At 42.0% G+C, this 72,089-nt stretch overlaps 4 protein-coding genes and 1 pseudogene across 8 annotated transcripts in view; 3 read left to right on the forward strand and 2 right to left on the reverse strand.

Moving 5' to 3' along the window:
* Positions 1–3,986, forward strand: part of frmd4ba (FERM domain containing 4Ba) — a 45,154-nt gene extending 41,168 nt beyond the window's left edge. For 2 of the 5 annotated variants that reach the window (XM_042089402.1, XM_042089398.1), the window contains 3 exons: positions 60–207; positions 709–987; positions 2,546–2,623. In XM_042089402.1, coding sequence (XP_041945336.1) covers positions 60–207; positions 709–985 — 425 coding nt within the window. In that variant the 3' untranslated portion in view covers positions 986–987; positions 2,546–2,623. Of the gene's footprint in view, positions 1–59; positions 208–708; positions 988–1,801; positions 1,939–2,545 lie in introns of those variants that run through there. The other 3 variants (XM_042089399.1, XM_042089400.1, XM_042089401.1) reach the window with 3 other exon arrangements.
* A 3,512-nt stretch (positions 3,987–7,498) lies between these two features.
* On the reverse strand, positions 7,499–10,699 carry arl6ip5a (ADP-ribosylation factor-like 6 interacting protein 5a). The gene is made up of 3 exons (XM_042089671.1): positions 10,386–10,699; positions 8,762–8,979; positions 7,499–8,486 (listed from the first exon to the last, which is right to left on the reverse strand). The coding sequence occupies exons 1-3, from the start codon at positions 10,562–10,564 to the stop codon at positions 8,299–8,301; spliced, it is 585 nt and encodes a 194-aa protein (XP_041945605.1). The 5' UTR covers positions 10,565–10,699; the 3' UTR covers positions 7,499–8,298.
* Positions 10,700–11,147: 448 nt separating this feature from the next.
* On the forward strand, positions 11,148–16,889 carry trnt1 (tRNA nucleotidyl transferase, CCA-adding, 1). Its single transcript, XM_042089669.1, has 7 exons — positions 11,148–11,606; positions 11,917–12,110; positions 12,659–12,797; positions 13,275–13,401; positions 14,124–14,317; positions 15,294–15,547; positions 16,190–16,889. Exons 1-7 carry the CDS (start codon positions 11,474–11,476, stop codon positions 16,436–16,438), a joined length of 1,290 nt encoding a protein of 429 aa, XP_041945603.1. The 5' UTR covers positions 11,148–11,473; the 3' UTR covers positions 16,439–16,889.
* Positions 16,890–18,535: 1,646 nt separating this feature from the next.
* On the forward strand, positions 18,536–20,287 carry si:dkey-178o16.4 (vasopressin V2 receptor). Its single transcript, XM_042089670.1, has 2 exons — positions 18,536–19,418; positions 19,608–20,287. The coding sequence occupies exons 1-2, from the start codon at positions 18,536–18,538 to the stop codon at positions 19,814–19,816; spliced, it is 1,092 nt and encodes a 363-aa protein (XP_041945604.1). The 3' UTR covers positions 19,817–20,287.
* Positions 20,288–32,678: 12,391 nt separating this feature from the next.
* Positions 32,679–35,582, reverse strand: LOC121706951 (annotated as a pseudogene).
* Positions 35,583–72,089: the final 36,507 nt, after the last annotated feature.

Here is a 72,089-nt window from a genome sequence, read left to right on the forward strand (position 1 = left end):
TCTCTCTCTCTCTCTCTCCCACTTCTTTCCCTCTTTCCCTTTTTCTATTCTTCCTCCAGTCTCCTCCGCTAGCAGCGCTGGACACTGGCGCAGCAATCACGTGTCGACGGCACTGGACAACTACGAGCAGCCCGCTCACCTGGCCCCGCCGCAGTCCTACGGCAGTGGCTACAGCGCGGCCCACTACGTCCAGCCGGCCCACAGCAGGTGAGCGGACAGCACGGCACGGGCGCACGGGCCCGCCTCGGTCATTATCCAATTAGACTTTTCCCTGATCCTGCTTAAGCAGAGGAGTGGAGCAGCCACAGCCACAGCCGTATTATGGGAAGCGGCGGAAACAAGGGCAGGGAAAATAAGCAGCCCTGTTCTTTCTCTCCGCTCTGCTCATAAGCTCCCTCCCTCCCTCCATTCCTATCTTCCTCTCTGTCTCTGTCTCTGTGGTCTCCTGGCTGTTGCTGCTCTTGTTTGGTAGTGATATGCCCCCTGAGGCTTTGCTAATGGCGTTTGATTGCAGCACGGTAGCAGGCGAAGCGGCTGGTTTTGGTGGCTACCTGCCAAGACTCGCGATGGCTGGACACTGATCACTCTCTCTGCAGGTTTTAAAGGAAGCCCTCTGCTTAGGAGCTTTCTTGAGCTTCCTGTGTGTGTAAACCACCTCCCCCCAAATCCTCACCTACCCCTCCCTCACAGCCCCCACCTCTCCCACAGATACAGTTCCTGTCGGCCGCACGTGCCCTGTTCCCGGCCCGACCACCAACACCACCACCAGCAGCAGCACCGCCTGCCCCAGCACCTTCCTCCTGCCTCTTCCTCCTCCTCCTCTCCCGCTTGCTCTTCCTCTCGCCTGTCCTCTCGCCCACCCTCTTCCTCCTCCTCCTCCTCCTTCTCCTCTTCCATCCGGTACCGGGTGGAGCCGTCCGGTTCTCCGGCCCGGCAGCTGTCCGGTTCCAGGCCCGAGAGATATCCTAAGTCCCCTCTTTGCTAAAGGTAGCCACGCTCGTAAGTAGTGTTGGAGTGTGGGTTTGGCTGGTGGTGTGCCCTCAGTGTGCTGTGGCAAGCCTGTATGTTCTGGACTGGGCTACAGTTTGGGTGTATTTCAAGGACGTGCTTTAGTGACAAACCTGTAGAATTTCAGTTATTGGAAATGGTAAAGCTCCTAAAAGAAGAGACTTTGGTTTTGTTTTTCTAGGTGAATGAAGCTATAGTGCTCTTCTATTATGAATTTTACCATTTTCTCTGGGTTAACTTATCCAGGTTTGTCTCTAAACCACATACTTGAAATAGGCCTACACCCATATTGTTGTTTTTTTCCCTGGACTTTTTAATTTATTGTGTATTCATTTTTGTGTATTCAAGTAAGCTGATACTGATACTGTCTTATCAAGGCTGAAATCTTTGTGTTCTCCTGCTGTTACTGCTGCTGCTGCTGCTACATTCACCATATGCTCCTGATACCAAGTCATCTGCCATTGAAAATGCAAATGCATGCTGTTGATGGTGTTTGCTGTGTGCTTGTCTGTGATAAAGTGCTTGCTTTTGTGAGGTGCAATCTGGATTTCATTGACAGTGGTCACATTTTTCTAATGGTGTATGAGTATAGATGTGATGGCGTGCATGCACACACACACACACACACACACACACACACACACCATCATTATCTTTACACAAGTTACTGTTTTTAACACTGCATTATTTGACTATATATGCCATAATTACCTAGTACCATATAGCTACCAAGCTACCTCCTAGCAGGTTGTTCCCCTCAGGTTGTGACCCTTCACCCCTTTCTCATGTGCAGACATCCCCCAGAGAGTGTGTGGCGGGGCTCGGATAGTCTGTGGCGAGCTCCAGGGCCCTTAGACATGCATGGGGCAGTTGGCTATGACCCTGAGCTGGAGCGTTACAATGCCAGCCGAAGGCGTAGCACTGCGAAGGGTGAGACGCATACTAACCCTTCAGAAAGCGCTTCAGAGTGTGTCACGCGGGTGATGGATCAGGCAGCGACACGGACTAAAAACTGGTTTAGCTTCCTCTGGTTTGACCTACCTGGTGTCTCTCACATATCCTGATTCCAAACATGTTTCACAACAAGGGTGGCGGTGTGGTATGGTGTGTCTGAGTGGTGGTGTTGGTGTTGAGGGAAAAAATGTGACCCCTGTGTTTGCAGTGTGTGTGTGTCTTGGCTGGAAAATATTATGTTTTGTGTGTGAACTGAACTGAACAGATGTGCAAATAATTTAAACCTGTGTTGCATCAGTTATAGCAAAAAATGTGATGACTAAAACATTTTTCTTTTCTGTTGGCCTAATTTAAACCGTCTCAAAATGACAAGAAGTTCTATTACTTCTGTATATGAGAAAGTGACTGAGCACTGTTGCTAACCCAGGTTTAAGTTGTTGTTGTTACTCTACGCTTTGTTCTCCCATCTTGGCTGAAGTGTTTTTGCTTGGCTGAGGTCCCCCCCCCCCCCCCCCCCTCAGTTTACTTTGGACAGGCATGCCTCTGCACACTCACTCAAGCACATTTTCTCTTTTTGTTTCAGGTCCTACACTGATCTGAACCAAATGGACGAACACACAAGCAGCCAAATGAACAGCAGTTTGGACCCTGAGGATCACACGCTGTACTGGCATGAGAACTCTAAACCTGGAACAATTGTATAGGGGAGCTCACCAGGCACTACAACTGCAAGACCTACTCACTGAATTTTTCCACGTGCCTACAGAATGAACTGTCTTTCTACGGGCAAAGGGCTCCCAAAGATTCAAAAAGCAACAACCTCAAAGGAATGTAATCAGACAAAAACCTGAAGCTATGAAGCTATGTGTGATCAACTAGTTTTGTTTTTTTTCTTTTCGCGAGATTTTTTCGCAGGCCCTGCAAGGAAAAATTAGTCAAGCTGAACTTGCCATGGTGCGATGTGTGTGAGTGTGTTCCAAGCTGAACTGTCCATTTTTTTAAAGGTGGTGTTTGCGTGATGAATGATTGCACTTGCATACTGTGTGTGTGTGTGTGTGTGTGTGTGTGTGTGGACTTTTTGCACTTGCACAAGACTGCTGTGACCTCTTGGCTCTCTGTCTGTGGGGCGTTATTACCAGGATAATGACTGCGGCCTTCCCACACAGAAAGCCCCAGAGCAGTCCACATTAAGTTAGGGAAGGATTTCTAAAGTCATCGCACCAGTTAATGTCATACATGAAGGATTGAACGCAACTGGACTTTGGATTCTAAAGTGGAGCTGTTGTCCTGTCTTGCAGTCTTCTCCGTCTAAAGAACAGAACGGATCAGATGGTACAAGACGGTGCCCTTATACTCTGGATGTCCTGAGCTACTGAACACGTAGATCATCTAAATTCCTTTCTGTTTTGGAGGAAATAACTTAGTTGGCGTTTGAGCACACTGCCTCATGCAACTACATGAGCACAACATTCACGATGGCGCTCAGCCTTGCCCAATCAGCTGCCAGCCAGAGACCACTCACTATACTGGAATTACGGAGGACCCTTTGATAGAATCTGCAGTCAACTATTGCATTAGTATTCATACTCCTATTTTCAGTGTTTGTAAAAACTAAGAGTTGCCAAATGCCACAAAGTCCAACCTTTAAGTATGAACCATGGGGGGTTTGCATGGGTGACTTAACCAGCCCCTTATTTAGTACCATCTGGACGGTCACATTTCTTGTGATGGTGATATGACATATAGTACTGCAGAATCTCAAACGCTCTGAGAACGCCTACTGCATCCCATGCTGGAATCCATGGTGTTGTGCTCTTCTCCCACCTGCCTACTAGGAGAACTATGTATGTATATGTTGATAGTGTAAAAAGAATTTACTACTTTTTTGTCTATCTTTTTAGAGGGTTTTTTATGTTTTAAGAAGCATGTAATATATAGTTATCAAATTTGTTAAGCTGGTTCTTAGTAATTTGTATCATTTGAGACGTATTTGAATAAAAAAAAAAATACTTACTAAGAAAATCTATGTGTTGCCTCTATTTAAAAGTAGCTAACCATACGTTTGTTTGCACTTAGAATATTAGCAGAAGGTTTTTACTCTAATACGGGCTTAATCTTGACAGTGAATTACTGTAAAACCTCCATACTAATGGTGCATAATGAAGACGGGGCCAGTGGGCACGCTCCAAAGGGGGATTGTTTTATACTTCGTCTGATGTGGTAATCATGGCTTTAATCCCAAACTTTAGGGATGTATGCTCAGAGAATCCTGGTGGTGACTTATGCTCAACTCCAGATTTCCATTAAAGCCATTTAATTAAGCAGCTGAATGAATATCCACTGAGCCATTGTAATTACTTAATGGGCTTTTTGCCTCAAAGGAAGCCCATTGCAAGTAACTGCCTTTTCTTTCCCCTTTTCAAAAATGTATATCCTGACAAGGTGATTTTGTTTTCAGCAATAACACTGGAAGGATCTCTTCGGTGATCACAAACATGTGGTGTTTAGGAAAAGCTAGAGAGGTCTCAGTTTGGATAAAATCTTAGGCTTGTGAGAAACCTGCGAGTCTGGTTTCCCATAGGCCCAGCGCCACCGTCAGTAAGGGCTCCTTGGAAAGCTGCACATAGTCATGCCTGGAGAAGCTAATAATGACTTTGTTTGAGTTATAAGTGCCAGTGTGGGCAAAACTCTTGACTGGGATGTGTGCCTAATAACAGTCTCGACTGGTGAGTGAGTGTGCTTACCCGAAGGCAGAGCAGTAAACACTTCACACTGGCTGGAAGAATGAGGCTGCTCCCCACACACACCCACACAACACACACACGGTGCTGTGCAGTTGAACAAGTTTTTTTTTTTTTTTTTTTGTTATCTTTGAGTGTGCACTAAAACAAACTAGAATAACCAGTAAGCATCTGATTGAGAGTGACCCACCTTCTCTGGCGAGTGCCTGTTTCGTCTCTTCTCCAAATAAGCAAGAGGACGTCAGGGATTAAGCCATGTCTTCTGTGTGTTTGAACAAGGGGTGTGTTTGCGTGTGTGTCTGTGTGCATGCACGCACGAGCGAATACATTACTGTCTACGCTGGTCAAATGGTCTCTGTCAGTCAGTCATGTATGCTGCTTTCATTTTGTTTATCCCAAACGTCACTGAAGCTCCTGAGGCCACGGGTCCTTGTCTTAGCCAAACACTCAGACCCCTGATCTGCTCCTTTTCATTTGCCCTCGTCTCCTGTCAGTCACCAGCCTCCCCTTGAGGCAGAGGGGCAGGGCTGAGGGCTCCTCAGTGCACTGCAGCTCAAATGACCTCTGACCCTGAGGAGGGTGGGGGGTTGTTACTCTGGGTTTTCCAGGTCTCCTTGAGTATGGGGGAGATGTTTGGCGGCCTGACTGACTAGCTGGACGGCTGCAGCTGTCTCTCTCTCTCTCTCTCTCTCTGGCCCCCATTACACCACACGCTGCTGCTGCTGCAAACACCAGCTGTGCAAAGCCCCATTACCCACACACTGCCCCACTCACATAAAAGACAATGAGCTTTGTCTCCCTTCCTCCGGCCCGCTCCTCACCTCCTCCTTCCACTCCTCCCCTCTCATTGCAGTCCTCCACCTTTAACGTTGGGTGCAGCGCCGTGTGTGGATGGTGTGAAGCAAAGCTAGCCCATCAAGCTCAGGTCAAAGCGGTAATGCATCCCTGGGTAATATGGGGGTTTCAACACTGGCGCAGTCACCACACTCCACTGCACTGGGCACTGTTAACACCAGGAGGTGGGAAACGTCTTATCAGGGACTGCCTCACCTGCACTTGAAGGGCAGGAAAAGATGAGGTCATGTTTAACCTTTATGGGACAAGAGGGAGGAGGGGGAGGTTAGCTTCAGGGAAAAGTAGTTCAGCTTGATGAAAAGAGGTCTCATGACAGGCAGGTTCCTCCGAAGCTGGATAATGACAATGTGGGCCTCGATAATAACTCTGAGTCTATCCAGGGATACTGATAATGACATTGAGGCCAACCCCGAAGCCTCTGAGGGAAACCAGCCTGCGCTGTAACTGGTCATGATGGTTACATGCACATTGTTTAAGTATGGATGGATGCACCAATACTGACTATTTTGTTTGCAAACTACTCTTTAGGGCTAATTGGCTATTGCAAAACGGCACACCAGAAACAGATGTTTCCCTTAAATATCTCAAATAAGAGGCAATGTACGTATAGACAGAGCAAACAGCCTGAACTTGTGCCTGGACTGCCTAAGCACATGCCTGAACTTGTGCTGTAGCTGTCAACACTGCATTTAGTTTTCTAATTAATAATGCAACTTCAAAACAGAGTAAAAGACCTGTTAGCGCCTGCAAACACTGGTGCTGTCAACATTTTTGTAGCCACTCAAACAGCTACACACTATTAACTTTTCTATTATCCCTTTGCCAAGGAGATAAAGTCTAAACCCAAAGACCTCTTGCAGCCATATGTTCAGCAAAAGTCTATGTAGGCTACAAGAAGAGCTTCAAAATACTTTGTTGAAATAGATCACAAAGTCTTTCTAGTGTTACTACACCCACATGTGTTCTAAAGGCAAAGCTCTGAAGAAAATGTCTGTTGTGGAGAGACCTGGAGGTTTGAGACAGTGGCCTGTTTAAGATGTCCATCTAACAGCTGCATGGGGAGTGGGCACCAGGGCCTCTCCGGGTGTGACCAGAGACTTGACCCTTGGCCAAGCTGATAGAGCCAGCGAGACAGCAGCGATGGTGATGGCAGGAGGGAGGGAGCTTGTGTGTGTGTGTGTGTGTGTGTGTGTGTGTGTGTGTACGTGCTTCCTCACTATTGCACAACACCAGAGAGTCTGGTGGAGACCCTGGGGGGAAAAGTACCATGGCAGGCTGAGCATAAATCAGGTTTTAACACGACTGTGTTAAAAGACAAACGCGAGACCCAGAGTGGAGAGGGTGTTGTGCTGCACCTGAGTTAGCTCAGCGCGGCCCCTCCACCCCCCACTCGCTCTCCTTCTCATGTCACCCCAGGCAACAGCACAAACAGAGCGAGTGAGGGTAACCTTTCAGATCAAGGGCTTCCAAAGAGAACCCAGCTTCTGGCCTCAATACGCTTACACAAACTGAACAGACCAGAAGTCCTGATTTTCATTACACACCTCAGTTGACACCACACATACCCAAACACAACACACACACACACAAAAACCACATAGATTCCAATGACTTTTGGTAGCCATTTTAAATGAGAGCATGCAAGTGTTGAAAGTGCTGACTCAGTGATCCTATGAGGAGATTCCCTGTGAGAAACAGCAGATAAATCTCCCTCTGGCTCAGCTTCGCAGCTCAACTCCACTCTGTAATCTACTCCAGCCCATTGATTAGGCCCGGGCTGGGAGCTAGGGCAAAGGAGCTATCAATCACCGCAGAGGTACCGTCAAGATAAAAAACACATTTGAGAGGCCGAATACTGATGGGAGTGTGACAAGCAGTGTGAATACAAGGCAAACTCTTATTCGCCATTTGTTAAGTATTACAAATAAATCCCACTTTCATTCAGTTCACAGAGGGCTTTGACTCTTTATTTCAAAATATTGCATAGAAGTTTGTTGAGTTGTTTGTTGATAATTATTTAACACACAAGTCACTCACACATGCTTTGGAATCATTGATTGAACAAAAGCATTCAAACACTGTCTTTTCAATGCCCAGTTGCCTCTGCAACTTAATTTATCCATTTGGTAAGGATTTATATTGTTATTCTTGATATAACACATTAAAACACAAAAAACACCAGTACATACAGTTCAGAAAAAATATTAATAAACTGTATGAAACAGAAAAATCAACTAGAAGCAACTGAAAACTCATTCTCCATACATGGCTTTTTAAATAGAATATTGAGGATCACTATTTTCAACACTGCAGTAAATTTCATTTTTATGTCCTGATTGCACATGAAACCCGTGGAAGTGGTAAGTTCAACATTTTGGAAGGAAATAATATACTTTATATGTTATGACACTGTAGCACAACCACAAAGGGAGTGTGTGCGTTTAGCTCTGAGAGCATCTTTCTGACAGGGGCAGGGAGTGAAGCAGGACCTGAGGACTGCTTGACCGCTAGGTGTGTCCTGCATGTAAACTTGGATGGATTTACAAACAATGCAATCCCTTACATTCAGTGAACTGTGCTCAGAAAAGTCACATTATATCCTCTACCTGGAGTAGAGTTCAGTTCCCTAGGACCATGTGGTTCTACTAACCTACAAAATGGAATCAATTTATATGTATGACTGTGTGCGACTGTGTGCAACTGTGTGTGTGTGTGTGTGTGTGTGTGTGTGTGTTGGTTTTCACTCTTTCAGTTTCTTCATCATCTCATTCTCCAGGAAGTCCTGAATCTTGTTTATGCTCTCTTCCTGTTGTCCCAGTGCTTCCAGTATGATCCCCATTGGTGACTTCTTTAACCCCACCCCTTCAATCTTATTCTCCAGCTTATTCTTCATGTTACGCAGGCGCAGGGAAGCATGGGCGAAGATCACTGTGGTTCAAAAAAGACAAAACATCACAATGTGCATAGCCCGAATCCAGTGTTTGATCTTGACACGTCTCCTACTTCTGAACTTAAGAGTACACAGCCTACCACACACATCAGAACATAACCCTGCGATCCACTTCAATGCACATTAAATAAGCAAGCATACAGGAAAATCATCTCATGACACCTGGTGTGACACTAAGGAGACCTGGTGTGACACTGAGGAGGTTAGATTCAAATGAGTTTTGTTAAAAACTTCTCATGCATAGCAGACTTACACAGAAGGGGGAAGGAGATTCCAAAGATGAATACCATGACTCCTCCGAAGAGAGACATGAGGAAATAGCTTGCGAGCATCACCACAAAGACAAACAGGGTGGGGTTCTGCCTTTTGAGGCTCTTGATCATGGCCTTGTTCTCCGCAGCCCACACAGAGCCCATGAAGACCAGGGTGACCACGATGCCGCCCAGCATCATGCCAAAGGGATTGGTTAACCTATAAATATCACACAATAAATAACACACTGAGATTAGAGGAGCCATTTGGATGGAAGATGTACTTGCACAACACAATACTGGAAACCCCTGCCAGTTTGTTCCTGTTTTGGATGCACGATCCTAAATCCTTTATCAATAGCGCCCCCTTGTGCCTAACTTTTTGACTTCTTTCCCAAGATATGAGCAGAACATTCATTCAATCACATTATTAGCCAGTTGTGTACTTGCTCAGTAGTTAGCTGTTAAAGGAAGTCACAAAATTAACAAATAAGAATATATAAGCCATACAAATGCAAACCAATATAAAATGACATAAAGAAATAAACAGCATTAACTATTATTTTACAATTGCTTTTCGTTGTCTTTTTTCTAACCCATTTCACCTACAACTTGCATTATTCAAGGGTAGCGACAACTCACTGAATTTTATAATAATGAGGGGGGTCTACCCTATTTGATCACTGGACTGTGAGACACAGTGAGGAGACTTTCCTGACTCACTCAGTGTTTCTGAACCGAGCAGGCTGATGAAGCAGCACAGTAATGAGCAGCTGGTTCATCTGGGAACTTCCCAACCTCTTCATCCCCCATCAGCTGCTGATGTTTGGGATTATGGAGCCCTGCAGCCCCCAGCAACCATGTGTCATCAGGGTGAAATAGTCATATGCTGACTGACTATATTTAGAAAAATGGCCTCTGCATATCCACTGCGTGGGCTTCTTCAGTACAACTAATCCTCAAATGTGCTTCAATGTTGGTTTTCCATATGGATAAAAGGATAGACCAATGTCATTTTGTTTAGGCTACATCTGGATGTAATGCTAAAAAAAGTGTAAGCCTTCAGAATAGAAGTGCATATAGATTTCCCAGTGAGAACTAGGCTATAAATATCCAGTCCAACATTTCTTAACTTTTTATCTGACATGGGCTATCGCCTGGTCAGACTGGTCTAGAGAACAGATGATTCTTATATGAATACATGTTGCAATCTAAGGCAAACAGCTCACCACCAACATGTAACAATGTTACACAATGGACATTTTGATTAGTCTCAGCTAGTTCAGGACTGTCGCAACATGAATACAAATCTATACAGATCCTTTCAATGCACAGAATCACTGCTTACAAATCATAACTCGAAGTAGGCTACTCCAAAAAGATTTAACAATCATCATATATGACACTTTTGAGATGGAGTGCCTGACCATCTAAGGTTAGAATCACTTGGTCATCTGCACAGTATTTACGTCACTTTCCCCTTCTGAAAGCAGGTCAATCCTCCTGGACTTTTTAACAAAAAAAACTGTAGGCGAAAACGCAGTTGTAGATTTGGCTTTGCTAACTTATGCGAGAAAGAGATGACTTTTGTTTTGAAAATTCATCACTGCAAAGCAGCTAGCTTACCCCACAAGCAGGAAGACAACGATTGCCATCGCCAAATAATTTGTTTGATAGTAGAGAAGATTGCTAACAACTCTGTTGTTCCATTTCGCCAGGTCGCGCACATCGGGCTTGCCGAACCTTTCAGACCCAGGGAAAAAGTCATCCCAGGGTCTGAGTGGTGCTATCTCAACTTTAGCCATTTGGCCACTGTTACGTCCAACGTTGTGACCAACTACAGTTCTCGGCCGATATTCTCGCGATGATTTATGAATAAGTCGTGAAAACCTAGCAGCTAGACCGCAGCTTCCTTTCGCTGTTTTGCTTTAGAGAGCATCTGACAGTTTGGCTGTCAGTCACTGACAGGGTAGGCTATTTGGTCAGAGTAGCCTGGGTTAATAAGTGACAAGCACCAGATGATGTTGTTAGGAGAATACGCTGATGTTGTTAGGAGAACACGCGTGACTTTTATTTTGTTAAATGAGTTGACCTATAGGTAAACATTAGTTCAGCAATAGATAACTTATCAGTAGACACAAAGACATCATGGAGATTTCACGGCATGTTTATTGCATTTCATTGTACCCTAATATACAGCAGTTTAATAGTCTATTTTTTCCCCCATTATTTCCAAATTATTTTCAAGATGCTGCAACACTAAATAAAGGGGAACAAGTATGAAACTCCTTAATCAAAAAGTTGCAACACTTCCACGATTGTAATAATTTCATTTGAACTTGAAGTTGAGACTTTTTTTTATCTTTATGTTTTAGCCAAACAGGATCAAGCGCTCCAGTGACGTCATCATAATGAGACTCGTCGTTCTGCTCTCATGAGTCTGCTACATGCAAGCAGAGAATGTCTATGCAAGTGTGACATACTACCTGTATTGAATAAGTTAAATCGCTGCATGACAGTATGAGGTCAGTAAGGTGAATTCATACCATTAGGCCTACCACCGATTGTATAACTCTGAACTCTCATAACTTCGCATTGGCACTTTGGCAGGCACGGCACGGACGGGCAGGCAGGTCGATGGTCAGACTAGCTCGTTGGTAAAATATAGTAAGCCTTAGCTGCTACTTGCTCTTACTGTTTACATTAGTTAACAGATGTGGGGACGAATATTTCTGAATCCCACTGTTGGCAGAGCACTTGTTTGGACTCGAAGACATTTCTTCACCATGCAGTTGAAAACGAAGGATTTCCAGTCATTATTTACAGATGGACTAAATGGCATTGCAGGTGAAAACTCTCTCTCTCTCTCTTGAAGGCTGCCGATTGGCGTTTGATGTGGAAGGCTGTTTTTTGTGTTGCTGTTTAAGTAACGTCACTGTGTAGGCTGTGTGTGTATACGATATTTTAATAGATGGTACTAGTTCCATATGCACATGCTTTTAACGTTTTGTTTATTGACGAGGTCATGCATAGACATAGACACATAGATTAATAGGTTAAATTGCTGATTCATATCATCTTTGGTGCACATAGTAATTATAACAATACAACTTAAAACATTAGCAGCATAATAAATTATATACTTTTGCTCTTCCAGGCCTGTTTGAAAAGAACAAGTTTGAGTTGAGGATTGCTGGAGGAGCAGTACGAGACCTTCTGTCTGGGAAGCGACCAGAGGATGTGGACTTTGCCACCACCGCTACCCCTGAGGAGATGAAGAGAATGTTCCAAGCTGCAGGAGTACGCCTGATCAATAACAAAGGCGAACAACATGGAACCATCACAGCCCGGGTATGTCGCAACAATCTAGGCTACTGAAGAGAGTGGAAAGTTACCACCATACTGTGAATTAGACGAACGTCTAGCTCTGCCACCGGTGCGCTCAGGCCAATCCTAACTTTTCTCATCTGTTGTTCCTCGTTGGTGGAACGCACTGCCAGTTCCTACAAGGGCAGGGACATCCCTCTCCATCTTTAAAAAAAACTCTGAACACCCAGCTCTTCAGAGAACATCTCCTCTCATAGCACGACTTACAACTAGTCTTGCTGATCCTAGCACTTACTACCTGTCTAGAACTGACACTCATCTGTTTAAAAAACAGCACTCACTGATGCACTTATTCTTCACTGATGCACTTATTCTTCACTGATGCACTTATTCTCTACCTTTTTTAAATTGTCCTAGAATTGTTGAGAGAATTGTGTTAAAAACTTAAACTGTTTGCCATGTTGTTAGTCGCTTTGGTTAAAAATGTGTCAGCCAAATGTAATGTAATGTAATGAATTGCACTTCAGCGTGTGTATGTGTTTATTAAATGTTTGAATTGTGCTTTTGTTCAGCTGCACGATGAAAACTTTGAGGTGACCACCCTGCGTGTGGATGTCCAGACTGATGGGCGGCACGCAGAAGTGGAGTTCACCACCGACTGGGAGAAGGACGCAGAGCGCAGAGACCTCACCATCAACTCCATGTTTTTAGGTGTCTACCAGTCTCCTCATATTTCATTCTATTAAAGTGTGAGCACTAGGGATGCACCAATATTTGTTGATACCGATGTTTAAAATAACAATATGGCCGTTACAGATATTTTTTATTTGTTTGTTTTGCTTATTTTTTGTTGTAAATTATACCCTTTAGTAGAGTGGAAACAAAAATATTAATTAAAAAGAATAACTGAATAATTTCTTTCAGGCCTTCATAGCACCATCTCTGAATGTTCCAGTCTCCACATAACACAGCATTTACCTTGTGCAGAATTGATGCAATATAACAAATAAACATCAGCCACTACCATTGGTAAACATCATACAAATTAGCCGATATCAGTCAAGGCCGATATATGGGTGCATCCCTAGAGAGTACATTACAGTGCATCATTTATCATAAATCAACCTGCATTTACACATGGTTTTGCCAGAGGCATAATAACAATTTTCTGATTGTCACTTTGGTTAGGACTGGACGGAACTCTGTATGACTACTTCAATGGGTATGAAGACCTCCAGAACAGAAAAGTACGGTTTGTTGGCAGTGCCTCCCTCAGGATACAGGAGGACTACTTGCGCATTTTAAGATATTTCAGGTATGTCAGTTTTTAACATCTGTTGTGTTGCACTTATGATATCATGATGTGCTGCATTTAAGAGCAAACATTTATGTATCACAAAGATATGTTCAGTGTGTTCAGTTCAGTTTGAGGCGTTCATCAGCCTAATACACTGCCTGGCCAAAAGAAAAAGGTCACACACTCGTTGGACCGCCTTTAGCTTTGATTACGGCACGCATTTGCAGTGGCATCGTTTCCACAAGCTTCTGCTACAACATTTATTTCCTCCAGCGATGCATTCATTTTTTGCCAAGATCTTGATGAAGTATTGATGACGGGAGATTCAGACCACTGTGCAAAGTCTTCTCCAGCACATCCCAAAGATTCTCATTGGGGTTAAGGTCTGGACTCTAGTGGCCAATCCATGTGTGAAAATGATGTCTAACGCTCCCTGAACCACTCTTTCACAATTTGAGCTCGATGAATCCTGTCATTGTCACCTTGGAATATGGCCGTGCCATCAGGGAAGAAAAAAATCCACTGATAAAATAACCTGGCCATTCAGTATATTCAGGTAGTCAGCTGACCTCATTCTTTGGGCACATAACGTTGCTGAACCTAGACCTGATCAACTGCAGCTCTTACCTATTTGCTTAGTTAAATCCTGGTGGTGACATTTTTCAACAAAAAAAATGTTCTCTCTCTCTCTCTCTCTCTCTCTCTCTCTTCCATTCCCTCCATTTGACTGTGACGATTAGGTTCTATGGCAGGGTGGCCAATGAACCAGGAGAGCATGATCCCAAAACCCTGGAGGCCATCAGAGAGAACGCCCGTGGCCTGGCGTCCATATCTGGGGAGCGCATCTGGGTGGAGCTGAAGAAGATGGTGACAGGAAACCACGCTGCACATTTATTAGCGCTCCTCTATGAGCTGGAGCTGGCACAGTACATGGGTAAGGTTGAGGCTAAGGCATTAGACTAAGGCCAGAATTGTTCTTGAAGCATTTAGCATCGCCCTGGCACTTGTATATTGTTATATAGACCTTTTCAAACTGTTCCTTGAAGGTTTCCGGTTGAAACGTTCAAAACCAACGCCGATACTTTTTTTTTCGTCCCCAAGTTACCATTAGCTCAATGTTGTTTTCTGTGCCACTGGAAATGCCTTTGGAACACACCTGTTTGTTTATGCAGTTTAAAGGGCCTATAGAATATAATCCATATAACATTTTATTGGAATCAATGTAGCAATTTAGATCGATGGTGCTCACGTGCTTATCACTAATCACGTCCGTTAAAACGAGAGGGGAGCACATATTTATGTTTCATTAGCCTAGTTAGCCTAGCTTAACATGTCGGTAATTCACTGGAAATGAGTAGCCACACCAGTTAAAGCTAAAAGGGAGCTATAGGCTAACTCCTGTAACCCACTTTCAGTGAATTATGCCCAGGCTCCCAGGCTGGGTTATTGCTTGGCACAAACAGAGGAGAAAAGAGCTTGTATCCTCTTATCCAACTCTGGGGTAGACGGCAAATAAGCTAACCTTTGGCTAACCAATTCTTTTGCAAACTACAATTTTTAGAAAAGGAGAGGTTTTAAAGGTAAACTAAAAGTTAAGTCGTGGGAGCCAACTGCCTATGTGTCTACTCCGCACGCCTCATACCGGAAGTCTTCATGCCTCTGGCTAACCAATTCTATGCTGTTAAAAGCCTTACGTAGATGAATCATACAATCAGCATTACATCTGACAAATGAAAGATTTATTTCTTAAATAAAGATTATGACTATTGCAGCATTATTGTCATGATATTAGGTGCTGCTTGAGAAGATTATATTTTCAAATGATTAGGTTACAAAACATTTAATCACTGTGATCCTACTCACTTTGGGATTCCAGACATTCCAAATATTCCTTTATTTGCCTTCCCTAGGTTTGCCACCAGAGGGCAATGTTGAGGAGATGAAACAGGTGTGGAGCTGTGCCCAGAGCCTGTCTCCAAAGCCCATGACCATTCTGTCAGCCCTGTTCCGCAGAACGGATGAAGTGGACAAGCTGGACCTGCGGCTCCGCATCTCCAAAGAGGAGAAAACCCTGGGCCTCTTCCTGGTCAAACACAGACGGTACCTTGTGAAGGGTCAAGATGAGGATGACCGTCTCAGGCCATACACAGATTTCATCATTGACGTAAGCAGAACCAGTGTTGACAAGTGTTTCCTCATTCAAGTAAGCAGAAACCGTGTCTGGCAAAGTTTAGCTTGAAGTTGTTGAACATTTTGATTCAGCTCTGACTTCCTGTCAAAGTAAATAGGAAGCATTGTTTGGTTGTATGGGGACCATGGCAAGCACTGATACCTTACCTCAGGGTAAATAATATTAATACCATGGCAAGCACTGATACCTAGGCTAAGGGTAAATAATATTTTGGTCTGTTTTGCCTCCTCTGGCCATTTATGTAAAGTAAACCACATTGTCATAGAATTTGTTTATAGTTCATAGTTCGGTGAACTATTTTGGATACATGTACTGTTTTGCAGAATATATCAGTGCAGTTTCCTCATTGAGAACCAAACAAATGCATTTCCTCCAAAAGGTTATTGTTCCTGTAAAATTCCCCACGGTAGTAGAAGTGAGCGCCCCACTGCCCTTAGTGTGAAGTTGAACCTGTTACATGTATTGATTTATGACTGTTGGTGTGATAAAGTTGTGCTTAGATGTATACTCTGTGTGGAGATACATATGATGTGTGTGGAGTTAGTTTTTAAAAAAATAGTTACATTTTTATCAACTGTCTATTTCTATTCTATTGATATCTATGTGTGTCTGCAGAGCCGGGAGGTGGATATTCAGAGTAAAGTGTGTGAGCTGCTCAAATACCAAGGCGAGGAGAAGCTTCTAGCGGAGATGACCAGCTGGTCCATCCCTCGTTTTCCCGTCAGCGGGCACGACCTGAGGAAGATGGGCATCACATCGGGCAAGGAGATCGGCACCATTCTGCAGGGCCTACGCGACACGTGGAAGAAGAGCCGCTACCAGATGGACAAAGAGGAGCTCCTCAGTACAGTCCATCAATCCTGACGACCAACTTGTGAAGTCAAGTGGTGTTTGTTGATAATGACAGTCCTGATGAATGCCCACAACTGTGAAGCCACAATTTCAAACAAATGGAGACTCTGGAGTTGTTGTGATTTTGTAGGCGTCTTCTCATCAACTACAGTGTGGACGATGACTATGAGTAATAACAAGCTGCAGCTGTGGTATTTGCAATTTGCATGGATAATTTGAGTTCTATTATATTTTGAAAGGCCATGGGCACTGGCAAGATGGTGGCTATTGTAGCAGAAATGCTTCCCTCATGGATCGCATAAAGATTTTGTGTTTTGTGTTTTGGAGTGATAATTGCATTATTGATGAAGTACAGAGCATTGAGAGGCATTTGGCATTGTGCCGATGTTTTTTCAATGCATCACAGAGGTGCTGAGGTACCTTAACTTCCTGTTCTTTCCCAATAAATAATTCTTAGAGCTCATTTTTTGTACAAAAGAAATTCATGAAATTGTACTTGAATGCGTTAAAGAATGTCAAGTCTATTTTCGGTAGAAGAACGTTGAGTCCGCACACCAGAATCTGCTCCTTAGCGTTTTTTTATTTGTAGGCTATAGATAGATAGATAGATAGATAGATAGATAGATAGATACTTTATTGATCCCCAGGGGAAATTCAAGATCACCATATGTCACCACATGTGACTCTTCGGTTCCCAGCCCTTCATCAGACATGACTGATGTTTGCCTTCTGAGGGCCTTACAGGCAGCAATTGATTTGCCTAATGGAGTGCTCCTTCTGTGGTCATCCCTTTCCACTCCTCCAATCTTTACAGTGGGTCATGGACGTGAAGACTCAATCAGCAGCACTACACAGAGAGGTGGCCAGTCAGAATTGGAGGATGACTGAGTGCAGAATGGTCACTGGAGAATAGATTGTAGGAGACATCACGCTGGGACAAACGTTCTCCTTTTATCCCCTAAATGAAACCAATGCATTTAGCTTATAAAGCCTGAGGGACAAGGGCATCTTTAAGGAGCCAGTCCAGATGTGAATCTCATTGAACATCTTTGGTATGATGTGAACCTGAGGGTTCCCAAACATTGCCCTTCAGATTGGACAGCTTATTAAAGTAGTTAGAGCCTTCTGCAGGGAGACATTTTTAACATCTAACATTTTTAGAGGGTTGATAAATAAGCAAAAGAATGAACATGATTTGATATTATGGGGTAAATATAGGACTCATTTTTGCCCTAATTTTTTTTGCATTTCGGACTTCTGTTGAAGGCTAGGTTAGCCTATGATATTAACAATACATTGTTTTGCACCTGTCAGTTTATAGTCATGTGATGGAAACATATGCACCCAATTGTAATGTGATTTTTTACAGTGGGTACTATTAATTAAATTCCCTAATCCCTAACTTCACAACAGTTCATGACATGTGATGACAGCCCCCCACCCCCCTGCCACTGGCAAGCTAGGCCTACAATATCAGTCCCCGCAGACTGTTGTTATAATTAGCAATATAATCAGCAATATTGCCAGAGTGAAAACTACTGGCATGGTGTCCCTGTTAATATCAATTCATTGAAGCCCTTTGAAGGTGTAATGATTTTTTTTCGGTGGCCTCTATGCACACAAATTATCTACAACCCAGGGGGCTAAGCCCCCCCCCCGTCTTTCAATACAAGTGACATCCCTGCTTCCCAATAATCATATACAGTTAATTAAATGTATTTTTTCTATCTCTCTTCTCATCTCACAGGGTCTGCATTTTTATTGTTGTGATAACTGTAAGCTTAGCTTGCACTTCCAAACCTCCAGTGAGGCTTCCAAGCTCGTCTAGGAGGGAAGGTGATGTGTGCTGATTCTGAATGCCTGTGTGCTGTGAAGGAAAGCTCCTCCTACGATGTGCCAAGGATAAAAACATAACCCGCAACTTTATACTCTCACTTCACCGCACGGCGGCTTCGCGCGCAATCTAGTAAACTTTTCCCCTCCAGAATTTTTTAAATAGGCCTATTTTACAATGTAGACAGTTTTTTTTTCTTCGCTTGACACGTTGTGTGCAACTGTAAGCTACTGAGGATGTAGAGTAAATGATTTCAAACTTCCAAGTTATCTTAAATGATAAAAAGGAAAATGTCTTTATTCACGTCAAATGAGACAAATTCCAGTTTGAAAAAGGAAACTAGCCTTGATACGCCGCGAGATGAAAGTCTTGCGCGAGTTGAAATAGCTATTTTGAGCATAATCTTCCTCTGCGCAGCAGTGCTGAATTTCGGACTCCTCTTGGTTCTGTGGAAGAGAAGAAAGCAAATGTCTCGAATGCGTGTATTCGTCTTTCATTTGTGCTTGGCGGATCTTGTCGTCACTTTTTTCCAGGTGTGCCCTCAACTAATGTGGGATATCACCGACAGATTCAGCGGCCCTGACATGTTATGCCGGTTGGTGAAGTACCTTCAGGTGGTCGGCATGTTCGCCTCTACTTACATGATCGTTGTGATGACTATTGACCGCTACCAAGCCATCTGCAATCCCATGGTAACTTTCCAGAGACGCCGTGCGCGATGGAACGTCCCCGTCTGCATCGCATGGGGAATCGCTCTAATCGGAAGCCTCCCTCAGATCTTTATCTTCTCCCAAGTTGAGATTGCTCCTGGGGTTTTTGAGTGCTGGGCTGACTTCATACGACCATGGGGACTGAAGACATACATAACATGGACAACTTTAGTAATTTTCGTGTTGCCCATAATGACTGTTGTTGTGTGCCAGGTGCGCATTTGTAGAGCAATTCAGATAAACCTCTACATGAAGACGCACCAGAACGAAGAGGATGTAATCAAGCAGCCACTGCCGTCCAGAGCCAGCAGTGTCGCTGGAGTGTCTAAAGCAAGGATTAAAACAGTGAAAATGACTGTTGTTATAGTGCTTGCCTACATTCTCTGTTGGTCCCCATTCTTTACAGTTCAGCTGTGGTCAGTTTGGGACGATGACGCACCGACTGAAAGTAAGAAAAATATTTAAAGCCACTTAAAGACAGTACTCATAGGCTACTGTGGTTCTGGTACATTTTTGTCGAATCTGTAATGGCTCTGGTTGGATGTTAAGACTGATTGAAGTGTTCAGATGTTAAGACTGACTGAAGTGTATGTGAAATCAATGCGCATTTTAATGAATCACGTGTTATTTTTTCCAGGTGCGGTCTTTACCATCCTCATGCTATTGTCCAGTCTGAACAGCTGTGCCAACCCTTGCATCTATCTCCTCTTCAGTGGGAAGTTTCCTAGACGGATCATGGCACTTCTGTGTACGGGTCAAAGGAGCGGTAAGGAGTCTAACCCAGATGAAGCAACCGTAGTCAGCACACTTTACATGAGCCTGAAGAGCGTATCGGACACTAGGTGAGCCAGTGCTCTACAATTGATTCGAACAATCATGAACAGACATTGCAGACTCCCTCGGAAAAGTGTTGCAAATGTAATATGCACTATGATGTGTTTGAATGAGTATGAAAGTGCTGTAAATAGCGCCTGGTTAGTTCAAATCATGTTGAGAATGAAACGTTTTCAACAGTGTGCATCGACTTTGTGTAAAATATCCCAATGCTTCTATTAAGCAGGCTAGACTTTCCACTACTTATGCTAATGCATGGCAACCGGCTGAGCAGTGGTGGAAAAAATGCTTAAGTTACTTGTGCTTCTATCATTTTAATTGGCAGTGACATTTTGAGATGTATTTCTCCACCACAGTTCAATTATGTAATATGATATGAATATGATGATACCTTCAGATGTTCAGATGTTTAATATTCAAACTGTATATTGTGCCACATGTTTTTGCTCTTACTTCTTATGTTCATTAAAGACTTTGCCTGATTGTCTTCAGTCAACTCAATTATGAAATCCATGTGGTACATTTCAAGTGATATGACATGGCAGACACACAATGAATACTTTAAACATCAATCACATCAATGCATCCATAACATTCACATAAAACACCGGGGCATGATTTTGAAAATGTAGCACTTCTAAAGAGGACATTTTACTTTCAGTATTGTATCCTGAAGTAATTATGTGAGTAGCATAAATTCACCTTTATTCAATGTCTGGTTTAATTCTTTCACGTTAGATTCTTTGAAAATAAGTCAAGAATGGTGATTCCTTTTCACTGTATCATATTCCTAAGATAAAATGTGATCCCTTCAGACATTCCTCATAAAAGGTTTTACATCAGACATCTTCACTGCTTTCAGCATGATGTTTTGTCTTTTCAGTCAATAATAGCCTATTTTAAATAAAATAAAATGAAAGATTTAAAGAGGGAAACAGAAATTGCTAAAATTTCCAAAAAGCTGAACAATGACTGTTAAGATTGTGTCGGGTCACAATACCGTAAGTTAAGCCAGCATGCCAGAATTCATTCAGAGGTAAATGTGGTACGTGATGACGAGACAAGACAATCAATGAATTTGTACTGACATTCCTCAGTAGGTCATTCAACAGCCTGGGCTCAAATGACTGTTGGACTGTTGAGACTGTCACTTTTATGAATGCTTTATAAAAAAGGCTACAGATGCTCATGCTTTTATACACAGCAATGAAAAGGTGTAGAGAGCAAAGGTGTGTAATGACAGTGGAAAGTGCAGGGTCTGTACTTTATAGTTCTGCCTCTCATATAATCATCCCTTGTGTGTCAGACATCTTACTCTCCCGGCTGTGACCTTTCTCAAATGGAGGGAGAGTAATCATTATTCCTGGCTCCAAACAATCACCTGACAGACCTGCCACTCTCTGTCCCTCTCTTCCTCTGCCGGAAGGCTCTCACGGACAGGATGGCAGGAAGGAGGCATATTATCTATCTCACATCCAACGCATGGATAAACATGGGTTGTCCACAGTCACTATCATTTTGCTGTTGCAAGATTTTGCTGTTGTGTGTAGTCTTTTACAGTTCATCATTTCATGCCTTGATTCTGTAAGACCATAAAATGAATGAATACAATTTTGACTTTGTAAATATTACTATTATATTGGAGGTATTAAATCCATGAGATCAGTATTCATTGCTTCAGGCAATAGGTTGCAATAAACAAATGGTATATAAGAACATAAAGCAATATGACAGAACTGACTTGAATTGAACTTAATCACTGGCTGTACTTTGAACTAGGATAGCTAAAACTGACTCATTTATTGTGTGGGCTAAGCAGGCATCCAATCCCTTCCAAACCCTTGCGTCCTTTAAGACAGTGTACAGTAGGAGATGTCAGGCTGGAGTGAACACAGCATTTCCTTACTGCGTACGTGTCCCTGGTCATCTGGTTTATCTAGCCAACGCCAGGACAGGAGCTGCAGCGACAATAGACTCAACTGTTCTAACAGACCAGCACGCCAGACAGTCAAGGTAATGAGTCAGTGCCAAAACACAGCTGTGGTTGTTGTTTGTCACAAATGTTGTTGTTTTTTATGAAAAATTTAATATTGTTTTTTTTACTATTATTATTGTAGTGCGGTTATAGGATTTTGGCAGGATTTATAGACCTTAATGCTTAATATGTTTGTCTTGTCACCAGGGCTTATGATGATGTCCTCAATGATTGCTTTGTCAACAACAAGAGGTTTCCTTAAAAGCTTCCGTCATGTCTCTTTAGTGTTTGTTTCCTCATTTGCTTCAGAGATTCATTAAGTGTTTGCATCAGCTGCTCTGGTAGGTCAGAGACTGCACTTGTCAACACAGTAAGCTATTGTCTTGCATGATCTTCATATATACAGTACATATTCTCGGCAATACAATGCAACTGTATTTTACAAAAGCTGCAGTAATTGTCATCCAAACCAAATGAAACCTAATCGTGTTTTGGCCACTGTGCCATGCCGTACCCAGGTTTGTTGTCCCGGCCCTTAAATCAGTTTGTTCTAAGCTTTTGAAAGGCTCCTACTGTATGCTTTTGTGAGGGTCCTTGTCTGTACATCAGGAATATTTTGTTTTGGCTTATTCCCAAGAAATGTTACACAGCCTTTTGTGTTGAGTGTCAAGAATGGACGCCTTGACATGCACACTACAACCCGCTGCTATTCTCAGTGGCTACAGGGTAAATATTTGGACATGATCTATCTCTTATTTAACTATGGCTGTGCTAGCAAATGCAGTGTCTTAGCGCTGTACAGGGACATTCAACATTAACCATATACCGTTTCAAACTTAACAGTGAGAAATTACGTTTTCAGCAATTCTTTCTTTTCCTACCATGCATGTAAACTTCAGTGGTATTCTATACATACAATGGCATGGAATGTAATCATACAGTAAATAATTGTACAATTAGATTGCACTGTTGATATGTGGAGTACAATACTGTAAAATTTATGATGAATATTATTAATAATTATCACACAGTGATATTTATTTGATTTATTCTCTGTAGGGCAATAAGAGGTATTACATCTGAAAATGGAGACAGGGGTATTTTCATACAATCTCTCTGAATGTACATGTGAAATGAGCTTTTGTTTTTATGTCAATTCTTTACTTACTCTAGAGCTATAGAATGGCTCGGAACCACAAAGAGTTCAACTAAAATGTAGACTACACAGACTTGCTTTAAAAGCCTACAGTATATTTGACAAATATGTATTGACTTTTTCTGTATCTTAATCCCACTGTTGTCAAGCTTTTCTCTCTGTGCCCCTTGAACATGAACGCTCAAGCAGTGAAGTGTAATATAAGCCATGCCTGTGTGAATACGTTTCAAATGAAAATGCCTCAAGTTGTACATTTCCCCAGTTACTTTTCCCCTCTAAATCCTACCATTGGTGTTATTTACATGGGCTCCATGCAGTTGTGCCCAGGACAGTGCCGTTGGAGAGTAAAACATGATATCATCTGTTTGGGTAAACTTCCATTTCTATTTTACATTAGCATTCCCAAAGCATCCCTCTGCTGTTCCCACCATAGTGAACATGATTGCCACAGTCATTAGCCCCTTTATGAATGCTGTTAATAGATAAGCTCTAGTGCCAATTCTGACCTAATGATGCCTCTTCTTTTGATCTCCCCTACCAAACACCCCCCCGCCCAACACACACACACACACACACACACACACACACACACACACACACACACACACACACACACACACACACACACACACACACACACTCACTTGCTCTCTCCCAGCAGGATGCATGGTAGAACATCTTCAAAAGGGCTTTGTGGTGGAAGGAGATTGCGCTTACACTGTGACTGTCAGAGGAGCCGCGCTGAAGTGAAATACGTCTGATTGGAGTTATGTAAGCTGCTGATCTTTCTCTCTCTCTCTCTCTCTCTCTCTCTTTTTATCTCTCTTTTTATCTCTCTCTCTCACACACTCCATAGGTTCTGATTGACAAGGGAAAGGATTATTAGTGAATGTAAGCATGCCACTTTTAGTGAGAATAACACAGAGTGCTGGCATCTCAAAGAAGACCTTATACACACAGTCATTTTAGTGACTGTGCCAGTGGAAACAGCAGTCTGTCTTTCATACAAATGCTCATCTTAGAGCTGTTTAACATATAAACAATATTGTGTGCATTATTCTATATGAAAAAGAAAACTTTAATTCTATGTATCTTTTTGCATATTGTGACGACCCTCCCCTCCCCCTGCTGTCTGTGTAGAGGCCTATGCATCGACTGGGGTTGTTAATTGACTGATTGCACCTGGAGTGGGCGTGTCTATATAAGCCTGAGGATCAGCCTCATTTGGCTGGGGGGACTCTTTCTGACATTCTAACTCTTGTACGCAGACACACATTGAGACTTTCATTCACCACATCCAGACACTCAACATCATTTGCACACACTCTTTTCTCTTTCCCATGTGCTCACACATCCATTCTTTCAAACTCTACTCCGTCATTGCAGGCATTTCCATCTTTACAACTGCAACCAGTAGCCCTATCATATCCCACAGACACAGTTTTCCTGTTAGTAAATAAACTTAAGTATTGAAATTGCATTTGGTCTTGGCCTCCATTTCATGTTTGCTGCCCACACGAGCCTGGGCCGTAACAATATCTTAAAAAAAATATAAAACTGTATACTTAAAAGAGTGCGTAACTTCATAACCTCATAAAACCTTAGTGCTGCTGTCTGAACAACAACAACAAACTCTGTTCATGTTATGTGGGCAGAAAACACATTAATGAACACACTGCAGAACCAGTAATGAGCATCTGCTGGGCCAATCATTTCTCAGAAGGGTGAATTACATTCAGATGCTCACCTTAACTGACACCATAACAATTACCATGCCATTACCATCAGGCCCAGAGTGGGTAATCGGGAGAATCATGAGAATTCCCGGTGGGCCGCTTCGCTTTTGGGCCGGTCGAGGGGAAAATATTGACATTTGCCACGTTAATTTATCTTCTCTTAAAGTAGGCTACACACGTTCCGCATTCTATGCCTAACACCGCAGCCTCTGCATGGGTTGTTGTTCTTCCCTCCCAAGAAGAGTTGGTTGGGTCCACATATACCATCTTTTCTAAAAATGTTTTTAGGGCCCCCCTCTAATTGTCGGTTATGGGGAAGGAGGGGAGGGGGGGGGGGGGGGGTTGCTTTGTTTGATGTGATTTCCTGTATTCTGGTGCATTTTGGGGATGGCCAATACTTTAATTCAATCAGATTCATAGCCTACACCCTGATTTGTTGATATTAAGGCAATGATTCCATGCAAAGGCTTGGGCTTCAGGGCCCCCTGACCTCTTGGGCCCCTGGGCCTGGGCCCGGTAGGCCCGTGCAGTAATCCATCCCTGGGCATAGCTCACGGTCCGCTGGCATTTGCTCATCGGTTCTCTGGCGGGTTGCATACAAATGGCCCAATATGTTGCCACTATTGGTCTAAAATCGTTTTCATTTGTTCAGTTATACTCCATATATCACTTTTATTAACTTTTCTTAATATTCATGACAAGTTAAATTTAAAGAGATGGTGGTCCAACGGTGGACCACAAATGGCACGCCACCGGCGGCACACCACCAGTGGTCCGCCATCTGACAATCTGATTTTGCTATCTGGGCTAGAGAGGACAATAGAGTAAACCATATGAATTAATATGAAATGTTGTTATTTAATGTAAGAAAGAACCATTATTTACTGTAATAAAGAACAGTATATGACAGCTATATGCCTTGTTTGCTCAGAAGTGGGTGTAGTAAAGGAGTAAATCACCAAACAATATGATAGCTACCCATGCAGAAAAACATGTAAACAATTCAGTATGCCTCTTTGTGGAATTGTGGGATAGATGAAAAGTGGCCCCACTCCGGCCCTGATTACCATGCATGTTCATGATTCAGACCCAAGGAGAGACTAATGACAGGCACTTGGTCAGCATCTATCTGGGCTCAACACTGGCCATTGTTCAAATACACAGATCACAATAACATTATGATGACCTGTGTAATATTGTGTGGGTCCCCCTTTTGACGATCTGGCATTAGCAGCAGATCCTTTAAGTCCTGTAATTGGTGCCTCCACATTCCACACAGATTCTTGATTGGATTGAGATCTGGGGAATTTGGAGACCAAGTCATCACCCTGAACCTGTTATGTTCCTCAAACCATTCCTGAACCACTTTTGCTTCTTGGCAGGGTGCATTATCCAACTGAAAGAGGCCACTGCCATACTGTTTCCATTAAAGGATGCACATAGTCTGCAATAATGCTTGGTGGTACATGTCAAAGGAGCATCCACATGAATGGCAATAGGTTTCCCAGCAGAAAGCAGACGATTGGCCAAAGCATCACACTGTGTCCGCCAGCTTGCCCTCTTCCCATAGTGCATCCTCGTGCCATGTGCTCACCAGGTAAGCGACGCACATGTACCTGGCCATCCAAGTGATGAAAGAAAACATGCTTTATCACACCAGGCCACTTTCTTCCATTGCTCCGTGGTCCAGTTCTGATGCTCGTGTGCCCATTGTCAGGGGTCAGCGTGGGCACTCAGACTGGCCGGTGGTAATGCAATTTGTCCCCACGTGCACTAATGAGCCTCGGCCGCCCATAACTCTGCCGCCGATTCAACGCTTTTTTCTTTTTTTTTGCTTACTAATTATTCCTTATTTTTAATTTTTACCTTGTGTGTTTTATGTTTTTTTTTTATTATGATCTTTACCTTTTGAACTATTCTTTGACTATATTGCCCTTCTATGCTTTTATTTGTTATTATTGTTTGGTTTTGTATATGTAAAGCACATTGAATGACTCTGTGTATGAAATGCGTTATAGGCTATAAATAAACTTGACTTGACTTACCTTCTTTGAAACTCTTTTGACAGGTACTGAATGCTGCAGACCGGGAACACCCCACAAGAGCTGCTGTTTTGGAGACGATCTGAACCAGTCATCCAGCCCATTTTTCCTAACACATCAACTTTGAGGACAACATGTTCAATTGTCCCAGCCGTGGCGCAACTGGTTGGGGCACCTGCACCGTACGCCGGCGGTCCGGGTTTGATTCCCGCCCCGTTGTCCTTTCCGGATCTCACCCAGACTCTCTCTCCCACTCACTTCCTGTCACTCTCCACTATCCTGTCACGTTAAAGGCATAAAAAAGCCCCAAAAAAATACTTAAAAAAAAAAAAAATTTCAATTGCTGCCGGATATATCCCATCCACTGACATGTTCCATAAGAATGAGATAATAAGCGCTATTATTCACTTCATCCATCCAATGGTCACATCAATGCATAGGGTTTTTTGAAGCAGTTAAAATACATCTTACTGTCTTACTGTCTACGAAACTTAAGAGAAAGGCAAATCAAAACTTATAAAACTCTCAGAAAGAGAACGAGAAAATGGGAGGGGGGGTACCAGCTGAGACTGCTGAGACTGCCTGATTCCAGCTGACAAGATGAAACTAATCCGTGAAGACAACACAGTGTAACAATGTACTAGGCCTACCATCCACTCTTTTGTAAAATGCATAAAAATAGACACTGCGTCTCACTGGATTAGTTAGGTCTAAAAAAGACAATATTGAAGACAGATTATCATAAATTGATGATGATCAACAGGATGTCCACTTTCATGTAGTAATTCATCTTGGTAAAGCTCTGATGTCCAGGGTACCATTTCAAAGAAAACAATGTTCAAACACATCATCTTAATAATACATAACACTAAGGGCACCTCAAACTCTTTGAAGCAATGCCGATGAACTAATAATTCTGGTCAGCAGTCGCAATGGACACAACTCCCTCAGAACCTCCACACCCTCCCCTTTCATGTCATCTATAGCCTGTTCAAATGGGACAGGTTCTATGGGATCTCCAGTGGCATGCAATATTCCCTGTTAGAAGAGAGCTCTGAAACGTCAATGTTTTAAACTTTTGTATGTTACTAATGTGTTACAACAGTGAATGCAAATTGCTGTGGTGACAGTTTATGACTGCAGTCACTATTACTATTCAAAATATAGAATTGGAATGGACATGTTTTTTGTTTTGCATGTTCGTGATTGAGACTTAAGGAGAATCTACTGTCAACATGCATGCCAACATCTATCTGGGCTCAAAGTCAGACTTTATAACTGTGCATAACTTTTTGGCACTCTTGTTTGACTTTTTGAATCATTGTGCAAGTCCTCTTTAGCCCTTTGCTATTGTTTTGACTAGGTGGCCTTACATGGACACTCCTATTCAGATTAGAATCATAATAACGGCTACATCGGAATAAATATGACACATATGATATGAACACCTTTATCGGAATAAAACTGCCGATCTGATTAGAATTTTAACGGAACGAAATGGGTGTAGGCCTATTCTGTTCTTATTCTTGTTCTTAAATGTGCTTCATTCGAGAATCAGTCCTTTCATTCACCCAAAAAAACATAGCTTATATGCTTCATCAGTGAGTGCAGTGAGTGTCAACCATAAATTGAATAGGCCTACCTTTTTTGTAAAAAGGAAGAAAAGTAGCTCAATCTCAGATAGTCTCATAGTCTCTTTCAGACCAAGTAGTTAGAGGAACTTAGTTATAGGAACAGTCCACTTCTAAATCAGTTTTACTAACTAGCCTACTCTCCCACCAGAGTTCCCGAATTATTTTAGCAAAAGTGGGACATGAGTAATGTTTATCCGTTCCTCCGTTGCGATGAATGTGGTTGTGTTCTGCATGCCGTCCATTCTCATCAATAAAGTCTCTGACAGTAGTATATTTTCGTATATTTTGCTTACACAGGCAGCATGGATTTTAAAGACTGCATGGCTGTGAATGCAGGTTTGACAGTGAAGGTAAAAGACCCTGCCCTGAAGTAGGAGCTGAGAGAGTTATAGGAACTGCGGTCAGAGGAACTTAATAATCCCTAAATCTGCTTTGTTCAAACACGAGAAAAAAAGAGTAGGAACTGCAAAAATCCCTCGGGGCGTAAGGGACTATAGTAACCTATGTTGAAAGTTACAAGAACTGCACAGTCTAGTTGTGCAGGTTTTCATTAGCTAGCTTGTCATCTCACTACCTTTCAACATGAACCTTCCATCATTTTTAATTCTCTTGAACCCGTAAACAACATTGAGGAAAGAATCAGCAGATGGCAACAGGCATAAGCACTGAGGGCTTCCAAACCAAGGCTGAAGGAACCTCATCAATGGAATATGCTGAAAAAAACCCCAAAGAAAGAAACAAACAACATAAAAATAGCCTGCATGGTCACACGTGCAGGCATCTCCTCAAGGGAATAAAGCTCTTTCCCCGAGGAGGTGCTAATGGACCCAGCGAGCGGCAGGTGCATGCATGAGGGCCAGCTCTGAACACGTGTGGGCTCGATCACCTCACTGCCTGATCGAAGCTCTTCTTGGAAAAATAAAGAATACGTTTCAATGAAGCATCACATCTCACAGAAGACATGTGGGCTGTCATACTTATAACTCATTGACATTCATGCTCTCGTCTTAGGAGGTATGGATGGGAGTGGAGGATTGACATTCATGTTTCTGTACCCAAATGACCCCACCGCCTATTTCCTGTAAAATGAAAGACAAACCACTAGCTGAAGGATTGTCTTACCTCTGTATATGAAATCTGATTTCAACATCTATAATGAAAAGAGAGCTCTAATAAAATGTTGTGATTACATACAGTTACACGTGCCAGGGCAGAAAACCATGTGAAAAGATGTGTCTCCTTTTCAGTGACCTTAATGACTTTTTTCTCTTCAGTATGGCCAGAGGAGAAAAAAAAGTATACAGGATTCACCATCTAGCACTCTGAGACTCTGTAAAACTCACTCTTCACCATGGCACCTCTCCTTGTCTTTAAAGTTGTGAGAAATAGCTTCTTTTAGATGATTCATTTTCTCTCTCGCCAGCATAGCAGCTGCTGCTGAATAGTCCAGACACGTATGTTCTCTTTGCCAAATGTGTTGCACTCACCAGGTGGTTTTAGTGTAGGGGTGCTTGCCTCGCACTCCCGATGAAGCTTCCTTCAAAACATCATGGTGTGTGTAGTCAGGTAAGGGTAATTTTGTCTGCCATTACTGTAATGGTTCAGGCTTTTTCTACACAGCCAATGGGCAAACACTTTCCCACTCTCCCCTCATCTTCAACCCTTTCAAATGTCGGTTGAGAACATCTTTCATTTAGCTCGGCAAGGTTTCTCGGAATTAGAATGAAATTGAAGTTCAGTGTATCCAGTACTTCAGGCATTTCAAGATAGCTCAAACTACTGCTACTGACTACTTGTTTACTGACAAACAATGCTAAATATTTACTAATGCTACTAAAATGTTAGATGTTCATAGGGAGACAACTTTTACTTGCAGTGAAGCCCACACATAATGCAAGATGTGTGTGTGTCTGTCTGTCTGTCTACATATGTGTGTGTGTGTATGTGTGTGTGAGCGTAACGGCCTGGTGTAGGTAGTAAATATTTTTCACATTTGTTCACGTTTGTGAAATTAAATTAGTTGAATGCCGGTTTGCCCTCAAGCCAAAGGGGGCAGTAGTGAGTGGAATGGGGTCAATCAGTGTGGAGTGGAGAGAAGGTGGGCATTATTAAAAGATAGGGTGTCTCACCATTTCTGACTGTAGTGTCACTTACTATACTTTTGGCTAGTTAAAATATTTTTGGGGGTGTTGAAATATGTTTTGGTAGTTGATATCCGTCACCCAGCTCTACAAGTGGTACACATAGAAGCACGCCAGGTACTGGTGAGTTGTGACAGGAACAGAGGCGAAATGGTGATGTAGCAGTGATGGTGATGTACAACATCATATCTAATCACAACCACGTTCTACACAAACAATTTGAACTGCTACTATCAAAGTGTAGATTCAGAGTATCCCAGTTTAATAAAATGAAGCTGAAACACTCTTTTGTCCATCAATCAATTCTTATGCTCAACACTGAATAAAAAATCCAGATCAAGGATAAGGTGTCCCTTCAGCAGCCAGCAGCCAGACCAACAGACACCCTGTCCCCTTTCTTGCTGAATTACTGAAGTTAAGCAGGAATGTGCTTGGTTAGTACTTGGATGGGAGACCCCCTTGGATAACTAGATTGCTGCTGGAGGTGATGTTGGTGGGTGGCCAGTAGGTGGCACTCTTCCCTCTGGCCAAAAAATCAATCCCAATGCCCCAGTGCAGTGACAGGGACTCTGTACTACAGGAGATGCCGTCCTTAGAATGAGACGTTAAACTGAGGTCCTGACTCACTGTGGTCTTTAAAGATCCCATGGCACTAATTGCAAAAAGCAAGAGGTTCTCCGGTGTCCAGCTAAATTTCCAACCTGGCTCATTCACTCTGGCCCCCTAATTATGCCCCAGCGTAATTGCCTAATTCACTCCCTCACTCTCCACCTCAAGCTAGTGTGTGGTGAGCGTTCTGGCGCATAATGACTGCTATGCATCACCCAGGTGGATACTACACATGGGTGGTGATTAGTGACCCCCCCCCCCCACAGTGAAGCCCTTTGAGTGTCAAGAAAAGCGCTATATAAAATGTAAACTGTTGTCATATGTTTTTGTCCCGTTTGTGGTGTTTGATGTCACTGCCCTGCCTATTGTGTGTATGTACAATATGGAGAGATTATAAAGAGTTTATAAGAGATTATAAAGTATCTATTTATCTATATGTATTTTTGCACTTGAATTTTTACCCACTAGTGTTACATGTCTGTCCTTTTTCACAATGGAGCCACTATGAAATGGACGCAAGACAAATGTCAGACTTGTCTGATAGTAAAGTATTATCTACTGTATCTATATCTATGTTAAAGGCTGCAATGTGTGCCTTCTTGTGTTCCTCTTCCCCTCAGCTCCCTCCATTGTCATGGCAGCTGCTCCTCCCCTCACTGCGCAGTGTCTGGTTTTGCTGCCTCCATGCAGCGCTGCCTTGAAGTCGATGGTGGGGCCCCAAAAGGCCATATACACCTGCACCTTGCAGCTCTGAGATGAATCCCTTACCTAGATTTTTAATTTATTGGTAGTGTCTGACTTCAAATAACTATTTTTTATTATTTGTGTGACATATTCAGAAGAAAGGCATGGTTGTAAAAAAAAAAAACACTTGATTTTCTTGTTATCTTTCAGGAAACATGGTTTGGTATCTTGAGATGAAGAGATAATTATCTTGCTATCTTGAGATAACAAACGTTTCTTTTGTTTTGTTGAGATAGCATCATCATTATTTTGTTTATCTCAAGAAAACAAAGCAAACTTTTGTTATCTCAAGATAACAAACCTTATTTTCTTGAGATAACAAGAAAATCAAGGGATATATCCAAATAACCCGTGTCATTGTGAAATGATTGTTAACATTCAGAATGTTGTATGTTTCTCACACAATATCTTTTCACAATTCAGCCAACTATTAGAGATTGGGTAATATAGACTGGCTAAAGAGACATACGATTATAGCATGATATAAGATGATATTTTTTTGTGATTGTTGTGTTATTTACTCCAACATAGTATATTAAAATAAAGGATTCAACTCGGAGGTAAAATGAACGTGCCTTTACTTAGCTTCATCTGTAGACAATGACACCGTATCAATGCACCAGCGGATAACCTATAGGTAAACTCAGTAGCTAGGGGAGTGGTTCCGCTGAAGTAAATAGATCCACTTTATATACTACACTCCTTCCCTTTTAGATTAATGCTACATAACTAAGTAACATACAACATTGCCAATGCATTAAACACAATTTGTTATTCAGTTGACAAATATTGAAACCTTTTTTTTTTTTTTTCAGTCCATAAGTCTCATAAGTGAACTCATAAATCCAATCTTTTCGGTGGTGCCCTGAGTCGTTCAGGGTTACGCCTGGGAACTTGCGGAGTGCTCACTGCAGGGGGCACTTCCTCTGTAACTGTGGGTGTCACTGTACTGTGATCAGAGTTGGTTCCAGGATCAGGTGGACGTCCTGGTTGCTCCGGTGACTTTGGTTGAGCATTCAACAGCTGATCCACATGACGTCTCCAGGTCTGCTCGCCAGTGTTCACCTCGTACATCAGAGGGCTGCTCCTAGTGACAATCTTTCCAGGCGTCCACTTGTCCCCTCGGTAGTCACGTGCCAGTACCTGCTGTCCCACATCGAAGCTCCTTGGCGGGTCACTTGAAAAGCCACTGAACTGTTTGTTCTGCACTTCTCTCCTCAGGTTTGGTTTCAGAAGGTCAATGCGAGATCTCAGCTGTCTGTTCATAAACAGCATTGCATGTATCTGATTAGTTGTTGCATGGACAGAATTGCGGTACACCAGGAGGAAAATGTCAATTTTGTGTTGAAGTGAGATGTCTTCTTTTGTCATTGCTTTTATGAACTTTTTGAATGTTTGTACGAACCGTTCTGCTAACCCATTTGTTGCTGGATGGTGAGGTGCTGACTTGAAATGCTTGATACCATTCTTTTTCATGAAATCTTGAAACTCTTCAGAAGTATACTGTGGGCAATTGTCACTCACAATTTGCTCAGGCAGGCCATTCCTGGCGAAGATGGTTCTCAGAACAGAAATAGTCTTTTCTGATGTTGTTGATTTCATTGGGACTACTTCTGGCCATTTTGAGTGATTGATTTTGGGCCAGCAAAATCAATGTGCACTCTCTGCCAGGGTGCAGACGGCCATTCCCACGGATGTAGAGGAGCCTGTGGCGGTGCGTTTTGAATGCTCTGGCATCCTGGGCAGGTTTTGGTGATGTCCTCGATTTGTTTATCTATCCCTGGCCACCATACGTAGCTACGGGCCAGACTTTTCATCTTCACTGTGCCTACGTGACCCTCATGTAGACTGTCCAACACTCTGGTGCGAAGCCTGGAGGGCACTACCACACGTGATCCACACATCAGGGTTCCCTGGCAGACTGACAGCTGATCACGTCTTGCTGAAAACTCAGGAAAACATGGATTCCCATGGGCAGGCCAACCTTGTACTGTGATGTCATACACCTTGGAAAGTGTTGGGTCATTACGCGTTTTTTTTTCGTATCATGGCATTTGTAACTGGCAACTTGTCTACCAGTGTTGTGTGGAACATTTCAGCCGGGTCACTCTTTGATGGAATTTCTTCCACAGATGTTGACAGTGGGAGGCGTGACAAACCATCAGCATTACAGTGTTGTTTAGTACCCTTGAACTCGATGTCATATGAGTGTGCACCTAAGAACAGGGCCCATCACTGCAGTCGCGCGGCTGACATCACTGGGACTCCTTTTCGTGGACTGAATATTGATACTAGGGGCTGATGATCAGTTACTAAGGTAAACCTTCGGCCATAGAGGTAATGGTGGAACTTTTTGATACCCCATACTAGGCTAAGGGCCTCCCTGTCTATCTGTGCATAATTGCGTTCGGCACTTGAAAGGGACCTTGAAGCGAATGCAATTGGGCGTTCCAGTCCATTATCCATTGTGTGCGATAGGACTGCACCAATGCCGTACGGGGACGCATCACATGCTAGACGGATGGGTCTGGATGGATCATAGTGGGTAAGTAGCTCGTCAGATGTTATTAGTCTTTTTGTTTCTGTGAATGCCTTTTCACATTTTTCTGACCAATGCCATTTCACTCCTGTCTGTAGTAGTGCATTTAGTGGATATAGCACTGAGGCAAGGTTTGGTAGAAACTTGTGGTAATAGTTGACGAGACCCAGATACGATCTGAGTTGTGACACATTTTCAGGTTTAGGTGCTTTCAGCACTGCCTCAATTGTCTCTTGTGACTTATGCAAGCCGTGCTTGTCAATGACATGCCCGCAGTATGAGATTTCACTTTTGAAAAACTCGCATTTCTCACTCTTTGCCCGTAGGCCATACTCATTCAGCCTGGTGAGTACTTTGCTCAGGTTTTGGAAGTGATCATCATCATCTTTTCCTGTTATGATAATATCGTCCAGGTAGCATTGTGTTCCAGGGATGTCCTGGAGCACCTGATCCATGGCTCTTTGCCAAATGGCTGGGGCGGACGCAACACCAAACACAAGTCGGTTGTATTGGTAAAGTCCCTTATGCGTGTTGATGGTTAGGAACTTTTTGCTTGACTCCTCCACTTCCATCTGGAGATAGGCCTGTGACAAGTCGATCTTTGAAAACTTCTCCCCACCAGCCAATGCTGAGAAGATGTCTTCGATTCGTGGAAGGGGGTACTGCACTGTGCGCAGCACCGGGTTGATGCTCACTTTGAAGTCCCCACATATACGCACTTCACTTTTTCCTTTCTTCATCACGGGAACAATGGGCGTAGCCCAGTCACTCCAGTCAACTTTTGAGAGAATGCCGGATGCCTCCAAGTTCTGCAGTTCGGCGTCTATCTTGGGACGTAGTGCATACGGCACCGGGCGCGCCTTGTGGAATCTTGGGTTGGCATCTTTGTCAAGTTCAATTTTTGCTTTCAGGTGTTTAAGTTTACCAATGCCTTTCTCAAACACGTGTGCATTAGCCTCCAACAACTGTGGCAGTCTCTGGTCAAGCCTGCGGGTGGAGCTCTTGAGGCCTGTTGAGATATTCAGGGCTTTTATTGCATGCCAGTCAAGCTGAATTCTCCTCAGCCATTCACGCCCCAGTAGTGCTGGGCCTATGGTTTTCAGGACATAGAGCTCTAACTTGTGTGTTTGGTCACCATAGACCACATCCACGTTAAGCTTCCCTTTTGGTGACACTTTTTCACCTGTATACGTTTTTAACATCAATGATGTCTTTTTCAGTGATAAGTGGGAGAACAGCCTGTCATAGTCGGTCTCAGAGATCACTGATAAAGCTGAACCTGTGTCCAGTCCAGACACTGTTGTTGTGACCCATATTATTTTTCTGTCTTCTTCAGTTATGCTATGCAGCTCTAAGCATGACAGGTCATCTTCCTCACTGCTGTTTGTGTTGTCTGAATGTTCTGTTACTTTGTGCATTTCATTTGCTTTGGCCTTTGATTTGGGTTTAAAACCTTTGTTCTTTCCAGATTTTTCCTTTTGGGCATCGGTTTGGTCTGATTTGCTCTTTCTATGTGGCCTTGTTTGTGGCATTTCCTACATGTCTTTTCTTTGAACCAGCAGTCGTTTGCACTGTGAGAGGATTTACCACACCTGTAGCATTTTTGCTTTTTGCCATTCAAGGACATTTGATGCACTTCGTTTTCTAAGCTTTTCTTCTGTAGCTCTGATGCACCCTTAGCTGCTGTTTCCATTGAGATAGCTAGTTCGAGTGCTTTCTTCAAATCTAGCTCTTTTTCGGACAGTAGCCTTTTCTGTGTGCTTGTACAGTGAATGCCACATACTAAACGATCTCTCAAGGCATCGCCAAGTCCTTCTTTAAAGTCACAATGCTGCGAGAGTCGGCGCAGTTCGGCCATATACTCGGATATGCTTTCATCCTTTGTTTGATTCCTCTTATGGAATCGGAATCTTTCCGCTATCACTAGTGGTGCTAGCCTAGAAATCTAGACGCACCCTAGCGGCGGCAAATTAATTTGCTCAGCCTGTACGTCTAGTATCAAACCATAGGGATTTCTATTGGCTAACACCGTGGATGTTATTCTTAAAGAGTCTTAAGGCGGGCTTAACAGGATAACGACAGTCCTGCGACGGTGAACAACAAGGAAGGTGGCTATGGCGAACGAAGAGCGGTTGTTTGAATCGGCGTTGGCGTCAACTTTGGAGAACTTTGCTTTTCTTTGAAAGTTGAGCAACACAATGCACTTAAGTCATTCCTTTCGAAGAAGGATGTATTTGCCGTTTTGCCGACGGGATACGGATATGGTCGTAGCGCTGGCCTATTGCATGCCTAGGCAGTTTGAAAGACAATTCTCTGCCCGCCCCTTGGATTAAGCGAGGTGAATGGTTCGATGCCAGAATATACATTTCAATGATATAGGATGGCCCGCCAGGCTATAGTGGTGCGGGATTTAAGTGCTTCTGTAACGTGTCAACAATGTCTTTATATGACTTGCTCGACGGTTTATCTATCTATCTATCTAGACAATGACACCGTATCAATGCACCAGCGGATAACCTATAGGTAAACTCAGTAGCTAGGGGAGTGGTTCCGCTGAAGTAAATAGATCCACTTTATATACTACAGTGATAATCTAAATGATGGTATGAAAATAGCACCACTCACCATTATGTTCTTGGCCATGAGTCACACACATGAAAGCCATGCAAACACAACAGTTAAATCTTACTCTTAGTCCTAACCATCATCAGCAATTAACTCTTCTTCCTCGCTTACAGTTGGGGCATACAGTACTTTATGTCAACATGTCATCTAATATATAATTGCCATATTATTGTGATATGACAAATTCATGGGCAGGAGTTCTAACAGTCTATCATGGACGATATGACATGGCACATACCACCTACGTATACCTTTCAATTGAGTTAGTACACAGTTGACATAATGTACTTTTAGTTTAAACCTTAACACCATTCAACTGAGTACTTTATGAGCAGCGTTACAGTCAGTGCACACACAGAAAGAGGCGCCCTGTGGGGAACAAGAAAGAAGTGCTATAGTCTCTGATTCACCACCTCCTCTCAAAAACACATAATCTGAAGGAAGTTCTCCACTCAGATTCTGAGGATGAAATGGGTTTCAAAGCATATTTCACACATTATTTAATTTCTTTCCATTTCTGTAACAGTTTCCTGTACATGTATTTTATAGTTTGTTGTTTAAAGTATTCCCTCCTTGGGTGCTAACTTAAGGTAGACCATCACTAATATGATATTAGTGAGTATTAGTTGCATTTGGATGCAAAAAAAAACCTTAATAATATTAAATATATGATATACGGTTGTATCTCAACATTAGATTTGAAAATGTTTCCTGGTAACATACATATATGTGGTGAATAAGGGTTGAAAGAGATATTATGAAACCACACATGCAGCTCTTCTCTTGCGACTCATTAATGCCAAGGCAGGCTACAGGACACCAGGAAACGATCAATAAAATGCCTGTATTGGTATTTAGAGTGAATCACTGTTGGCCATTAAACCAACATTTCAATGTGTAACCATTGTACAAAATATAATAATTACTAAACCATTCTATACAAAAGGCCTCAACACTATTATGGTTATGGATTTGGCAGATGCCTTTGTCCAAAGCGAATTGCTATTCTAATTGCTAATCACTATTGCTAATGATAGTAAATGCATCATTGGTCATTGTAGTAAATGCATCATCCACTTGTTCCTATGCGACAAACTAATCAAAATAGATTTAAAAATCAACATTTTGTTTTCGATTTGTAGGCAAAAACCTATAGGAGCCTGATAAATGCTCTTTTAAAAGAAAAGTGGTCAGACAGATTTAGAGGGTTTTGCATCTTAACTCTTCATATGTATAGGCTCAGTTCACCAAAGGTTTATTTCATTATGTGTAAGAGGATGTGTGGATTGGTCCAGGCAATAACCATTCAGATCTTTTGAAGGCCTTAATCCTCCTTTATTGTATGGGCTCTTTTATATACAGCCGTGAATGGGACTTTCTGACCCGGCCCATAAGGATCCGTAGCCTGGAGACACACACACACACACACACGCACACACACACACACACACACACACACACACACACACAATCTTTCCAACCTGGGCCCAATAACTAGTTCATAGCCTGGATGACCAGTAGCAAAGGCAGGCGTGTTTATCTGTCCTTCACATGGTCACCTAACATCAGTTTCATCTAGAAGATGATATAAAGCTGGCTATCTAGTCGTTTTGGACAAAAGCGTTTGCTAAACACCATTAACATAAGCAACAACATCTATAAAAAAATACTTTAAGCCAGTTATCAGAAACACTGTTTGAATCAGCAACCATTAAAGGAACATAGCAACTTTTTGGGACTTATTTACCGTATTCCACAGAATTAGATAAGTCGATACATACCCTTCTCATCTCTGTGTGTGTAGTTACTCCGTCTGACCACAGACAGTAAAAGAAATGGACCAACACACCCCATAGACTTCAATGGAGTCAATTAGAGTGAAGTCAATTAGAAGCACTTTTCCAGTATTGTCTGAGTGTACTGTGCGGCGGCTGCGCAGCTGTACCTGAGCTAGATGACGTAGCTGGGACGCATACCTGTCAACATTTAGCTTTCCAAAAACGGGAGATTTTTTTTCGGGGGGGGGGTCAGTGTTTATACCGGATCTGTGTTTGCATATTTAATACGTTTCATACACGTGTTTCAACACTGCATTTCGGTCGTTGCTTTTACCTTCATTACCTTACGCATGCCAGTTATGTTAACACTCAATAACAGTTTATGTGATGTGTTAATCAATTAAATTCCCAACAATTTCACAACAGCTAGTTCTGGAGTAGGCCATTCAACTAGCCCGCTTGCTTATGACGAGACTCAGGCTGCGCAGTTGGCACCCGCTTCCATATTTGGGTTTTGGGTTGCCAGGTTTTAGCCTATTACAAAATGGTTGAAATTGATCGTGTATGTGTAGGGTGTATTTCATACACAATCTGGCAACCTGAATGGATCAATGATTTTAAAATGAAGTTTGATGGCCATGCAAATTATAGGAGTTTTCCGGGAGAAATAACAAAACGGGAGGGTGCTGGGAGATGACCTTGAAATACGGGAGAAACTCGGGAAAAACGGGAGTGTTGACAGGTATGCTGGGACGTGAGCAACCTGTCTGAAATTTGTAACTCTTCTGGTAGCTGCGCCGAGAGAAATCAGAATCAAGTGTAACGGAAGCCAGCTAGCTTAGCTATGGGTGTGGAGCATTGGGACCAGTCGTGGCCTACTGGTTAAGGCTTTGGGCTTGGAACCGAAGGGTGGCTAGTTCGATCCCCGACCAGTGGAAATGGCTGAAGTGCCCTTGAGCAAGGCACCTAACTCCTCACTGCTCCCTGAATGCCGCTGTAGCAAGGCAGCTCACTGCTCCGGGTTAGTGTGTGCTTCACCTTACTGTGTGTTCACTGTGTGCTCTGTGTGTTCACTAATTCACGGATGGGATAAATGCAGAGACCAAATTCCTTGTATATGCAAGTATACTTGGCCTACAAACCTGATTAACATTTACATTTAAATCTCACTCCCTGACGCCTCAAGAGTGCTGCTGGCATGAAAGCTAGTAGCCTGGGCTTTTAGCTTCTCTCTTTATTGTTTGCCTCCATGCGTCCTCCCACAATTCCCCCGACTGCCTGTGAGCTTCTCCTGACTATATGGTAATTTCTCTACTGCGTCACAGAGAGTTGTGTGGTTGTGACATCATCGTTAGCCTATATTTTACAAAAACGGGTGCTACGAGCCATAACGTGAGATACAAGTTAATGGAGCCATTTATACATTGTTCTGTTTTTTTAGAAATAAATAATGGACAAATAGAGCCTTTAAACACTTCAGATGAAAAGTTATTCGCTGTCAAAGTGACGCCAAAATTAGGCCTTTTGTATAGAACGGTTGAGGCCTTTTGTATAGAATGTTATCGTATTTTGTACAATGGTTACACATTGAAATGTTGGCTTAATAGCCAACAGTGATTCACTCTAAATACCAATACAGGCATTTTATATACAGTAGTATACCTATAGGTTAGCTTGTTAGCCTATGGAATCTCCCATAGGGGGTATGCTTTCTGGATGTTCGCTTACCCTCTTGGGTCTGACACTCCTACTGCTAGCCTATCTTAACACAGGTGCCTCGAAGTGGGCGGCTTCAAATAGCCTACACCTCCCAATAGTGACCAAAGAACTCCAACATTTTCCTATTTACATGCTGTGATTTGTATAGTTAACATGTTCCCTGTGAACTTGAATGATAATGGTTGGAAGAACGCAGACATATTTGCCCCTACATTCCATGCACAGAGTTTAAGAGGATAAGCATTATAGGCCAAATTGACAGTGGGAAATACATCTGATAATAATCTCGGAATAGTCAAATGTGCACAAAAGCCTCTTGATGGGGATATATATATATATAGGTTGGTCAGGGGAAGAATGGGACAGAGCACTACTGGAGAGTCTTTTTCTATGGATGTGTCATCAGCAAACGGAAGACCAGCCCAGCAACGATGATTCACGCTGTGAGTAAAATCAATGATATAGCCAGTGTCTCTGCAGTGATTGCATTCAAGTCCCCAGTCTCCAGCTCTGCGGGAGTCAATAGAAGTCACAATGGCAATTGCAGTCTGGCTCTTTTGATGGAGAGATTCATATGCAGAGGTGAAGCCCCGGTGTTTGCAGTGGTCAGAGGAAAAGAGAAATGTGCTTGCTCTCAGAGACACACTTTGCAGTCGAAAGAAACAGGAGAAACAGTCCATTAAGAAAGAAGCTCAATAGCAGTTTTGTTTTGATTATGTTTCCTTCACATTTTTGAATACTTTCTCTCTTTAATGTGGGATTTTCAACGTGAGTCATCCATTTCCACAAACTACCATGTGTTATCATAAAAATGCATACCCATCCTGTTTGTGAGCCGAATACAACGGCAGACATTACACCATATTACACCCTAATGTGGAAAGTGTGGGTTTTTTCGTGTTTGTCAAGATAATTAAATTGTACCTGTCCTCTACTGGTGGGATATCTGAACATTTTGTCTTAATGAGCAAAAATCATCAGAAAGCCATACCCACCCACCAGCACCACCCCCCAACCTCCCCTCTACCCCCACACACATACTCACCACCACCACCCTTATCTCCTCACCCCCCCCCCCCCATTCCCACACACACACACTACCTTGCGCCATTACTTATATCATGCTGGCTTACACAAGTGACTCTCTGATGATTACATAATCTGTGAGGACAGCACTCTGCTTATTGTGCAATGTGTCACTCAGGCATTCAGGGTCATATGCAAACTGTTCATTTCCATTGGGAACGGACAGACTCATGTATTTCATTATTTTCATATCAAACTGATTTCTTGTCTTTCTGATACAGTTTCTAGAATTGTGATGTTGTGTACTGTTAGAGGTCATTAAATCTTGGAGACTCTTATATCTCATGACGTTTAGGGCTTTGTGAACTCTTGCATACAGATTGCATCTCCTCTGCAAAAGGAAAAGACTTCCCATGGATCGCTAGACTGTTCATACACATTTTAACCAGAGCGTGGATATCTCAATCGGAAAATTAGACAATATCGGGCGCCTATGGACTAGGCTGGGTGAACCCAGCCTGATCTGCCCGCTATTTATTTTTTGATTTCTTAAAAGATTGAGCTTGGTCTGGTGAAAGCCAGACAAGCCATGGACTTCAGTTACACAATGCAAGGGAACATGAATCAGCCTATATTTGCACGAACAACAACGGACAACAGCTCTTCAACTTTGGCCCGTTAAAATGTGTATGAACAGTCTAGCGACGCATTTCATCAAGGCCCATTTGGACATGTCAGTTATTTGCACCACTGGTTAGATGTAAAACAGCATTTCGTTTCAGACTACTGTCATGGGCGGATTATGAACTTTGGGGCCCCTGGGCCCAGATGTATTAAGGGCCCCCCACTAATTGTCGTATATGTGGGAGGGGGGGTTTGGGGGTCCTGTATTCTGGTGCATTTTGGGGATGGCCAATACTAAATTCAATCAGATTCATAGCCTACATCTTGATTTGTTGATATTGAGGCAATGATTCCATGCAAAGGCTTGGGCTTCAGGGCCCCCTGACCCCTTGGGCCCCTGGGCCTGGGCCCGGTAGGCCCTTGCAGTAATCCATCCCTGACTACTGTTGCTTAATTTGTGCATTGACAAGTATCACATGAACTAAAGATGACTAAAATCTTATGCAGAAGAAGAAACATTCACAAAAAATCCATCTATCCAAAAATGACCTTTGTTTTTGATAGCTGTTGAAAACGGCATGGAACTGACATAGATGTTTTTGTTTATTAATAAATAAATAAATAAATAAATACATAAATAAATAAATAAATAAATAAATAAAAAACAATATAACATTATGCTGATACCTTTTGCTTTTCCCAAATACAATGTAGCCTACAGGTGTAAGTGACCTTTCATCAATCCAGTTGCATGGATGAACTGTGATGAACTGCCCTACTTGTGATTGTTTAGAGATTTTAAAGGTTTTATAACAATGCTACAACTTCTTTGGCTATTCTACAATCTATTCACCATTTAGCTCGACTTACCTCACGTTTTTGTCTGTTTTTGTAGCAAAGCATGTTTATAATCCAACGCTATTGTGTGTTTCTCTATGGCAAAGAATGATCATAATCCGGTTTTAAGATCCTACCAAATTCCTGCATGGCATCCAATTCAAGGCTCATCTGACATCCCAATTTGATCGGCAAAGAAACACCTTTTTTGCCTTTACTTTGTTCATGGCAATGCAGTAAAAAGTTGTAGAGAATCATGAGTGCACCATAGGCACACACAGGCTATAAAACGTAAACTTGGGTCAGGTCAGATCAGTTCGTGTCACAGATATGGAGCGCAGAAAGGTCATTAAATCACTAAATTAAAAAATGGCATTTATTTCTGTAAGGCACACACCACATATGTCTGTAAATTGCTCAGCCCCAGAGAATTCCTCCACCATGGCAATGATATTGCCAGATTCAGGACAGTCTGCCCTACACACACATGAAATGCATAGAGCTATGAGCTTGCTGTGGTGAGATACATGTCAAAATATAAGAATTTTTATAATACGCTTTTTTATATTTTAATTCTTTAAAAATCAAAATATCAATCAATGCTAGTACTAATACATTAAATGATGGCAAATATTAAAATATACATAGATTTAAAAAGTAGAATCCATGCAAAAATACTTTAAAACAATTATTTAATAAATATTTCAGGAAAATATAAATTCATAAAATTAATTTTATATTTCAGTAGGCTATTCAATTTCATTATTCTAAAAACCCAGAGTACCCCCCCCTCCCCCCCATACCAGGATGGTTCGATCCAACCTGTCACATGCCAGCCGCCATCACCTGTCAATCACTGTCAAAACTCAAACGATGGAGTCGTGGTTGAAGTTTATGGTGAGTCGTGGTTCCAAAGTTTAATAAATTAGACACTGATATCACAGTGCTCTGTTTTAAGTCTTTTTTTCTCAACTAAAAATGCTTTGCGCTGGTTAGGGGGTACTTGGCTGAAAACATATTTCACAGGGGGTAGCCTACATCACTGAAAAAAGGTTGAGAACCACTGTTCTAGGCAGGTGCTATGGCACAACTGGCTAAAGTGCCCACCCATGCCACACTTCGAGTCCGACCCGGCTCATTTCCTGATCCCATCCCATCTCTCTCTTTCACTCACTGACTCACTTCGCTGCGCGGCGGTCATAATAATTGCCTTTTTATAAGCAGCCTACATATACCTACATGAACCTACACATATCCAACATGTGGCCAGAATTGGTGCAACATGTACTTATTCATGATGGATACATGTAGGCTTGTGTTGTAACATGAATACATGTAGGAAAACTGTACAATGTTGAAACTTCATTAAATGAACATTCATTAGTCTATTTGTGTCGTTATTAGTGACAAGCTATTTTTATTGTTGCTTAAACTATTATGCGTAATAACCATGATATCTGCAAAACAGGACTACCAATTATCTGTGAGATATGAGAAATGCCAGAGGCTGGCCTTACCACATTTTCTCTTTCTAAGGCCTACATCAATACGTTATGGAAGCATATGAGCCCACTTCAAATCATCTCCAAATATGTGATTATGTATCCTAGCCTATAGGCTAAGTTTAACATAGTTTTATGGACAATATCCCTCAGACTGCAATTTGAATAGATTTTGCTGTGCTGTACTGTAAAAGTAGGCCTACGGCCATTTCTTAGAGTGGCTTGAGATTAACATACTAACTTAACAGCCTAAATACTATAATGTTGACACTAATAAAGATACGTTTATTAAGTAGGCTAACAAATGAAAAGTGTTTTCAGCTGAAATGGCATGAAGGCTATATGTGGACCGCCTGGACCTTTGAGCAAAACATCAGCAGACAGAGAAGCCCTCAGTGTAGCAATGCAGACTGCTCGGGGGAACCTGCTTATCCAACTGTGGGTCGCCAGTTGAACTGACAGGCAAAGTTCCTATGGTTCACAACTACTCGCAATATGCTATTGACACTAGTTAACCACAATTTGTAGCCCTATAGACCTACCATGGCAAAATGGAATGCAATTCAATCCATGTTTATTCTAGCCTGGCGAGCCAGACCCACATTAAAATGTAGGGTCTGGGCACTCACCGTTCGCAGTGCTCAGTCCGAGGGGCGGGATAATCAGTTCCCAAATTCCCTCTGCACGCAATAGGACGCAATAGGATATTTGTTTTCAATGTCCTGATTAAGTTTCGATTTCTGGAGCTCACAAGCCAACGGAGAGTTGCTAGACTGTAATTTGCTGCCGCTAGGGGCGCGTCTAGATTTCTAGGCTATGTTTATTCTATTTTTCAACCAAAATTATTCAAATTGATTTTAGGATTGCATTGTCACTTGTCAATTGCAGATTAAAATACAATTTGTTGGAAATTATTGCAAATTGCAATATTAAATTACATAATGAATTGGCAATTGCATAATGTAATGTCTTTTTGAATTGCATATTGCAGATTGCATTCTTATTTGAATTAAGCTACACATATGCTTCCATAGTTTATTTGTATATGTTTATTGTCCTATGAATTGAACGATATATAAGATGCAATAATAACTGAAATATTTATTGACTTTCCTACCTGAAAATGATGTTGGTCAAAGCATTCACTCTGAGTTTTATGAATATGACACTGAATTGTTATGGAATATCTGTTTGAAATTAAAATGTACTGGCAAATGTATTTTGTTTTGGCTACCTGGTACCTGTATAGAGAGGTCACGTGAGGTGTTCACCTGGCCTATGCCTGAGAGGAGGAAGTTTTAAAAGGGTAGCGGGGAGGGGAGGTCAGACAGGGAATGCTTTTTGAGAGAGTAAATGTTTACGAGTGGTTGCTGAAATAGACGCTGCATGCATGTTATTCTCAGTACAGGATTAACGCTTCTCCCGCTGGAGTGGCTACTGTCTGGGGAGAACCGAAGAAGCAGCGGGACATTTTGAAGAGGAGCGACTCCTCGAAACAGACAAATCCAATAATAGTCTGAGCGAATTAGGGTTGAATGTGGAAGTAAATACAGCAAAAGGATATTTTGTATCAATCGAACCATTTCATGTAGATTAAGAATTTCAGGTGCCTATATACAGCGCAGATTTGTACCAGAAAAAAAATATTATTAATATACAGCTTTGAATGGACCATGGTATAATGATTATTGGGCCAAAATCGCATATTATCACATATAGATATTAGCTGATATCTCCCATACTGGTTAAAGGATCTTTACCAAACTTGGTGTACTTACTCACCATAAGTTCTTGATGAAATTAGTAGGTGTTTAATGTCTTGTGGTGAAAGGTCGTCACTTGAGGTCATATTTGACATGCAATGTTTGTTTTATACCTCTCAGGCAGATTGATTTTATACCTCTCAAGCAGATTGAAGGATCCTCATTAAACCCAACACAGTTAAGTAAGCCTAAATTAACTGATAAGGCATTAAAGATCATGGGGTCACAGGTAGAGGGTAAAGGTCATGAGGCTATAGGTGGCTGAGGCATAGAATCAACTATCTGAATTGACATTAAAAAAGATTAAGACATTTATTAAAGCAAAACAAACTTTATTTTCTGTATAAAAACAGTTGTTTCAACCTCCATATCTTAATTTAGTATTGTAGTAGTAGCCTCTCTGAAACCAGGGGAAATCAAAATAATTTGCCGTTTTAAAATGCAAACATCTGTGTGAATACCTGTTTTAAAATAACTGTTTCAGTTCATAAATGGCTTGTAACTCATACAATTAAATCCCATTTTTTAAGAGATTGACAAATTCGTATTTAATTATATTATTGACATCTACCGTCAAAATCTTCCAAAATATTTAGATATTATTTTTTGCCCACCCGTAACTTGAACTGAACAGATAACAACGGACGTGCCACATTACTAACATCAAAACTGGAAGACAATGCTAGTCTTCAGGGTCACAGAAATTGCCAGGAGAAAGTGGACAACACCTTGTCCATGAAGGGAAAAATAGCAAGGGCCACAGTTAACAGTCATACTAACTTATGGAAAGTCACAACAGCACAGAAAGATATCATTTACAGCTGGAAGTAGCACTGATTGTACTGTGGAAAGGACTACATGGGCAATATTGAAAGAGATATTGGTCAGGTCATGACTATGCTAGTGGTAGTATTTCACTGTTATTTACTGCTAAGCACATTTGCCTACAGTAATCAGATTCTTGATTCTTATATACAAAGGAGGGATATTAAACTCATTGTGCTGTAGATAGGGACTCCCCATGTCAAAAACAACCAAGTCTATGTTAAATAAACATATGGCTATATTTACAGTAATTGAATTGAACATGGCATGTTGATTAGCATGTCTCCACCGTCTATAACCTTGTATGTCTGGGGATGAAAACTGACCTTAACCTTTGACCCCATGGCCCTGAGTCCCTAAGTTCATCTAACTTGTATATACAATAAATGTACTAGAGTTAATGAAGATCCATCAATCTGCTTTGGGGATATGAACCAAATACTGCATGTGAGTTATTTGTGTGACCCCTTGTAACCTTGACCTTTGACCTCAAGACCTAAATTGTCTTGCAAGCTCTTTGACAACTTATAGTGGGTAAGTAGACCAGGTTTGATGAATATCTTTCAATTGGCTTAAGAGATATCAGCTAATATCAAAATGTACTAACATACGTTTTTGGCCCAAAATTCATTGTGCCATGCTCCATTCAAAGCCCTATATATTTTTTTCAGTACAAATCTGCGCTGTAGGCACCAGAAATTCTTCATCTACAGAAAATTACGATTCAAATGATACCAAATATGCTTTTGCTGTATTTACTTCCACCTTTGACCATTTTCTAGGCTAATTCACTCAGACCATAACCCAATAGTCCTGTAATCAAAAAATCAACAAAAATAAACTGTAGGCCTATGTCACAACACCACTCCCCCTGCTGGTGGTACCTATCGCAATCAGACGTGGTGGACACTGAATGCACTTTTTCCTTAATGAGAGACAGTCTATGAAAGACATTAGGCATGGCTGCTCACAAACTTTCTCCATGTGAAGCGCAAACATTTGTGCTTGCAGATGGAAAGTCCCATGATGCACTTGGAAAAGTTCTGCTGGTGTATGACTAGTATGGATCCCATTGGTCCTTAGAGACTTATGTGATGCGAGAATCTGAGTTTTCCTTCTTATCCTCGGTCTTGATTTCCTTGATAAAACATCTACCCAAATCAACATGGGTGACCAGACCGACGGGGTGAACACAGAAGGTGGTGTGACTTTGTATCCTTTCCTCCGACGCACACCTGACTGTTTGACCTGGTCGGTCCCACATCAAACTTTACATGGCGCAATTTAAGCCTCTGACGGATGCTCTTCCACCTGTGGTGCTCCCCCTGGTGGAGAAGTGGCCAACAGTCTGTACGGATATACTGTAGTGGGAAGAACACAGGTGATTAAACACTCCATCCACCCCACTGATGAAGTACCAGTGAGATGTAGGGCCTACCGAGTGTCACCTATGAAAAAGGCCATTATTAAAGAGCACCTGGATAATATGTTGGAAGATGGTGTGATCGAGCCCTCTGACTCTACCTGGTCTGCTCCTGTAGTTCTTGTCAGTAAACCTTTTTTTCTGTTGAACATTGCGTGCACCTGGAGCTATGGGAGGCGGGAGCACTTTATTTGACTTTTGGGTTGGGGATTTGTAGAACAAATGATCAAGTTTAAATGTACGTGCTTGGGCTGAGCTATATATTTCTGTTGTTTGGGGTAGGGGTTATTTTGTTAATATCATGGGGTTTGTTGCATGTATGAAAGCATTTAGTTGAAAGAAGAAACAAAACGTGAATGTGAAATCTCACTAAACGGCAGTCCTACGTTAAAATCCAATGACTTGGTGTCCGGATTATTTCCTTCCAAATTTAGTAGCGTTCATCTCTTATATAGACTGTTGTCAATATAGGGTTGAATTTGTTACAATGGAGCTGTGAAGAGGACAAAAAGCATTGTTGCTCTCATAACCTGGCAATTTGCTATAGGCATCAATGTGTTGCATTATAGTAGTCAACACAGCCACGCTCACAACATCAGAAAGGCATTCTCTCATTAAGGTTGTCATCAGGGATGAGCATAAAGTCCTTGTTTAAACTCACTGAAGCTGGACAAATAACCCAAAGCACTTAAAGAGAGCAAGGTTAGCTTTGTTTGTCATTGAATTTCAAAAGCCCTTTAAGGCGTTTTTACTCCAGAGGGGGGGAAACATGATCGCCCCTTGAATTAATTTCTCAGAAGACTTAGTTGATTTATGGGAACATTTTAGCCTCTGATTCAATAAGGACTTCCATGCTGCTGCAGGAAATGAAGACAAAAGGAGACCACGGGCCAAATCTATGCTAATAGAAGACCAAAGCTGTGATGCTTGGAGAGCAAGAGCTTTCACATGTTCCTATTTTTTATTTATTTTTACATTTAGCTCTTAATGGAGAAGCAGGTATTCACATTAACCTTTGATGTATCCTTGACTACCAGGCCATGGCAAAATACGATGTTTATTAAATCCCATGCACTGGGGGGAAACACTGAACAGAATCCTTTTCACAGCAGGACACAGTGAGAATTTTCAGGTCATCCTTTGTCAATTTTGTTTTGGAATTCATTTTGATAGTTAGCAGTTACAGAAGATTTGTAAAATCCCTGTCTGTTCTTTCCCAGTGAAAAATAACGGATTCTAAAACAGATAGTTCCGGTCCTTGATTATGATTGCCGTTAAGATAGGGGGTCCAGAGGCATGCTCTCCTTTAAGATTTAAAAAAAAATGACCCCTTAAATTATGATTTCTGGTGAGTCATATGTCTATGGTGACTATAGCCCTGGTTAATATTGTGTGATGAGGTCTATGGTCTTCAGTTGCCTGACAGTTGCTCTTTTTACACTTTAAAAAGAAGACTATCAGTCTAGCTGTCATGGCGAGTCTCTCAGTGGCCACACAGGAAGCACCAAGCAGGAATTCTGAAACAGGCCTTAGTGTCTTCGGTGTGTGATAGGCTATATTGGGAACTAATAAGACCCCTCCAGAGGTAAAGGAAATATTTATTTTTATGATGAATTTTCGAATGCAGTGGGATGCAGCTCATTTATCCAGCACTAACAGTGTGAGTACATAATTTTGAGATCATTGAGATAAATGAACCCCATTGTGCTCATCAAACATCAAGGAAATCAGTACAGGTGACAGTGGACAGTGTTACCAGAAGACACTGTGTTCGGACCCATTTGTTTACAGAGCTCCTTTGTAACCGTATGGGTTGCATTTCTGCAGGAATATCCCAACTCATGGATACAGCCGGAATGTATCCTGCCTTTTGCTTTGACATACAGTATGTGAGTGAGGCAGGCTTTTCCAAACAGTTTAGCGCTCAAAACAAAATTGACTTGAGGCTTTGTTTATCCAATATGGAGCCAAGAACTCTTTGCAGAACAAAGCAGGCTCAGATTTAAAATTAAGCCGTGACTCAGCTGAGAAGTAGATTCTGTAGGAGTGATGACAATATACAATGTAATTTAATATGCCATATACTGCTGCTGCCACTACCACTAAAATGATTATTATGACAATGACAATGATGATATCTGGAGTGGGGTTGGTGGTTCCAAGTACTTTGGATCAGTTTTAGAGAGGCCCGACCTGAAAACGCTTGAGAACTCCAGGTGTAAATCACTACTAAGAATAGCAATGATGCCAAGGAATTCATTGCACTAATCGATACATTCTCCCTAACACAGCATGTACAGGGGCCATACCCTCGACCTTGTTATTACAAAGGGTCTCGATGTCTCTACAGCTGTTAAAGACCTGGCCTTATCTGATCATTTCTGCGTGTTCTTTGATGTGTCTATGTCCCCACATACTCAAAACACAGCTATGATGGTAAAAAGGAGAATCATAAATGATCAGACAAGTGCTCTCTTTGAGCAAGCACTTTCACTAAAGTCAAGTCAACTGTCAGACTCTGAAGACTTATTTGATCACTTTAATGCAAAAATGGCAAACATTATGGATGACATTGCTCCATTACAATTCAAGAAAGTTAAGGACAAACAGAAAGCACCATGGAGGCAAAATCCAGCAGTTAAACTTCTAAAAAGAGAGTGTAGGAAGACTGAAAGAAAATGGCGTAAATACAAACTTCAGATCCACTATGAAATCCATAAAGAGATGCTCCGCACATATAACTCTGAAATATGCAAAGCAAGACAGTCTTTCTTTTCTAACATTATCAATAGAAGTTCAAATAACACTCGTATTCTATTTTCAACTGTTGATAAGTTAACAAATCCCCCCTCACAATTAGCGCCTGAACTTCTCTCAACTAATAAATGCAATGAGTTTTCATCTTTTTTTAAAGGTAAAATTGACAAAATCAGACTCAACATATCTGCTCAATTACAAATTCAACAACCTGAACTTCCAGCAACAAACAGAGGGAAACTAAACTTGATGTCAGAGTTCAGCTTGATAGACTATGAAAAAACTTGAAAAAACGGTACAGAATCTCAGCTCTTCCGCATGTGTCTTAGACACTCTGCCTACCAATTTCTTCAAAACTGTTTTTCACCTCATAGCGGCGGATGTCCTTCAAATTGTAAATGTATCACTGCTGTCTGGCCCTTTTCCTAAGTCACTGAAAACAGCTGTTGTAAAGCCACTTCTCAAGAAAAATAACCTGGATGCCTCCATGCTAAACAATTACAGGCCCATATCCAATCTACCTTTTATTGGCAAAATTATTGAAAAAGTAGTCTTTAATCAGTTAACCACCTTCCTAACATCAAATGGGTATTTTGATTACTTTCAGTCTGGTTTTCGGGCAAATCACAGCACTGAAACAGCTCTCATTAAAGTTTCCAATGACATACGCCTCAACACAGATTCAGGTAAAACATCAGTCCTAGTGCTACTGGACCTTAGTGCAGCATTTGACACTGTTGATCACAATATTTTACTACACAGACTAGAACACTGGGTTGGATTTACAGGCATAGTTATCAGCTGGCTAAAATCATATCTACAAGAAAGGAGCTTCTTTGTTGCCATCGGAAACTGTACCTCAACACCAACGTCCTTGACCTGTGGTGTTCCCCAGGGGTCGATCTTGGGGCCACTATTATTCAACCTCTATATGCTCCCACTTGGACAAATCATTCAAAATAATTTGATTTCATATCATAGCTATGCAGATGACACACAAATTTACTTAGCTCTATCACCAAACAACTATGGTCCTCTTGAATCTATGTGTCAGTGTATAGAACAAATCAACACCTGGATGTCTCAAAATTTTCTTCAGCTGAACAAAGAAAAAACTGAAGTAATTATATTTGGTAAAAAGGAGGAAAGACTTAGGGTTGCCACTCTCCTTGACACAAAAGGGTTGAAGGCAAAGGATACTGTTAAAAATCTTGGTGTATTAATTGACAGTGATCTAAATTTCAACAGCCACATGAAAGCGATAACTAAATCAGCTTTTTACCACCTCAAAAATATTGCCAGACTCAGAGGGCTGATGTCAAAGCATGACTTAGAAAAACTCATTCATGCATTTATCTCCAGCAGGGTTGATTACTGCAATGGACTGTTCACAGGCCTTCCTAAAAAGACTATTAAACAGCTTCAGGTGATACAAAATGCAGCAGCTAGGATTCTAACAAAAACTAAAATAACTGACCACATTACTCCAATTCTTAAGTCCTTGCACTGGCTTCCAGTAAGTCACAGAATTGACTTTAAAGCACTATTACTTGTTTATAAATCAGTAAATGGAGCAGGACCTAAATACTTGCTTCAGCAGTACACACCTTCTCGTCCTCTCAGGTCCCAGGTGAAAAACCTGCTAGTAAAACCTACAGTTAGAACTAAACATGGTGAAGCAGCTTTTAGCTGCTATGCTTCTCAGCTGTGGAACCAACTTTCGGATGACATCAAAAAGGCCCCAACTGTAGCCAGTTTTAAATCTTTATTTATTTATTTATTTATTTATTTATTTATTTTTTAAATGATTTTACCTTGTGTTTTATGTTTTCTTTTTATTATGATCTTTACCTTTTAACTATTCTTTGACTATATTGCCCTTCTATGCTTTTATTGGTTATTATTGTTTGGTTTTGTTTATGTAAAGCACATTGAATGACCTGTGTATGAAATGCGCAATATAAATAAACTTGACTTGACTTGACTTGACTAGCAGTAACCTGTCAAAGTCTGAAGATGTCCAGACTGCAGGGGTCAGTAGTCCCCAACCTAATCTATACACCTCCCTCCCTGGCTTTGGGAAACATATGGGAGGGAGGTGTATAGATGGAAACATATGAAACATATCCATGTTGGGTACTGTAGAACATGAATGTTTTTCTCTTCTATGGTAAAAAATGTGAAGCTTACCTCACCACAGCTGTATTTTCACCATAGTTCAAGACTGTGAAGAGAGCAAGAGGGCATCAATACTAAACATCAGAATGCCACTTTTCCACAGAATAGGAGATGCTGCCTAATTTCCATTTGTTTGTTTGTCTGTTGGTTTACCTTACTGGTTTTCATGAAACTTGGTGGAGGGATGCAGTATGGACTAGCAGAGAACTCATCACATTTTGAGGTCTAGATCAAGGGATGGATCCTGGGTATTTTTTAACTTTGGTGCCATCTGCTGGCCCATAGGCACACCATTGGCCTTAACAGTGAAACACTTACTTCAGATGCAGAATGATCAATGTTCAAAACAGAAAGAAAATGTAAAATAAAATAAAGAGAAATAAAGAAAAATAAAATAAAAGATAAATAAAGATAAATAAAAGACATATACATCTACATCTACATTAAACAGGAAAGATTAAACAATGAACAGCAAGGAACAGCAGAACACATAAAGCAAGCATACTGTAGCACATTAGAGGGCAGAGAAGAGCAGAGAGTACAGGTGGGTTTTGAGCCTGGATTTAAAAGCACTGATGGAGGGGGCAGTTCTTATATCAGGTGGCAGCTGATTCCACAAGCGTGGGGCAGCAACTGTGAAGGAGACAGAGCACCATTAGAGACAGAGCACCAAGAGTAGAATGAATCTGGGAGGAAACAGCACAGTATACAGCCAGAGATAAGTAAAAGCGCACAAGTTAATGGTGCCCTCCAGTTCTGTGCTCATTAGAGTAGTCACGTGGAGGGTTTGTTGCACATACCATATCTGAGCATCACAAGGATGCTATGCTGGCATGGAAATTATTAAATTATTATATATACTCTTTTGATCCCGTGAGGGAAGAGTATCAGGTCACAGAAAAAAACAACTCTGCTCAAGCAGGAAAGGGAACTTCTTTAGTATATTGGAGCTGATAAAACATGACCCAAACATTAAGATGGGACAAGAAGGCCCTCTGTGTGAAATTGCTATTATGTTCTCCACCCCTGGTATCTGAATGCTTTACAGGTTACGCCATGTGTGATATGTCATAATAGGGCCCCTCAACCATATAACACAGATTATGTTATTCACTTATTCACCCCTAATATCTAAAAGGGGCCACTCAGTCAAATTACCCATAACACAGATTATGTTCTGTGTAGAAACTGTATTTAATGTTAAAGATGCTATTAAAAGAATAGCATTTAATTATTTATATGATACATTAAATGCATGGTTGTACATTTAGGCTAATATTCATCACAAAAAGCTTAAGGAAGACATTGATAGTGATTAAAAAAACTTTAATCTTGAATTCTATTTTTACACTGCTGTGCAAAACTCCTGTAGGCTAGAGGCTACTGCTTCCCACCGCCTCTTCAGTCTAGCTGGCTGACTGCCTGACAGATGTCACGTATGCTTCGGCTTTTTGCATGTAGCTGTTTCCTTCCACAACCCACAAACAGGAACATGTAGTAGGTCAACAACAGGTCTTGTGGAGGCACGGATTGGTACTTTTGAGCAGGTGTTTGATGATTTGTGGAAGTCTGTTTTGCATGCATGTACTGTCTAACTGTTAAACTAGCCTCTAAGCTAATCACATTCTGTCAACAGTGGGAAACCAAGCAACAGATAACACCAAAGACAATTTCAGTCAAGGAATCTTCTACCAGGTTTTGGACAGTGCGCGGTTTTCATGCATATGGCGGAAAACCTAATCAATCGCTATTAGCAATTCTCCTCCCCTGTGTTTACTTTCCCCTGACACTCCTATAAATGCATATGCATGACAAGGAAAAGCGCAAATAGCCATTCTCAGCTCCCGCTACAGGCAGTCTGTGCTTTTTCCTCAGTGCAGCTTGTTTGCACATACATAGATGTTTTTACGTGAACGTTGCGAATCAAATACGCTTGAAGTGCGCAAAAACGTTAGTACATCTGGCCCTGAATGTTAACTATTTGGGTGTTAATACTCCACGAGGGGGACTGCCCTGTGGTCGGGCATTTTTGCCCTGAAAGGAAATAATGTGCTGCTGTTTACTGGATGCTTGACTAGTATAATCATTATTATCTTTTTTATGTGTTTTAATTATTACTTAAAAAAAAAAAAACTATTGTCCTTTTATGCTTTTATGTACTATTACCTTGTTTTATGTTTTTTTTTATTCTTAACTTTTTGCTTGTGTTTATGTAAAACACGTTGAATAACTTCTATGTGTGAAATACGCTAAATAAAGTTGACTTGACTTGACCTGACTGGCAGAGGTCTTGTATAAACTTGCAAACCCAAGTAAAGTTACCAACACTATTGCCAAAAGTTGAAATAACTCAAAACCTTGATACAATATAGAGGTCTCAGAGCTCACACTTTTCCCTTGCAGTAAGCTCATGAGTCATGCAGTTATAGGTGAACTTGCTATGAGCACCCATTTCATTAGTTTTGTGTGTCTATGAAGCCAACAACAAATCTCCTCACACAACACATCTAGCCAGAGCATGAAATCCATTTGTTTTGCATAAACCATGGTCTTGTCTCAAAGAAGTGTGCCTCTTGAATGTTGTGGATGACACTATTCAGAATTTCCTCAAGCACACAATAATCAGATGGTGCTAAGATGAGAGGTGCCAAGATCTTCATCATGCCGCCTCCCCCATTTCCTAACAGCCGTGCAAACCATCGAGGGCAAGATTGAACCATCAGCAGCCAAGTTGTGAGAAATGTCAAAAGCCATTCAAGATACAGTAAAAAAAGGGTATGCTCCCAGTAGTTCATCTCCTGATAGTGATAGATAGATAGATAGATAGATAGATAGATAGAATAGATAGATAGATAGATAGATAGATAGATAGATAGATAGATGCTTTATTGATCCCCAAGGGGAAATTCAAGGTCTCAGTAGCATACAGACATCACACACAACATGCACTTATAATTAAGTTGCACTTAAGTTAGTCATCCACAATGGTGTGCTGTGCAAGGTGTGCAGTGACTCACATATGGACCACAGCATGGTATACTGTACTAGCCTACATACATCACGCCCAGTATATCATGGATGATATGATACACTACACCTCTAGATGGAGCTAATCCCTTGAAGTAGTGCAGTTATACTCTGTAAGGGATCGATCATGGACGTTTGCTGTCAGTTTCTCAAAAAGAAAGTGGAAGTATTTACTGGCGGTCCAGTACAGGAAAGTCGTCCTGAAATCGGATTTCATCTAAATATTTGAATTTACTGTTGGTTGTTTGGTGGATTTTAGTCTATTCTGCATTTCCGTATAGTTGAATGGTGAGATTATATTCCTGGTGTTTTTTCTTTAAAGACAAAGCCAACACATTTATTTGCACGCAACAGAAAATAAATAGTTGTTGATGAACACATTTGCCTGCCTGCTCTCTACACAGGAAATGGAATTTGACGAAGCCCTGGGTGGACAGAACTCTTCATATGACTACTGGGAGGAAGATTATATTAGTGAAACTGAAAAATCACCGGACTTCCATGGAATTTTTGCCACTGTTTGCTTCAGTCTTATGTTTTGTGTAAGCCTGAATAGTTTTGTTTTATATGTAAATTGGCTTCAACTTTTGAGATGGACTCCCTTGGGAAGAATTCATATTGTATTCTCCAATCTCATTTTTACATTACCACTGCCCTCCTGGACAGCTTACTACAATAACAGCTGGGTTATGGGCATTCAGACATATGGTATGTACGTTACTGTATATACCAGGGTGTTGTGTATTACTTACAGATAATTATTTTCTTCTGCCTACCATTTGTTGCTATACTAGTGCACCTTCCATTGGTGATGTGGCATGCACAATTCTTGGTGATGTTCTGGACCGTGATGGGTTTTTAATTAACTTGACTCCTTTTAATGTTTTTCTTCTCCTACACTCATTGACTGGTACATGGTCTGATATCACCGGAAAGACTTCAGGAAATCACAAACAAGCGGACATATACTGTGTGTCACACAGGTACTATACTAGTGCACCTTCCATTGGTGATGTGGCATGCACAATTCTTGGTGATGTTCTGGACCGTGATAGGTTTTTAATTAACTGTGTGTCACACCCTGGTCTTTTTTCACTGTTGCATATATCCATTAGTCATCATACTTGTAAGATCTGCGCTGGCGCACACGTTTGCCTGGGTCCTGGGGCTGGGGTCATTGCTGCCACTGGTGCTGGTGCCCAAACAATGTTTTGAAAAGAGCAGTGTTACATAATGGCCTGCAGCCGAGTCTAGATGTGGAGCATCTAGACTTCTCTGATTTTGGTGGTCTGGGACCCTCTGCATATCCAGTTTTTATCATAGTTTATGGCTTAAAAGTGTAATTTATTTTGATGTGGCAGAGCTGCCCCCAAAGGCTATGCCATATGCTATTCAGTTGTAAAGGCATAATCCGGTTTTACTCAAAACTGAACTGATTGATGTTATCTGGTCCCAAACAAAAATTTGCACTCATTATCATATAATGGAGCAACACTGGACTTTTAGTTTATAGCCCAGTGGAAATTTTAGTTATAAGTTACTAATTTGTTTTTTTATTATTATTTTATTTGTTTACAGTTAAAATGTGAATTTCATAATGTTGAAAATGTGAGAAACTATTCACTTCCGTATTGCTTTCCAATCCAATCAGAACTAAGAGAACATAGACTCATCACAGTATAGAAACTTTGGTTTTAATAACAGTGTATATGGACTGTGTATGATAAATTTAGTGAAGCAGGGTGATGCTTTTCACTTTAATAAGCAAAGTTACAGATTACACAGTGACTGCATTTCTCCCAACAACTCACACTGTCACTACTCCAAATAGCAAGTAGTTTTCGGTAAGCCCACTTGGTGTCAGTAGTGCCATATCACAGGTGGTAAGTGATGGGCTTCTAAAATTCAATCTCACTCCTCAGAGCTGGAGGGAAATAGTACTGGGGCTTTGCTTGGATTTAAAGAACACAGACAGGTTCTCAGGAGTAAAAAAAACTGTTGCAGAGAAGTCTACACAGTACATAAACAAGAAATAGCTACTCCACCTGAACTCAGGGACAAGCCGGGGGGTTTGAGTTGGAGTTTGACTTGTGAACTCTGTCACTGGCATTGACAGACACTGACTATTTTTCGGATGCAACATCGGATCATGTCTCAGTTAAGGAATCCGACCTAAGTCCACCTATCAAATCTCCTCTGCTGTTATAGTCCAGTCATTTTAAGCCAAAATAGTTGTCAAGGTTGAACAAATTGCAACACAAGCAAACTTAACTGATTTTGAATCCTCAATGTGTCCTGAGTAAGGGAAAAAAAAGCCCCTAAGAATCCCGATAGGGGAAAGTTTCGAAAAAGACCCAAATATACCCTATTCATGCGCCTATACAGTTTTTTTTTTCGTACGTGAATAGGGGAAAAATATTAACCTTCACATATCACCATGAAAATTACTGAGTTGATTACTTACATCAAGACAAACAAAAAATGTATTATAAGTTTTTTGAAATTGTTTGTTAACATGGGCAAACAGGCCATAATGTAATTACGTATAGTTAATTTGTATAAATACCACAACGGAGCTACCCAAACTAATTGCAAAAGAATTTATTTTCACATTTTTATATTTCAATTGGTGATCTTTACACCATAGTAAAAGACCATGAAAATCCAGTTGGTGGAAATATGTTAAAATGAGGGTTGTTTTATGCATTATTCTTCAGCAAATACTGACAAAACTGTAATTAGAATGTTGTAGAATACACATTCTAAAGAATATCTGACCCCATCTAACTTAACATGGAATTTTAGAATCTTGCATTGTTGAGGAACATTCTTTTATTTTCAAAGAGTGAATTCCTTTGGCTTATTTCAGACTGATTTGTTGCACAATTGGTGTCTATTTTTACATTGTGGCCCTTTGAATCAATGGAAATGGTTGTTGAATCTTTAAATAGAGCCAAGTGGGTTTTTGCATGTAAGTGTTCCACAATGTGTAATCTGTACAAACACATAGTTAGGCATTATTCAGCCTAGGAAAGTGGTTTTGGTGTTTACGTAATCTGATTTAGAGGTCACTGAAACATACAGTATATCACACTAAAGTATCAGTCCATCATTTTGCAAGTCTTATAGACCTCTTGCCCAGGGGTTGACTGATATACTGTCTGTCCAATCAGAGGGGCCTGTATGATGCCCCTTTACTTTGCACAATTTTTGTCTAAAACAATAATCGGACAGCACAGTATGTTTATGTTAGTGAATGCAGGAAAATTGTGAAGGCAAAGTTGAAGATGGACATGATCATGTCCTAATTCGACAGAAGGGTGCAGATGGGATAACTGCAGTTAGCCTCCAAGTGACTCTATTGTTGTGACATCTGGCAAAAATGCTATACTAATAAATATAGTTTAAGATTAATAATTAACAATGCATGCCTATGCATTTACCAAAGTCATAGAACAGTCAAAACTATACATATTCTAAAAGCATATGCCCTGTACATGAAATATAGCATCAATCAATTTATGTCCCATCTTCCTCCATACCATGCACACATACACATACTCCTCTATTCTGTATAGGCGAATCAAGTGAACAGCTGATTTTGGCCTGCACTATTAAGGGAAACAAATTAAACACCCTAAACTATATATTTTCTGAAAGCATATACCCTCCGGAGGAGATATAACACCATTTAGGACATTTCCCATCTTCCTCTATGCCATGCACAATACATTGCCCTCTATTCTGTAAAGGCGAATCTAGTGTAAAGTGGATACATTTTGGCCTACACTGTCCAGGGAAAACAAATTCAACACCATTTATTTAATTATAAACCATATATTTTCTATAAGCATATACCCTCTAGAGGAGATATAACACCATTTAAGACATGTACTGTATTATCTTCCTCCATGGCTTGGACAATTTGTTTGTCAAATGTTGCAATTAGTTTTGGGTCACTACCGGTATACAAAATTACATTATGCCCTGTTTGCCCTTGTTAACAAACAATTTCAAAAAACTTATAATACATTTTTTGTTTGTCTTGATGTAAGTAATCAACTCAGTAATTTTCATGGTGATATGTGAAGGTTAATTTTTTTCCCCTATTTGCGTGAGAAAAATACTGTATAGGCGCATGAATAGGGTATATTTAGGTCTTTTTCTAAACGTTCCCCTATTGGGATTCTTCGGGGCTTTTTTTCCCTTACTCAGGACATATTGAGGATACAAAATCAGTTAAGTTTGCTTGTGTTGCAATTTGTTCAACCCTTTCTCCTAAAATGACTGGACTATTAGAGTCTGAGAGGTTCAGGCATGACTGATGTAAGAATTGATCACGGTGGCTTTTGTTGTGCTCGGCATTCTAACTTAATTTATCAATGTGCTGCCAACACCTTCAAGGACACACTGTCACTCACTCGGTAAGCATGATTCGGCACTTCCATATCATTGCACAGGCACCTGTCCTCGTAATTTCAACAGCGATGAACAGAGCGGCGGAGGATTAAGTTATTAAATCTCTCTATTGGAAACTGACTCTTGGCACAAGGACAGCTCAATCTGTTCATTTCACTCCTTAACAATACCAGTCTGTTTGTGTTCATCTCCAGTTTGGCAAGCTGCTCAATCCGTGTCCCTTGCCTGTTGTGTATCACAGTTTGTTAATCTCTAATGCTGAATATATTCAGTCCCGTTCTGAAGAATGCCAATGAAATCAGTGGTGGTTAATTAAACAGTGAATGGTTAATTAGGTCTGATTCATTTCTCTATGTTAAGGCTGACCATCATTCTTATGTTCTTATGCAATCTGATACCAGGCCTGATACATCCTATGAAGAGTCATCAATGGGTGTGCCATCTTTTAACTGGATTTCAAAATGAACAGATCAAAATGTCATATCTGACTACTGCTTGTTTTGAAGTTTGTAGAGATCTGTTTTACCTTTTCAGAGCTTCGAGAGAAACAAAATAGAAACTATTAAGTAATTTGTGGGCTGTTATGTGTTGTGTTGTTACCATAATCTTACCAACGTATTACCATAATAGTATCCACTTTTTACAATTCTGTAATATAAAGTGTTATCGTTACTTCTCTTGTAAGTATTTTTTAAATGGACATTTGGGCAGTCCTGTTATAGAGGCCTGCTGAGAATCTCCTTAAAGTGTAGCCTGTTTTTGTAAACGTCATCAATGTTAATGTGTGTCTGCATTCAGATATACTTTTTGATGACATTTCATGAATCTGGGCAACAAGTTCATATGCATGACATGGACATAACATACAGACCTAGAGTTCCTAAGTGATCATAATTTCAGGAAAGAAATTACAGTAAAGCATTTTCCCTTGCAGACCCGGTGACCAAGTGCTGCTGAAGGTACCATAGAACTACTTAGACCAGATGGTTCAGGTCATAGACTGTATATATATACAGTCTATGGTTCAGGTAATACCACAGTGACACATGGAACAAAGAAAGCCAAGCGTCAGGCACGGCAGGTGCACTAACACCTGCACAGAATAACTGGCCTGATGTTACTCGGCAACAGAAAAATGACTGACTCCCTATCCAAGCACTAGAAAGGAGGGGCTCAAGTTGATGAGAGAAGAACCCTGTTCTCTTTTTCGACATGGCTCTTCCAAGAAGCAGAGCAATCACCAGCGACACTACAGCTACAAACCCAAAATGTAAAGAGTTTCCCGTCAGACACATGAGGACATAGCATTAACCGCTAATCCCGCGCTAATAACTAATGATTGATGCAACGCTTACAGAGGTAGCTAATGCGTCTCAACAGAGAGCTTTCGTTTCGAGCCAAGAAAAAAGCTCTCCTGGAAACGAGCACAGAAAACCTTTGATGTCTTCTGGCTTTGGCTGCCACTTGCCCACAGCCCTGAGTATACACTTGGATATGTTTGGCTAATTCAGATGGCTTAGTTTTGACACCTTTTGAAGCTGATGAGTTATTTCCCCCCGCAAAGAGGTTTTTTTGTTTTTTTTGAAGATGTGAAAGTGCTTTAGTAATTTTCTTTTGTACATCATTCACAAGAAGAGCACCTTGAATTAGTGTTTTCAGGCATTGTAGTGTCATCAGAGCAGCAAACCTGCTGGGAAAGATCTGCCCCAAAGATTTGTCTCTCCCCCCCCAATTCAACACACACACACACACACCGATATAACAAACACTTTCCACATTCCCCATAAACTTTAACGCCCTTTTAAAAGATGACACTTCAAAACCAATGGCGTCCAGGACCTTTGGAAGGAGACGCTGTGTGTGTAAAGGATCAGTTTTCCGGCATAACGGATGGGCCCCTGTCTCCACACGTCCCCTCCCCACACGTAACCCGGGAGAGGGGGAGAGAGACCGAGAGGAGGCAGGAGAGGGGGAGAGAGAGCGAGAGGAGGCAGGAGAGGAGGCAGGAGAGGGGGAGAGAGACCGAGAGGAGGCAGGAGAGGGGGAGAGAGAGCGAGAGGAGGCAGGAGAGGAGGCAGGAGAGGGGGAGAGAGACCGAGAGGAGGCAGGAGAGGGGCGAGTGGACTGGCTCTCGGACGAGAGGGTTGTCACTGATTAGAAGGGTGTTCAGTGCAGGCTCCACATGGCTAGAGAAAAGAGAGGGGGCTGATAAAACTGCACCGTGTCACTGCAGAGCTCAATGAGTGCCGATGAGGCCCTGGTGCTGGAGCGAAGAAAAGAGGAAGGTGATCTGAATGCAGTGTGTGTGTGTGTGTGTGTGTGTGTCTCTGTGTGTGTGTGCCTCTGTGTGTGTGTGTGTGTGTGTGTGTGTGTGTGCCTCTGTGTGTGTGTGTGTGTGTGTGTGTGTGTGTGTGTGTGTGTGTGTGCCTCTGTGTGTGTGTGCCTCTGTGTGTGTGTGCCTCTGTGTGTGTGTGTGTGTGTGTGTGTGTGTGTGCCTCTGTGTGTGTGTGTGTGTGTGTGTGTGTGTGTGTGTGTGTGTGTGTGTGTGTGTGTGTGTGTGTGTGTGTGTGTGTGTGTGTGTGTGCCTCTGTGTGTGTGTGCCTCTGTGTGTGTGTGTGTGTGTGTGTGTGTGTGTGCCTCTGTGTGTGTGTGTGTGTGTGTGTGTGTGTGTGTGTGTGTGTGTGTGCCTCTGTGTGTGTGTGCCTCTGTGTGTGTGTGCCTCTGTGTGTGTGTGTGTGTGTGTGTGTGTGTGTGCCTCTGTGTGTGTGTGTGTGTGTGTGTGTGTGTGTGTGTGTGTGTGTGTGTGTGTGTGTGTGTGCCTCTGTGTGTGTGTGTGTGTGTGTGTGTGTGTGTGCCTCTGTGTGTGTGTGTGTGTGTGTGTGTGTGTGTGTGTGTGTGTGTGTGCCTCTGTGTGTGTGTGTGTGTGTGTGTGTGTGTGTGTGTGCCTCTGTGTGTGTGTGTGTGTGTGTGTGTGTGTGTGTGCCTCTGTGTGTGTGTGTGTGTGTGTGCCTCTGTGTGTGTGTGTGTGTGTGTGCCTCTGTGTGTGTGTGTGTGTGTGTGTGTGTGTGTGCCTCTGTGTGTGTGTGTGTGTGTGTGTGTGTGTGTGTGCCTCTGTGTGTGTGTGTGTGTGTGTGCCTCTGTGTGTGTGTGTGTGTGTGTGTGTGTGTGTGTGTGTGCCTCTGTGTGTGTGTGTGTGTGTGTGCCTCTGTGTGTGTGTGTGTGTGTGTGTGTGTGTGTGCCTCTGTGTGTGTGTGTGTGTGTGTGTGTGCCTCTGTGTGTGTGTGTGTGTGTGTGTGTGTGTGTCTGTGTGTGCGTGTGTGCCTCTGTATGTGTGTGCGTGCCTCTGTATGTGTGTGCGTGCCTCTGTATGTGTGTGTGTGTGTGTGTGCCTCTGTATGTGTGTGAGTGTGTGTGTGTGTGTGTGTGTGTGTGTGTGTGTGTGTGTGTGTGTGTGTGCCTCTGTATGTGTGTGTGTGTGTGTGTGCGTGCCTCTGTATGTGTGTGTGTGTATGTGTGTGTGTGTGTGTGAGTGTGTGTGTGTGTGTGTGTGTGTGTGTGTGTGTGTGTGTGTGTGTGTGCCTCTGTATGTGTGTGTGTGTGTGTGTGTGCGTGCCTCTGTATGTGTATGTGTGTGTGTGTGTGTGTGTGTGTGTGTGTGTGTGTGTGTGTGTGTGTGTGTGTGCGCCTATGTATGTGTGTGTGTGTGTGTGTGTGCTGAGGAGCATAGAGTGTGTGAGTTTGTGAATGTTTGCATAACTTAGACCATGGCTGGGAGCACTTTTGAAATGTCCTTTAGGCAAGATGTGACCAGCATACTGGACAGAGAATAATAATAATAACAAAATAGCTGAAAGAAAATCCATGCCCGAGGTCATGGAAAAAACCCATGACTGAATTGGTGGAATGTATTTGATTCAACAATATTTCAATATTTCAAATTTGCTATGAATATCCTCCATCTAAGTCATTAAAAGAAGCAGTTTTTGTCGGTAGTAATAATCATGATGAATAGCTAATGATTTCTCATAATCATCTCATTTGTAACACATGGAGCCTATTAGACTAGCAAGCCATGTGCTCTAGAGCCACTACTGCCATGGAAATGCCTTATTATATCTTGTCAACTACACACAGTGTGCCATTGCCTCTGAGGACACTGTTTTCTCTCCAAATAGTTGACAGCAGTCATTGATCCTTGTGAGTGATCATTAGCAGTGGGAGCCCTGCATAATAAACATTTCCAAATAGGTTTCAAATGATGAATCGACATGTGTGTGTGTTTGTGTCTATGCACACCTACGGTATATGTGCATTTGTGTGTGTGTGTGCGAGTGTGTGTGTGTGTGTGTGTGTGTGTGTTCATGATGTGTACGTGTGTGTGTATGTTGCATGTGTGTGTGTGTGCTTGCACATGCTTAGTGTACTGTGAAGAGATGGTGACATGCTGACCTTTTCTGAAGGTCACGGTTTATGTGTTATCCCTTGCGTGGCCGAATGTGGTTCCAGCCGGCATCTCCTTCTCCGTGGCACGAGCTGTCACTCACTGTCAAGTGCCCACATCCCAGAAGGCCACGGGCATCATAATTGATCTCATTTCACTGGAGCTCCCTGCCAGTGAATTTTAACTACTCACTGGTAGACAGGCACTGCCAGGAATACCAAACAAATGTGATCAGAGCCCAAATGCAGTGAGAATGGACACATAGTGTTTGTTATTATATACATTCATAAATGCCGCCATACAGCCTTTTTATAATGGTGGGCTTTTTCGAGTTGAACTGCCTCCATGGACTGATTAGTGAAAGCCTATCATTTGTTGCCTTGAAGGTCATTAAGCCCTGATTAAGGGTAATCACTCAAAGTCAACAAATTAGGTTTCATTACTGCTAAGTTGGCATAGGATTACACAGCCGGGGAAGAGCGCTTGGGAGCTGGGCTACCTCTGAGCCCATCACTGGAGGAAAGGAGGGCAGGCTAGATCAGAGGAGGAGAAAGGCTAAGGGAAAGGGAGGAGAGAAGCGGGAAAAGAGGAGGAGGAGAGGGAGGAGGAGGAGGAGGAGAGGGAGGAGGAGGAGAGGGAGGAGGAGGAGAGGGAGGAGGAGGAGAGATCTGACCAGGCGAGGATGAAAATGACAACTTGGAGCTGTCAGAGTGAAAAGACAGATGAGACACTCACTCCCTCACTCGTTCGCTTGCTCACCGTGGCCTCCCTCCCCATCCATCACGCCTCGTTCAAACCCAACGCAGGGGAGAAAACACAAGCAACGCGGCGGCCATTTTCTGCCGCATGTTGCACTAACACATCAAACGGGATGTGGTAGAGAGCTTCCCAAGTGCACTGGAGTATTTTCTTCTTTTTTTACTTCTCTCTCTCTCTCTCACACTCTCTCTCTCTCTCACACTCTCTCTCTCTCACTTCCTTTGATGCAGAACAAAAAACTATTCCTAGAATTTTAAAGCTATCCAGTGAAAAATGAAAATCTGGCATTAGACTTGCAAATGCTGACAGATTTTTTCTTTCCTGTCCCTTTCTCCTGCGTTTACTGTGTAACAGGCCCATCAATATTAATGCCACTATTTGCATTCTCCTTGCCATACACGTTTGCCCTGTATGAGGGCTAATGCTATCAGTATTAATCATTGATGGGCCGGTAATGCAGCCGCCTGATGCTCCACCAGTCAGAAAAAGTTGAGGTGGCGACTTTGGTGTCAGACTTAATTACGGACGGCGGTTAAAATTTCATGACGTTGAGCATACGCACTCCTCTCTCCCCCGCTGAGGCTTCGCAACAGCTAAAGGCCATATGTGCAGCGCTCTGTTCAAAATGTGAGTTAGTGTGTTCTAGTGAGAGGGGAGGCGCAGCCGCAGGCGTGAAGTGTTTTTGATGAATACAGCGTTTGTGTGTGTGTGTGTGTGTGTGTGTGTGTGTGTGTGTGTGTGTGTGTATGTGTGTGTATGTGTGTGTGTGTGTGTACAAGTGTGTACGAGTGTGAGCAGTCAGGGCAGATTGGCTTGATAAGGAACAGTGCCCTGCGGGTGTGTGATTAGCCCTCACCAACAGTCTACGGTGTGCATAAACAGGGAGGTTTTCTGGAGTTAACATCATCAAGAAACATGACATTTTCACTTCTTGGAATTAAGCCCTTGTAGACAGAAAAATGGAGAATGTGCGCAACTGACCCCTTCCACTGTGTTGTGACTATGTTATATTATACAATTTATGGTTTTGTCAAAATGGGGTGGTTAGATACTCTGCTACTTCCTTCACTGTCCTCAAGATTTGGGGGAAAAAATCAAAGAGCAAGAAACTTGCAGAAAAGGCATGAATGTTGATGTATTTGATATTAACAATCAAATCAGAGCACCCAATTCTGTGCTCGTGTGGTGACGTTTTGATTGGTCTGAATAGTGTAACATAAATACAATATCACCGCAGCCGTAATATTAAAAATTCCACAGAGCTATTCAAGTCATCAGAAGAAAGTTTCTGTAATTTTCCCCCAATACCATGCAGCTCATGTTCACAACCTCCCTCTGATCACCCATCTCTTCCCTTCCCCTTTCCCAAGCAAAAACCCCTCAGATCATCTCATTTTTGAGCAACAGGCTCATCCCATCTGACCTTGCAGAGTTCCTGACCTGCTTGTATCAGTGATGAGTGGTTGAGGTTTGCAGCCAAGTCTATCTTCCTTTAGCTAGTGAGCATACACAAATTATAAAAGAAATCCTGTATTGCTGTAATGAGCAAGCTCCTCTGAACTCCTGCTTATACTGCAGTATTTCTGTAGCTTAGCAGAGTGCATTCAGAGTTCAGCCTGCCAGCGACACACCCAGTAGCGATGCAGGATCATTCTGAAAGGAGCCATACACCAGCTGCCACTCCCACTCCCCCTCCAAGACACAAGAACGGCCATTCCTTTGCATTGGAGTGCAAAGCTGAAAAGATGCAGTGATGAGCAGAATTATGCAGCTGTTTGCTCTTTTTCAGACCGCTTTCAGTATTGTTACAAAGTGAGGACACCAATCTATAGGTCAAACAGCTGTGGCTGTTTAGGGGTTAATGTGCATAACAATGCAAGCAAGAGCCTTCCTCTTCTATAAGATCATTCTGGTGTATGTTTGTGCAATAGCTTTAAGAACTGTTTGCAGTGTTCCTGTTCAGTTTATTGATATATTTTTGGGCAGCCGTGGCCTACTGGTTAGCACTTCGGACCTATAACCGGAGGGTTGCCGGTTCGAACCCCGACCAGTAGGCACGGCTGAAGTGCCCTTGAGCAAGGCACCTAACCCCTCACTGCTCCCCGAGCGCCGCTGTTGATGCAGGCAGCTCACTGTGCCGGGATTAGTGTGTGCTTCACCTCACTGTGTGTACACTGTGTGCTGTGTGTGTTTCACTAATTCACGGATTGGGATAAATGCAGAGACCAAATTTCCCTCACGGGATCAAACGAGTATATATACTTATATACTATACTATATATATAAATACATACACAAGGTTGTGTAGAGATGGTAATTCAATGATACTGGAAATATGATGCAGGGCCAGTTTCCCATAAATGCATTAAACCTAGTCCTATGAAAATCTCTGTTGAAAAAAGGTTAAAGTTTAAGACTAGACTTAAATCCTGTAAGGGAAACCGGTCTCTAAGGCCTAAGAGGGGTGGTGGTAGCGTAGTGATGGAGCTGGGCTAGCATGCAGTAGCCTAGCTAGAGAAGTTGAAATAAAACTTGTATTATAATTGACATGTAAGTCGCTTTGGAAAAAGTATCTGCTAAATGAATAAATGAAAATGTAAACCAACATTACAAATGCAAACCAGTGTCATGATGCAATGATGCTGCTGTTCACACACAGCATTGCCATTAATGAATGTGCTGTTGACATATTATCTGCACCCTCAACTCAGTACTTGGATGCACACGGAGATTCATGTGTTCTAGCCTTGATCTGGGTGTTCATAATCAGATAGCTGCTTCACCGTATGACCACAGAGCCTCCTGAGACACAGTGACTGACCAGTGGTAATCTATGCAATCACCAGTTCTCTAATCTTTCACTCACAAATGGACCACAAAGGGTCCAAAGGTTGATCATAAAGGTATAGAAACCTTCCAGATCATATACAATGACAAGGTCACTGAATGCATTTTTGTTTGATGGAAGACACTGATAAATTAAAGTGTATAGCACTACTTTGTAGTCTTCAAGGTTATAGTATTATGGAACGATGAATAGTCTTAGTTTTTGGAAGACTGGTGTTATTTGTAGTTTCTTCATAATAAAGTTTTACAATATTATAAAGCAACACTGTGCCTTTCAGAACCATACAAATAAGGGCACTAAACATACAAAATGACCATCTTGTCTTTTAGGAACATTGTGCAAAACAGCTGTTGTAAAAGTAGGAAGTTTCAACCTTTTTATATTTTAAAGGGACACCAGGTAAGCCTGATGCTTTTTCTCTACGAAACTCCCCCTCGCTCGGTCTGAAGCTCTTTTCCTTTTCTTTGCGTCTTCCGTCAAGGGTTTTCGCTGCTTCTTCGCCGGCTCTGCCATTATACACACGTTTGCAACAATCTCTAGCGTTTCGTTAGCCTGCCTCTGTGCTGTAAACTGATCCTGCTTTGGTCGGCGGGTACGATACACTGAACTTGCAAGTGGGATATTCTTCCTACAGGCAGTAGGGGCGGGCAAGAGAGCCTTAATTCGCCCCGTAATGAATCATTTAACCATATACCGACTTAGGAAGATGATTAATTAACACGAAAACGTTGCCTGGTGTCCCTTTAAAAAACAATTGTGATAATGGCAATACTACCATTTGTAATGGTATCTTTATAAACATTTGCAATGGAAGTAAGAAAATAAATGGAGAGTCTGAGCACTGGAATGAATGGTCAGAGTGTGCTATCTCCTGTAATTGTGCCTCGTGCAGCGGGAGCATGTGACTCTGCCGCTTCCCTGTGTCCAATCAGGGACTGATTTCTGTCATCGCAAGAGTCTGTCATGTAGCGTGACGGGAGCCCCAAAAATGTGACAGATTGGAGCTCATGAATATGTAGCAATGTGTGTGCTTGTGTGTGTGTGTGTGTGTGTGTGTGTGTGTGTGTGTGTGTGTGTGTGTGTGTGTGTGTGTGTTGTTCCTCCGTGTGTTGACGTGCTGTCGCTGCGTGTGACAGGACACAGGCGAAAGCTGACCCCCTGACCCCCTCAGTCACCACTCATTCAGCACCCTGCGTGCCAACGCCATGGCCCGTCCTGCTACAGATGGCCAAACAAATGCCCTTTAAAGCTTTTTAATTAGTTTTAAAATAATCATTCTAGTCTTTGAATATGGCCAATTTAAGACAATTGTGTCATTTTCTGGGGAAGCGTCTCATGCCTAACCTGACTCTCGCCAGATGAATTTCGTTCCGCTTAGCTCTGCCTAGCTTCACTCACATCCATCTGGGACCTCTTCGATTGAGAGTGATTTCTGCACCAGATTTTATGGACGCAGGGCGGGAGTTTCATAGATGTGACATAGCGTAGAAGCGACTGTGAGACTGTTATCAGTGTCACGGGTTGGCTTCGATGTGAGTGGTTGAAGTAGCACATCAATAGATGACGGACACGTGGCTTATTCAATCATATGCAAGCATTTTTTGATTAGGCCCAGCCTTCTGAAGCAACACTCCAATGGATTGGTCCCAGATGGATGAGTGGAGCTAGGCGGAACGAAATTCATCTGGCGAGAGTCAGGTTACCTCATGCCTCCTGTTCTAATGGTGCCCACCCAAATGTTTGCCTTGCACAACACTCTTGTGTCTGGCTATAGTAAACAAACTCTTGCAGATGTTGTAACCATGAGCTGCCTTCACGCACTCCTGCTGAAGGCACGGCATTACAAAATGGTGGTTAATATTGGCTGTCGTGAATAGACTTTAAGCACTGCAGTCCGCCAAGCGGGTTAAGCCGGGTTATTTATTGTCTTTGTGAATGACTATTCAAGTTGCGATGAGAGCTAATTAAGCACAATGTATTTGCAATTTAACATTATTGACACAGCATGTGTCCTACAGCTGAATGTGTCAATTGTGGGGCGGACGCAGTATTTAATGCCTTTGAAGTTTTGTCATGTCAAATTTCCTTTATCGAGAGAGGATTACATAATGCCATTAGTTGCCATTTGTGACTCAATCGAATTTCGAGATCAACATGCCATTTCCTTCTCCCCTAGACACAAACGCAGACATATTGCCACTGTAATTCAATTTGGTCGCTCATATTCGAGGCTGTGACTCTCGGAGCTGAGCTTGTGGCTAAGCCTGCGGTACTGAACCGAGAGAGAGATGGCCGTGGCTGCATCTCAAAGGTGGCAGGCGAGGGAAGGGGAAGCAGAGGCACATGTTATGTTTGCCTCATTCAGTCAGCAGTTAAGCCGATTACCAGTCTTGCCCACACGGCAGGAAGCCATCTGAATCCCACGCTGAGCCAAGACAGGACCACAAATATATTTGCCTTCTGGGCCTCAGCTGAAGGCTGGCCATGTTTTGTGACTGCCTGTCTGACCCATAGTTACATGATCTGAGGTCTATGGGCTTTTGGAAATGTGTCTCTTTTTAAAAAATGGCCGCCCATACAGGATTAGTGTAATATGACTGATTAGGAGAAATCAGCGTAATGAACTATGTGTCACTACTGGGTTGTTTTGGAAGAGATTTATTGTACAGTGTCTTTGAAAACCTTTTTCTTAGCCTTACATCCTTAGGCCAACATTTATTTTGTTTGAAAAAGAGTAGATCCACTCTTTTTCTGATACCAAACACTGGAACGAATACACAAAAATGGAGATGAAAGGCTGCAGGTAGTACAAACACATACTAAAATCATGGGGAGTGTTTCCTTTGAAACGGAAACTTTTTATGGCTACCATATCTGCTAGTGGCTCACACAGCTGTGGCTGGGGGGGTGGGGGGTGCATTCAAAATGCTCTATGCCTGAACATGAATGATAACACTAAGACACTGAAAAACTAAAGCAGTATTGTTGCACTATGCTTTTATTCAATGTATGTAGTTAGCTGCATATGGTACTGTTATACTCTCATAAATATGAAACGTATTTAAATTGGAATGACTCTATTTGTGCTGAGACCCTGCGCACTATTCCTGTTCTCATTCAAGGGGGCAATCATCTCTCATTAGATCACTACATCACAG

Source organism: Alosa sapidissima, chromosome 4 (genome assembly GCF_018492685.1).
Source record: "Alosa sapidissima isolate fAloSap1 chromosome 4, fAloSap1.pri, whole genome shotgun sequence".
NCBI lineage: Eukaryota > Metazoa > Chordata > Actinopteri > Clupeiformes > Clupeidae > Alosa > Alosa sapidissima.

Coding starts and splice junctions, on each gene's coding strand:
- si:dkey-178o16.4 (XM_042089670.1), top strand. CDS start 18,536: ATGATAAAAAGGAAAATGTCTTTATTCACGTCAAATGAGACAAATTCC. Junction 19,419..19,607: donor CGATGACGCACCGACTGAAA/GTAAGAAAAATA, acceptor TATTTTTTCCAG/GTGCGGTCTTTACCATCCTC.
- arl6ip5a (XM_042089671.1), bottom strand. CDS start 10,564: ATGGCTAAAGTTGAGATAGCACCACTCAGACCCTGGGATGACTTTTTC. Junction 8,980..10,385: donor GTTGTCTTCCTGCTTGTGGG/GTAAGCTAGCTG, acceptor TGATATTTATAG/GTTAACCAATCCCTTTGGCA. Junction 8,487..8,761: donor AATCTCCTTCCCCCTTCTGT/GTAAGTCTGCTA, acceptor TTTGAACCACAG/TGATCTTCGCCCATGCTTCC.
- trnt1 (XM_042089669.1), top strand. CDS start 11,474: ATGTGGGGACGAATATTTCTGAATCCCACTGTTGGCAGAGCACTTGTT. Junction 12,111..12,658: donor ATGGAACCATCACAGCCCGG/GTATGTCGCAAC, acceptor GCTTTTGTTCAG/CTGCACGATGAAAACTTTGA. Junction 13,402..14,123: donor CGCATTTTAAGATATTTCAG/GTATGTCAGTTT, acceptor TGTGACGATTAG/GTTCTATGGCAGGGTGGCCA.